The sequence below is a fragment of the Tripterygium wilfordii genome, chromosome 3 (genome assembly GCF_013401445.1).
Source record: "Tripterygium wilfordii isolate XIE 37 chromosome 3, ASM1340144v1, whole genome shotgun sequence".
Taxonomy (NCBI): domain Eukaryota; kingdom Viridiplantae; phylum Streptophyta; class Magnoliopsida; order Celastrales; family Celastraceae; genus Tripterygium; species Tripterygium wilfordii.
This window is the reverse complement of record NC_052234.1, coordinates 2,287,547-2,341,433: the sequence shown is the minus strand read 5'-3', so window position 1 is coordinate 2,341,433 and position 53,887 is coordinate 2,287,547. Positions and strand designations below refer to the sequence as shown.

The 53,887-nt window shown below is 36.0% G+C and overlaps 6 protein-coding genes and 1 pseudogene across 9 annotated transcripts; 2 read left to right on the top strand and 5 right to left on the bottom strand.

Annotated features, from left to right (window-relative positions):
- Positions 1-895: 895 nt before the first annotated feature.
- LOC119995118 (protein AAR2 homolog) lies at positions 896-11,267 on the top strand. Of its 2 annotated transcripts, XM_038841508.1 has the most exons (14): positions 896-1,234; positions 1,812-1,894; positions 2,463-2,520; positions 3,701-3,760; positions 5,614-5,743; positions 6,676-6,899; positions 6,989-7,081; positions 7,162-7,233; positions 8,095-8,127; positions 8,575-8,715; positions 8,959-9,015; positions 9,781-9,876; positions 9,960-10,066; positions 11,132-11,267. In XM_038841508.1, exons 1-13 carry the CDS (start codon positions 1,139-1,141, stop codon positions 10,017-10,019), a joined length of 1,203 nt encoding a protein of 400 aa, XP_038697436.1. In that variant the 5' UTR covers positions 896-1,138; the 3' UTR covers positions 10,020-10,066; positions 11,132-11,267. The 2 variants fall into 2 exon arrangements, with proteins under 2 accessions (XP_038697436.1, XP_038697435.1); XM_038841507.1 differs by lacking the exon at positions 11,132-11,267 and having other exon boundaries at positions 9,960-10,310.
- Positions 11,124-13,157, bottom strand: LOC119995119 (dihydroflavonol 4-reductase-like). The gene is made up of 6 exons (XM_038841509.1): positions 12,863-13,157; positions 12,604-12,773; positions 12,072-12,266; positions 11,823-11,982; positions 11,553-11,745; positions 11,124-11,459 (listed from the first exon to the last, which is right to left on the bottom strand). The coding sequence occupies exons 1-6, from the start codon at positions 12,978-12,980 to the stop codon at positions 11,261-11,263; spliced, it is 1,035 nt and encodes a 344-aa protein (XP_038697437.1). The 5' UTR covers positions 12,981-13,157; the 3' UTR covers positions 11,124-11,260.
- A 6,520-nt stretch (positions 13,158-19,677) lies between these two features.
- On the bottom strand, positions 19,678-20,562 carry LOC119995432 (heavy metal-associated isoprenylated plant protein 21). Its single transcript, XM_038841937.1, has 3 exons — positions 20,456-20,562; positions 20,238-20,313; positions 19,678-20,144 (listed from the first exon to the last, which is right to left on the bottom strand). The coding sequence occupies exons 1-3, from the start codon at positions 20,528-20,530 to the stop codon at positions 19,834-19,836; spliced, it is 462 nt and encodes a 153-aa protein (XP_038697865.1). The 5' UTR covers positions 20,531-20,562; the 3' UTR covers positions 19,678-19,833.
- Positions 20,563-21,601: 1,039 nt separating this feature from the next.
- LOC119988818 (methionyl-tRNA formyltransferase) lies at positions 21,602-27,534 on the bottom strand. 3 transcript variants are annotated; one of them, XM_038834010.1, is made up of 11 exons: positions 27,365-27,534; positions 27,212-27,274; positions 26,448-26,582; positions 25,507-25,609; positions 24,917-24,987; positions 24,726-24,830; positions 24,054-24,087; positions 23,305-23,405; positions 22,372-22,431; positions 22,108-22,311; positions 21,602-21,817 (listed from the first exon to the last, which is right to left on the bottom strand). In XM_038834010.1, exons 1-11 carry the CDS (start codon positions 27,476-27,478, stop codon positions 21,710-21,712), a joined length of 1,098 nt encoding a protein of 365 aa, XP_038689938.1. In that variant the 5' UTR covers positions 27,479-27,534; the 3' UTR covers positions 21,602-21,709. The 3 variants fall into 3 exon arrangements, with proteins under 3 accessions (XP_038689938.1, XP_038689956.1, XP_038689947.1); XM_038834019.1 differs by having other exon boundaries at positions 21,738-21,876; XM_038834028.1 differs by lacking the exon at positions 26,448-26,582.
- Positions 27,535-28,245: 711 nt separating this feature from the next.
- LOC119984269 (ATP-dependent Clp protease proteolytic subunit 3, chloroplastic) lies at positions 28,246-33,438 on the top strand. Its single transcript, XM_038828137.1, has 5 exons — positions 28,246-28,652; positions 29,586-29,700; positions 31,973-32,148; positions 32,752-32,847; positions 32,922-33,438. Exons 1-5 carry the CDS (start codon positions 28,374-28,376, stop codon positions 33,213-33,215), a joined length of 960 nt encoding a protein of 319 aa, XP_038684065.1. The 5' UTR covers positions 28,246-28,373; the 3' UTR covers positions 33,216-33,438.
- Positions 33,439-43,434: 9,996 nt separating this feature from the next.
- LOC119993280 lies at positions 43,435-44,299 on the bottom strand (annotated as a pseudogene).
- A 4,430-nt stretch (positions 44,300-48,729) lies between these two features.
- LOC119985379 lies at positions 48,730-49,426 on the bottom strand. Its single transcript, XM_038829668.1, has one exon. The coding sequence runs from the start codon at positions 49,168-49,170 to the stop codon at positions 48,730-48,732; it is 441 nt and encodes a 146-aa protein (XP_038685596.1). The 5' UTR covers positions 49,171-49,426.
- Positions 49,427-53,887: the final 4,461 nt, after the last annotated feature.

Here is a 53,887-nt window from a genome sequence, read left to right as displayed (position 1 = left end):
TCATGAGATAAATATTCTGTGCCATTATCAGATTGAAGAATTTTAATGCGGGTTGAAAATTGAGTGGTAACCAATATATGAAAATCTTTGAAATAGGCAAATACTTCTCTTTTTGATTTCAATAAATATACCTAAGTAACCCTAGAGAAGTCATCAATAAAGGTTACAAAATACTTAAAACCATCAAGAGAAGTGGAAAAAGGGCCCCAAACATCTGAACGTATAAGCTCAAATGCTTGTGTAGTTCGAGACAATGATGAACTAAAAGGAAGCCTAGAAGACTTAGAAAAATGACAAATCTCACAATCAAGAGTTCCTCTAGGTAGAACTAGATTTATTTTGCTAAAAACAGACTCTGAAGGATGTGCTAAACGGCGGTGCCATAAAAGATGCTCATTGATGGGAGTGGAAACAGCTTGAAATCCCTTGGAAACCCGAGAGCCAGGCGAGAAGTAGTAGAGGCCATGCAAATGACATCCTTCACCAATCGTCTCCTTGGTGACAAGGTCCTGAAAGGTAACTTTGTAAGGGGTAAATATAGCTTCACAATTAAGGGAGGATGTCAATTTACGAACAGAAAGAAATTGAAAAGGAAAAGAAGGAACATAGAGAACATCATACTCGATAGTATTCGAAACAAGTTTAAAAATAATAAATTCAAAACTAAAACAATGAATTCGAGATTGTGTTTTAAAAAATAACATAATTTATATTAAAACAATAAATTTTTCGATCATCAAAATGATTAGAAGATAATAAAGGTCCAAATAACTAAACGCACCGTTTCATCTCGTATGCGTATTGGACTTGAGTGTTGGGCTCAGCAAGACAAGAGACAGCCAGCCCATTGTAGAATCATCACCATCTTCAGCAGCCCTAGTAGAAGCTTCAGGAAAGGAAATGGACCAAATGGTGCGAGACACGCAGCAGAGGAGAATGGCGCGAGAGAAGGGATCATCTCTCAGGTTTATCACCTGAAAGTAACCCTTAATTAAATTTAAAATTTTTTCTTTTGTCGGTTAATAAATTTGAAGAGATTAAAGCTTTGAATAATCCCACACCCTTCTGGACTGTGCACACTGCACAGCGAGAGACGAACGAAATCGCTGCTGGTTCTTTCAACTTCTCAAAGAAATCAATGGAACCGAATCTGGCTTTAGAGCTTGCGAAGCACGGCGCCACGCTTTTCCTCCTCGACGTCCCTCAGTACACCCTTCTTGGTATCGACACTCAGGTATTCTTACTCAACTTTTACTTTGATGGAAAAATAAATTTTGATGAAGACTCTTCGGGATTTCATTTGATTTTCTAGAAAAGTGAATCGCGTAGCGTTTTTTTGATGATATTCGTGAACTGTTTGAATATGCTTGAATTGTTTGAGTAGCGTAGCGTTTTTTTTAATGAATCGCGTATGGTTTTTTTAATGACATTCTTGCATTGTTTGAATATACTGTTGTTTTCTCGTTTTGGAGAGAGAGTGTTTTTTCGTGTACATGCTTTACGAAGAGTTTTGCATGCTGTTTTGGGAACTTTTTCTTGTTTCTTCGAGTGCAATTGGATTTCGACGTTGTTTTTTGGGAATCAAATATCATCGAGCATAGTCTACTAAATGAGGTTGTAGACAGGACTCATATTGTGCCATTTTATTATGACGTATGTTGTATATTTTCGGTCATTTGCCTTTTCCTCTTCCAAATTTAGTTAGTGAGACATTTATACTTTCCCAATAACATTAGTATATTACTATTTTATGAATCTTTCATGGGTTTTATTTTCTCAAAAGCATTTCATTGTGTAATCCTTCTTTGCAGATGTTCAATGTAGGGCCTGCTTTCAAGGGAATCAAGATGATTCCTCCCGGACCTCATTTTGTTTATTACAGTTCTTCAAGCAGGTTGTATGCTTAACTTTATCTATATCCTTGCACATATGAACTTTCTCTCAATTTGAGAATGCATTTTCTTCTCTCTCTCTCTCTCTCTCTTGCTTTTGGGTGCCTTGCAATGTAGTAATTTATTTTCTTTTGAAATTATATGTTTGTAATTGGATTTACATATACAATCAATATTCAGATTATTTTATCATTGTTTAGTATTTAGCTTTCTTCTAATTGTGCATGGTTATCATATTTTGGCGTAATGGCAAGATTTTTCATTTGGAGTGTTTAATTTCTCCACATATAAATATCGTATGTTATATGTGCCGTGCTGATGCAAATCTTGTTTAAAATTTTTGAACCATTCTAACTTTGTTAGTCTGTATCACCAATGGAAAACCTTAAGTATCAGACGTGGTCTCAACATTCTTTGTCAATTCTTGTTTCATTGGCAATGTTGAGTAATTTCTTGGATTCACATGTATGATTATGAGCTGAATTCATGTTTCCTCCTTTAAGTAATCATTAATATTTATTTTGGTGTTGTCAAATGGTTTTGATTGGTAATTTCCAACTTTCTGTGCAGAGATGGCAAGGAATTTTCACCAATAATTGGCTTCTTTTTTGATGCTGGTCCTTCTGAGGTCAACATTTTATGCAGTTCTTTTCATTCTACACTTCAGTTTAAATATAGCTCCTCTGTTTTTTTCAAGCATTCACATCTAAGGCAATATGTTATTTCATTATCTTGTTCCCTATTATGAATTAAGAAATTGACCTAGGTTGTTACCTCTCACTATCTTGATTCTTCTGTATACCGCTGCCAGTTCTTTGAGGTGTAAAACCTTTCTTCATTTATCTAGTTATTGGATCTGCTGAGCTGATTCTTTTCCCTGGTGAATGCTAGAGCTTGAGACACCCGATTGTTTAGGGCATATGTGTCGTCGTTGGTTGATAGAGGATTGTATTTTGTGTAATTTCATTATTCTATTGCAGTCTTCCTGCTTTATAGCCTATAGGAGGCTTATTGCAGTCAAACCTAAGCTTTATTTGCAATAAATATTCGTTTTTTGACGACTGTTAATACTTTAAAAGTGAAAACTTCAATTGGAATGCTAGTGGAGAAATATGATAATGTGGTTTGAATTATCAATAACAAGTCATGTGCCCTTTACATAGGCACATACTGACAAACACATTTGCGTATATGTTCCTTCGTAAGTTTCGGCCTGGGATCCAACTTGAGAGTCTCTACCATCCACCACTTCACTAAGGGCAGGGGTTTACATTCTTATAAGGTTTGAATCTGAAGAAGCAGCTCTTGGCCTAGTGGTAGACACTCTTGTGGATTTCGAACAAGTTGAAGGTTCGAATCCTACCATACGCTAAAAATTAACTAATAATTAAAATTAGAAAAAAATTTGAATTTAGAAATTCCTTTTGCCAAGTGTATCAGGACAACAAAAACTTTGTTTCTTGAGCTTCATCTTGTTGATGTGTGATTGCTAGTCATGCTTTCTTGACCTCTATGTGTTTAGTATATCTTAGTTATCTTACAACGTCAAATGAGTTTCTGCCATTCATAATGATACATCCTTGCCTCTTTTACTTGTGAAACTATCAATGGATGAGATAAAGATGACCGATTTGGGCACACCACTAGCTGAAGGGGTCAAGCTCCCACAACTCTGTCTGCAACCTGGAAAAATAGCTGTTAGAAATTTCTTAAGAGCAATTGGTTGAATCTGTCAAAAGTTTTTGGATGATCTCCAAGTGTGGAAGCTGGATTGGCCCTTTTCTTAGCATCTTTTCCTGTTGCAACAGGTAATTGTTCGTAAATGGGATCAACAAGAAGAAAGACTAATCAAAGTACCTGAAGAAGAGGTTTGTGTTCATCGAAATTCTGCATATTAAGATTTTATTCTTATTTTTTAATGGCCGTTGTTGCAGCTGTTAACATTATATTTCTATGACAAGAGGGAAAGAATGTTTCCTGATGTACTTTACTTCCCATGCTTTGTAATTTGAATCCTCAAGTCCTAGACAGTATTTGTGACTTCTTCGTTTGTCTGGATCCATCTCTCTCTCTCTCTCTTTCTGTGGATGGGTGTATAGGGTGTGGAATGCGTTATCTGGTAAGGAATCTGGCCTTAACTGTGATTTTGAGGACCAAACCATATTTGCCTAAATTGGCAGCTGTTTTTGTGTGAAGAATTGAGAAAATTTGACGAGAAGATAGTTGTTGGGCCAAAATATAACAATAGCAAAAAGATAAAAGGGAGACCCACTGAGAGTAATAAGAAAGGATATAGGCTTTATAGGCAGGGGAGCATGGCTCTGGGTAGGAATGACCAGAAAACCACAGTTTGGATTCTAAATTTCTAATCAATTTCTTTTATGAATTTTTGTTGTCAACCCTAAACGATTTGGGACAAAGGATTTCCTAATGATGAGATTTAGGGTTTAAGTTTAGGAGATGTGATGCTTCGGCTGCGATTAAGCTAAAACTATATTCTGTGCCAAAGGTTGCTGCCATGATTTGACATATGGGGTTCAGATAAACTATAAACAAGGGATTTAAACTCATTTCCAAGTACTGAAATGAAAAAAGAAATAGTGAATAGTGTGTTAGAATATGTATAAATGATGTGAAATGTCCCAATTCAACAAGTTAACTTATGGGTTGAATGGCAAAGTAACTAATCTTAACATGGTATTGGAGTGAGAGTTTTTGGATTCAAACTTTAGCTTCCACAATTTAACCCTGGTTTGTTGTTGCCCCAAGTGAGAGCTTTGTGCAAGAGTCGCCTTAGTGTTAGGCCTCGTTTATTGTGCATGTGTTGGGCCGTTGGATTGTCCAACCCACACTTGAGAGAGGTGTTAGAAATTAGAATATGTATAAATGACGTGGAATGCCCTAACCCAACAAGTTAACTTATTGGGTTGGGTTGAATGGAAAAGTAACTAATATTAACACATCATATCCTTTTTTTTTTTTTGTGGTTTTCGCATATGATTGTTATAACTTTGGACATCACTAAACAAATGATTATGGTATAATATGTTGCTTGCTCTTCATCTCGAATAAGAGGAGACTTTTTTCATATGCTTGTTTATTGTTTGGATGATCTGGAGGAATAGGAATTGTAGGATTTTCAACTCTGAAGATTCTGGTTTTGATAGCTTCATAGGCAACCGGTTTAGCTGCTTTAAACTTTTGGTACCATCCTTTGGCATATGATTGCTATTGCTTTCTCTTCATCTCGAATAAAAGGAGAATTTTTCCAGACGCTTCCAATGTCTATTGTTTGGATGATCTGGAGGAAGAGGAATTGTAGGATTTTCAACTATGGAGATTCTGGTTTTGATAGCTTCATATGCAACCGTTTTATCTGCTTTAAACTTCTGGTACCTTCCTTTATAACACTGTTCTTGAGAGGCTATAAATGTAACCAATGTGTAATCTCTGGTTTGCACCTGTTTGGTGCCGCAATAAAATTTTAGTCACTGGCATAGGAAGGGAAAATCAGGGTTAGAATTGCTTTGCACTATGGAAAAGAGAAAATGTACATTTTCACTTTGGAGGAGAAAACCTGTCATGTAAACTGAACTGTCTTTTGCATTTTAACTTAATGTTGACTCACTTATTTTGTTCGTTGACTGAATTCATGCAAAGAATTGAGTCAATTGACTATATTTCTTGTTTATTTGGTTTTCTGGTCCTTTGTACACATAAGGAAGAAAGGTATTGTCATGCTGTTAGAAGCTTCGAGTTTGACAGACATCTCGGTCCTTATGGTCTAAACCAATGGGGAGAGTGGAAGCAGTTATCTAATTACCTGACTAAGAGTGTCATTGAACGAATTGGTATGTGACCCGTTATATCTGCTATCTACTTTCATGGACTCTTTCCTTAATGATGTGTAAACAATGCCTATTTTTTTCTTTCTTCTTCTAGACTTTTTCATTTTCTACTTTCTGATGCTCTCATTGACGTGTTTTGATGCCGTAATTCGTGTCATTCTGTTGTATTTTTGGTTTATTTTCTTGTTTTGAGGACTAGTTTATGTTTGAAATCTGCTGTGCACTGTCGTTTTTCTATCTTATTATTAGTTTTCAGTTGGTGGAATTGTAAGCAATTTAGCTAGATGAATGAAGACATGTCTGCTTCAATACGTGGATAGGCGCAACGCAGGAAGTCAAACGCTTACTTAGATTGAATTCAGTGTGATCATGGGCAAAATGGCTATTGTTAAGAGCATGAAGCATGTGAATTCGAAGAGCTTGCCTGATTATTTTACTAGAAAATCAAGGGGTTTTACCGTGATAAAATTCTCAATACAGCTTTACTTGGATATTAAGTTAGAATCCGAAAATGTGGAGTGAGATTGTGCTGTTTACTCATGACTATCATTCTGCCTTGTGTATGGGGACTGAATGCCGTGGTAAAGCAAGTTAGGAAGTTGGGACTGAACGCTGTTGTCATAGTTTAAAAGGAAAAACAAAAATTATGCAGGCCAAAGTTGTTATGCAATGAATACCTTCTAGTGAAATGTTTGAAAGACTGGGATTATTCTGGTGAAACATCCATAAGTCATCTGTTTGATTTTTTTTAATATATCTGTTAATGATATATTCATGAATTACATCTTTAAGGGGGCTGAGCTACTTGCATGGAACCTATCCTTCTTTCTCTCCCTTTGGCAGTTGTCACTGCATCCATTCCATGGATAACTCTCTCCCCTAAGTTTTAACTGTCATAGTCTTTTCACGTTCAAGTAGTTCATGCTGTATCACAGAGCCCATTGGAGGAGAAATTACAGTGACATTGGAATCTGACATGGTTACAAATGCCCACAAATCAACTGCGGAGAAAGCTTTGGATGAGCAGTTGGGGATTGGTAAGTTCTCCAGGTCTGACGACAAGTCTCAGAGTAGAGGATGCTACTATACTCTAATCCCTCGTGTTGTTAAACGTGGAGGGATGAATGTGGAAGAACTTACTTCTTTGAATCTTGACAAAGTGAGTGTCCTTGAACAACTGATCAACAAAAATATTTTTCTCTTTTTAATTTGTCACTAATGTGTGAAAGCAATCACCAATATGTCCAGACACAATTACTAGAAAGCATTCTGATAAAAGATTTTGGAGGTTCGGAGGACTTATTACTTGGGGAGCTGCAATTCTCGTACATTGCATTTCTGGTATGTACAAACTATTATTCTCATGTTTATTGATGTCTTTATTTCTCTAAGATATGTAATATGTTCTGAAAATTGTTCAGATGGGGCAATCGCTTGCAGCATTTCTGCAGTGGAAGTCCTTGGTTAGCCTTTTATTGAGCTGTACTGAAGCTGTAAGTGCTTGTGTTCATTGTCGAATCTCTGTGTTTGATTGACTAGTCTATTTTTAGCCTCAATTTCCTCTTTGTTCATTCCAAGATTCAGTAAAAAAATGCTAGATATTTGAACAAACCATGTGATGCCCTATTAATCTGGTGGCCTTTATGTGGCCTCTGTTATTCGGATTCTTACATTGAAGGTCTTGAAGGTCATCAATAAATGCTGCCTGTATTATGATTCTATCTTTTGTTCTGTTGTTTTTTGTTGTGTCCTCACTTTTTTTCCAGATTTTCTTCTAAAAAAATCCTTCATGTCCTTGTAATATCCAAATCTTTCTAAGGGATTCGTTGCTTACAAATTTGAATTTTTATTCCACTTTAGACAAAGACGTTTACATCTCATCTTCTTGATAAGATTCTGTGAACTGCCATATAAGTTGTGATTCTAAGTTTAAGGACAAACTAAATGCTAGTGTTGGTTTTTTTGGTTGTTTTTTTTGGTATGGGTTGATCAGACTCCATTTCATCAAGATTTTAAGTTGCAAGATAAACTAAATGGTAGTGTTGCTGATATATGGTCCTGTGTACTTTACATGTGTGCACAGGAGTTGTTTACTTAGTTCATACAAGCATTTTTAGTATGAATTTTGATCTTAAACATAATATATCCATCAGAAGTGACTTTAGTGCTCTGACTAGGGCGTGATGCTTTCCTTGTGTCAAGTTTCCTGGATGCTCTAGTTTGATATGTTTGTTTCCTGTCTACTTGCTGTTAATGTGTAGCCCTTAGATGTTGGTAATTAACATTTTATGAAGTTTAATCCTTCCTATAACACCACTTGAGAGTTATATGTGATTTCCACATTGTTTTTGCAGCCTTTCTGTACACGGACTCAGCTATTCACAAAGGTATTGAATCAAATTTTGCATGTGTTTAAATATTGTGCACTGTAATTGACAAACATACAAGTGAGAATCCCATAGCATTGTTGAAGTATGGATATTAACCTCAACAGTCCTTCACTTAGCTAACAAAACAAGGTGGAAGGTGGGGTAGGAGGTTGCTTAATGTCCTACCTCAATAGCCTTACTCCAGTCTTCGAATGCTGAGTTTTGGTCACTCATTGGGTAAAAAGTAGAGAGAAGTTTACAATGTTTCCATTGCTCAACAAATTTTTTGTTAGCAGAACTCTTTTTTTCTAATATTTTTTTTCAAAAATTATCCATCTTGTTGCTTTGCAGTTCTCTGCTTGGAGATCCACTGTGTTTCCAGTCTGTTTTGCTTTTTGGCTTTGCATAGTCATCTCATCTACTTTTTGTTGATTACAAACTTGATGACTGATGATTTTCTCCCAGTTCATTAAAGTTCTCTACTATCAACTGAAATACGGACTTCAGAAAGATGGTACGGATAATAATGGTGCAGTGTCAGGAGCATCAGCGTTGTTGGATGACTCATGGTTTTCTGCTGATAGCTTTTTGTACAGACTTTGCAAGGTAGTTTTATGCATAAACTGGGTGCAAATAGGGTTGCCAATTTCTGGTTTTTGTACTAGTGCATGTATTGCGCTGCTTTAAACTTGGCCATCTGCGTAATGAATAATTTGATCTATTGAGTCCTTTTTTGTTATCGAACATGAGTACATGACTGACTAATTTTCCGTACCGAAACATTTGTTCATCCATTTTGATTAAATGTGGTGTTTATTGAACAACTTATTAATGTTTAGGTGTTTTCAGGATTTCTTTATGTTGGTTCAAGATGCCCCAATGGTTGATGGAGATCTTTTGTCATGGGTATGTAAACCAACATTGGTTCTTCCTATGCTCTCCCTTTAGAAACAAACATTAACTACTCTATTATTTTGGTTTTTTTGTTACTTCACACCCCCAATGTTGCTAGTATGCAATGTTGTAGTAGCTCAAAAAATCGACGTAGTTGCACACTTTTACATAATTTCGATTCATTTCTGGAAAGTACTTGTGGTCATATGGCATCTAAAGCTTCTTAGAGCAGGAGCCTTTTTTTCGAATGTCTTGGGTGCAATATTATTAGTTTGTTCCACATATTTTAGGGGCATTTTCTCGGGCACATATTTAGTGTTGGGAAAAATTGATTGCTTCATAATTGACATTTGGCATGGTTCTGCATGGGGGTATTGATGATGTTAACATTGTGGTACAACCCTTGAATGGTACGATGGGGTTAGATTAAGCCGCAGGGATTTCAATTGAGTTCGGATACAATGGCATACTGGTAATGATGGTTCTAATGGCTGAGGATGAGCTTGGTGGGGGATTAACTAGTATTTGGTAGCGAGGCTCTGGGGGTTTTAGGTCATAGAAGGCACTGCCTGTAGAAAAGTTGATCAATCCAATGCATTTTTTTGGTAGTTCTCATTTCTATGGAATTATCATATTCTATCTTTCTCAACTATGTGCATTTTGATCCCTTAAAGGAATAAGAACTAGAAGCTCTCTAAAAGAGCCAGAAACTGTAAAAAGACTACACTGGGACCTGGAAACACAATCGTTTAAATAAGAAAGCTTTTTTATTTGCAGACAAGGAAGTTGAAAGAATTGCTTGAGAATCGCCTAGGATGGGAGTTTCATCATGATAGTGCAGTTGATGGATTGTATTTTGAAGAAGGCGATGAGGTCAGTTTACAGCGTAGGAACAAATATTATATTCACCTCTTTTTCTGCCAGTATGTGTGCTCACTGCTTTCTGGTATATACAGTTTGCTCCTGTCATTGAGATGCTGGATGAACCAAGTTTTAACCAAAATCAAGCAGCCTAGTGCAGGAGCTTTTCAGTTGCTTATAAACTACAGACATCAGAGGCAAGGTGCATTGTTGGCTCGGCACCTCGGGTTCTTTTTTTCCCCCGAAATATCTAGTTTAGTCTAGTCTAGTTGTAAGGGTTTTTTTTGTTAATCTTTTTTGGGGAGGCTAGCTGTAAGTCTCACATGAAAGGTTTGTATGAGGAAAAATGAAAAAAAAAGCCTCTAGCTTTGTCCTAATTACTGGGTTAATGTATGATATTTTGTTCTTTTAAATCTCGAATTCGCCATCAAAAACATTAGCATTTAGCATTCATCTCAATCCAAAAACAAATCTCCTTTCTCTGCAAAAACAAAAGTGAATTCGAGATCTAGGTTTCTCTCCCGTTCCCAGACTTTCATTTAACAAAAGCAAAATCGAGATTTGGGTTTCTCTCCCATTCCAAGACTTTCCTTTAACAAAAACAAATTTAGGTTTCTCTTGTTGAAATTAAAAAAAATGGTAATTTGAGATCTGATTTTTCTTTGTCGATATTGCTTTTGTTTTGAAGATTTTATAAGAACTTGGAGCAATCTTTCTTAGACTTTGGTTTCTTTATTTCATCATATGAGTTTCTTGGGGTGCCAATTCAAGACCCCTGCTAAGAATTTTTGCAAAAGAGTAATGTTGAAGTTCTACCTTCGAACATTAAAGCCTAGATGGATGAGTGGTAATAAATGTGGACCATTGATGAAATGAACGGTTGAGATTAAAACAATGATCATAAAATGTGGACCATTAGATGAAATAGAGAGTTGAGATAAAAAAGAAAAAATTCAGGAATGGAATTCCCCCTTATCCCGAAGGGAGATGCTAGTTTCAAAATCTATAATAGTGCAAGTTTGATAAGAGAGTTGATTGAAAAGAATTTGTATGTTGCTATCAATTAAACTGCGTACTTATGATTTATTAGTATGAGAATGTTTTTCGTCTTCATATTTGATATTTACTAGTATGAGAATGTTTATTTCTTTCTTTCTTTGTAATATGATAGTTGAAGACGGTATTGTATTCTGCTCTTTTCTCAATGATTTGGTGAGGTGATCAAGGTTTTTGAACTAAAATTTTTCATGAACAATGTCAATGTCAGGCATGTATGATCCTGGAAATGTGACTCCTGCGTTTGACACAATAGGGGAGACAGCACAATTAAGGGAGAAAGCACAAGATTAAATGAGAGGCAGAACAAACAGATTCAGCGCAGAGCAGATATTTGTTTCTAGCTGGTTCCATGGACACAATTTTTATCAGCAGCAGAATCGACGTTCGAGAGAGGTAGTAGCAATCCCTTTGCTCGGCATGCTTCAATGGCATCAGTAAACATGTCCTGTAGACTGTATTTGAACTGAAAGCCCAAGTCTCTAAGCTTCTTAGAAGAGAAAACAATATTCTTCACATTCTCATCAACATCTTTGAACCTGAAAAACAATGCCTTATTTTTCTTAGCCAGAGAACCAAATGCATGCCATGCAGGCAGCACCAATTGAGCTTCTGAAGTTTTGGAGACTTACTTGGTAGGAATATTGTATTCAGGGTACTTGTGTTTGAGCATTTTTGCAAGTTCAAGAATGGTAGCTTCATGTGAGGAGCAAATGTATCGGCCTTCGGCTTTAGGATTCTCAAACAAGAATATATGAGCATTGCAGAGATCATCCAGGTGCACAAATTGTCCTTGTTTTATGATATGATAGTGTGATTCATTTCCTGTTTTGAAACTAAACATATTAGATTTACGGACCTACACACACACACACACACACACACATGATAGATAGATATACCTGTGATTGGTGAGAGTGCAGTTATAAGGCTAGGAGGCATTGATGGCATTAGAAATGGACCAACCACTAGAGTTGGTATGATACTGATGAAATCAATGTTGTTCTCTTTGGCATACTTCCAAGCAGCTTGTTCAGCCAATGTTTTTGACACAAAATACATCTGGGTCCAGAAAAAGATTTAGAGCCTTAATCTTTCATTAATCAACAAGTGAATTGTATAATTTGGAAGGATTTAAAGCTATTACTAACCCAGCCAGTCATCTTTACAGACCGAACGAATTCCAAGTCACTCCAGCAGCTCTCATCATACTCAGACTGCTGTTGCTCTCTAACATCAACAGTTCCTGCAGATGATGTGAATACCAGTCTTCGCACAGTTTTCGCTTCAGCGCAGGCTTTCATGATGCTTATTACTCCGTTAATCGTTGGCTTTATCACCTCATTCTGCCAAATCAAGCACACTGACTCGTTAAGTATGAAAAAAATAAATGTTAAAAGTAATAACTGTCGATGCGTTTCTACATCCAAAGGTATTATCCGTTTTGGGCACCTCTACAAGCATTCCTACCCTTCTCTCACCGTCTCCTCCATTCTAACCAATAACCTCTTTAGTTTGGGAGATGGAAAGGCAGGAACGCTCGTAGATGTATCCCATAGCGGATAAAATTCGACCATTACAATCGCTAGTTCTGATCAAGCGAAAACATTATGGATACCATATATCTAAAAGTTCACCAAGAACAGAAACAAAGGGCATATATATATTAACATTTATATATACCTCAGGGTCCTTGGACTCAAAATCCATAGGTGTAGCCACATGAAACACACCAGTGCATCCTCTAATGGCTTCATCAAAACTTCCCTCTACAGCAAGATCAGCTTTCCATAGACTCAAATGTGTCTTGGCATTTGTCAATTCAAGCAAATGCTTCACTTTCTTCATGTTATCTGTCACCACCAACAACATCAAAAAATAAAAATTGACACCAACAGAGCAGAACATTTAAAATGAAGATGGTGTCGTTAAGTGATCGAACCGGGGTCTCTGACTGTGGCTCGAACCGTATAACCAGCCTCTAGCAGTCTCATGACCAGCCATGACCCAATGAACCCAGCTGCACCAGTGACACACACGGTTTCAGCTTCTCCGCCCATGACTGTGTTGTGTATGAATCTGTCAAGATCGATCACTAACTATGAAGAAGAGCAGGTAATATTTGTGAAAAATATTGTAGTGGGTATTGGAGTTATATACAAAAGCGTTCTATCTTCCCAACTAACTTTCTCAAGTAAAGTGTTTATAGGTGCACGTTTCTGGTAGCTGCAATCTGGTGAAGAAGAAGAAGAGGCTATTCTTGAGGGATTGGCTCCCAAAACACTAAACCCTAAATTAGTAATTTTTTTTCTTCAAGACCTAATTATGTGATCATCAGTGGCATACCTGAGTTCTCCTGAGCCCAAGGCAAACTTTTAAAAATGGGCATCTGAGAAAAAAAATTGAATATCGTATATTACTTAAAAATATGAATCTTGTAACATTTTAAATGCAAAATCACTAATTATGTTGGTGTAATGAACTTTTTTCGGGCAATGATTTTCAATAGACAATATAACTAACTCATTTAGCTATTTTTGTGACTACTATAGTATTGATAGTCTAGTATTGTTTTCTAACAAATGGGGCCCTGAGGTTTTGGAGCCTTGGGAGACTGCCCATCTCGCCCGCCCCAGGGATGCCCTTGGTGATCATAGTGTGGAAAATTAGGTGATGCTGGGTTTATATTGTTCCTTGTCAACTCCTGATTTTAGGCTTTAACTATTCAACATCATTATAATTGATTGATTGGTTGTATCTCTATAATTATATATATATGTAGTTTGGCTTCTTCTTGGAGTCTCTATTATACTGTTTAATACATCATGTCAATACTTTATATATTGAACAATTGAAAGGTTACTGGTTTCAGTAGGTCTTTAAGTTATTGGTATCACTATCAATCAGTTTAAATGTACCTACCTTTCAAATTTTAAAATTAGGGTTTCTTATTCTGCCCATTTGTAACTTCTGATTATTGGTTCCCTTGCCAAGAATCATATGATTTATGAATCAGGACCCCTCAATCCCAACCTTTGATCCACCCCATACAAATTATATAGCTATTTTTTTAATTTTTAATTTTTACATACGGGGTAAGGGGGATGCATGGAGAGGCTCGCACGACTCGAGATCTCTAGAAGATAGCATACGCATGAATGTCATCTGAGTTACTCATGGTGATCAGCTAGTACATCGGTTTTGAATGTTTAATGTATGAGTTTATTAAGTCATCAATTGGTTTAGAGTGTTTGGACATAGGATAGGGATTCAAACGTATTTCTTAATCATTTTATGCGATCTCTAAACATCAAATATCCAATTAGCAGTCCTGGGCCTTAACTTTCCCTTTTTGAATTATTATCAAAGAAGCCCAAGCCCAAAATTCAAAGGATGATACAGCCAAATAAATGAAAATGATAAAAAATAAAAAAATAAAAAACCATTTGTGAATTTGTGATATTGCCCAAAGAAAAATTAAACGTCAAGTTTTACAATATACATATAATTAGGGAAATGTGGGGTGGGGCCTTGTTAATGAGTGACGGTTCAATTCAATGCAAAGGAAAGAATCCTACTTTCACTATTTGAAAATGAGTAGCCTTTATGCAAATATTTGCTGAAACTGGATTTGGATTTGACCCCAACTCATTTAATTTTTTAATTGAGAATATTATTAACACAAAAAATGCAATCATGACTTCTCTTCATTAATTATAAACTATTATCAGGCCAAAATTTTTGTTCTTGGTGGGTATAAGAGAAAATACCCTATTATGTGAAAATAAGGGGGAAAAGGCTGGTTGGCCAAATTCAAACATTTGTATATTCCAAATGTTTGTTATAAATATCGAGGAACCCTGGATGTTGTTGCCGGTTGGAGTAAAGGATCGCCAACAAAGGTGTTCTAGTACGTTTGTTGTAAATATCGCTAGAAAGATATAAAGTGTATAGCTAACCAATAATGAAAGTTTTGTAAGGAGATTAGAGTAGGTTACCATGAGAAAATATGTATTCTCTCTTTTTTAATAATTATTTTTTAAGATTTTTATAAAATATATATTAAAAACATTTATCTTGTGCGTACTATAATATAGCAATTGCGTATTCCTACGGAAAAAAAAAGCCTTGATATAATATACAATTTGACTTTGAATGTAGACCAATGTTTTAAAAATTGGATTGGACCAGCCAGTTCAATAAAGCGCTAGACGGTCCAAAGCTACGATTAGACTAAAAAATCAGGCATTTGTAGGACCGGTCAATATTAGTCAAAAATCAGGTTCAACTAGCTTTGAATTGGTGTTAATCGATTTTATATGAAAATATTTTTAACTAAAATTAAAATTTTAATTTATAGATAAATAAAAAAAATTTTAACCAACACCCAAAGTCTCCAAAATAAGTATTCAAGTAGCGATGGTAACGGGACGGATCGGGGGCAAATAATGGCCGCCCCACACAGTAGGGCAACTTTTGCACCCTTCTCGGCCCCTATAAAACCCTCCCTACCCCACGGGCCCAACCAACATTAACCTGTCTTGTCCCGACCCGATCCAATCATAATTAATATCAATATTAATCTACCAAATCAACCTGTATAATCCAAAATAAGCCAACAAACATTTAAATAAAACAAGGGTGATTATTAATTTAACTTAAGGATTAGGATTTTAGCAACATAAAATCAATTATATGCTTAAATTAAGAAATATGTTTTCTGTCAACTTGACTTAGACTTAGGCTTTGTAACAACATTAAGTTAATATATGCTTTTACATACTCTAGATTATAAAAGAAATTTAAAAAACTTAGGTATATTTATATATAAATTTAAGAATATTATTGGTCGGAATTGGTTACTTGCGGGACAAGTTATGGGGCAAGGCAGAAAGTAGATTCGGCCCCGTCCCACATGCAGGTTGAGATTCTTTGCCCTGTCCCAAAGTCGGATCAATAAAAACCCGCTCGGGTAGGAGTCCTCGGGTTGGATTGGGTAAGAATTGTCTTTTCTATTTTCAAGTGGATTTTTGATAACAATTTTCACAAAAACCCAAGACTTTATTTATAAGAATCATGGTTTAATTTATTTTTTTTCAATTTTTCGATGTGAGATATTTGTTGTATGGGTTAAAAATATGTTAAAAGTTTATTAGTGAGAATTGAATTTGAGTATGAAGTAGGAAATCCTAAACCTTAACCACCAAAGCAACATTATTTTTGTTGCTCTTATCCTTTGAATTATATATATGTATGTATGTATCCTTTGAATTATATATATATATTATCTTTGAGTGTTCGGTCGGTTAGATCGGCTATACCGCATACCAATCGCTTGACTGATATGATTTCGATATCGATATTTAAACACACTGATGTACACTTTTGATCAAATATGGAATCATTAAACCTGACTTTTTTTTTACTGAATGGACATTTATTGGATTGATTTGACGTTGCTTCCCGTTTATTTGGATATGTATTAGGAATTTTTTATGCGGATTTAAAGTAACAACTTAAAATACAGAATATTTTTTGAGGGTGAGAATAAGTGAAATAACAAGTAGGCTTCATTGTTTTGGGTCTCACATGTTTTAAATCGATGATGAAAAAATATGCCCGCATTTTAAGTCCGTATTTTAACCCCACATAAGAGAATTTATAATATATATATATATATATATATATATATATATCTTTTTAGCATCCCAATACCATATCATATATGTGTTCTTTAATTGATAAGATAATGACGCACAAAAAGATTAAATATTTGAAGTTTTTTGCGAGTGGGAGTGATAAAGAGTAGTGGTGAAATAGTGTAAAAGGTAGATAAGCACCCTTTGATGTGGAACCTTCAATTCAGTCTCTTTCAAGTTTCCATAACCAAAAGAATTAATTATTGTTATTCTAAACCATAAAGGGTACTAGTGGTGATCCCATTACTCATCCCACTCTTAATCAGAAATTAATTAATTTAATCAAAGTATCATTATGATTATGATTATGATTATGATTATATTGTGATACTAGGCGGCGATATGCCGCTAAATGAAGAGACAACACAAATCAAGAGTACCTAACACAATGTTTATTAATCTTTCTATTTGATAAATATTTCTTCCTTTTGTCATTTGAATTGATCCAAAATCTATGAAAAATTGATAGATGGAAATTTGGATATGATGGATGCAATATTTAATTAAATAATTAATCACTAATGGGAGGGGAACGTCACTCCACTAAAACTATTTAAAGCCACAACTTAAGGATTTGTCGTTGAAAAATGCAAGTTTAAAATTAATATTTGAAGAAGAAATTCGTTTGAAAGTTGTTGTTTTCTTTTGTCCTTTATTTAATTAATTATAGATAAACTTATTATTTTATAGACCCCAATTTATGGGTGGATATTTGTCATGCTTGCATCAACAAATTAAATATACGCAAATTGGTTTAAATAATTAATATGTAAAATGACCTAGCGGCGAACGACAAACTTGAACTGTTGAAGATTTTCAAATTATAAGTAATTTATATGTTTTGAGAGTTCTTTTTTTTCATAAAATAAGGCGAAATTAGGAAATTCTTCAGAGGTATTTTTTTTTGAAACGGGGGATTCGAATCCTGGTCACCAAAGTAATACACACCATTTTTATCACTCCAACTAATGGTTCGGGTGTATTCTTCAAAGGTAGTTGAAGTTGAAAATAAACGATTTTTTAGATAAACACAAGTAGTGGCGGGTGATGGGTGATTCTTTTGTTTGATCAATGGTGCATAAAAATGTGAATGAAGGAAATGTCGTGATTTTGTCCTTCTTTTTGGTTGGTAACGTGAAACCCACCTAATTGCGTTCCGAAAAACTAATTGGTAAATCTCGGGTCACATGGAAGACCTCACAACCCCCAATGGACCAGTTGAGACCTAGCTGAGACCCAGTGCAGGAAGATAATGCAGGTGACATTCACACATGCTGAGCTGAGTAAGGGTCCATTTTCAAATTGTGAAAAATAGAAACATGTACGTGACTTCAACTCACGACATCCCACTTGCCCAATAGTTACCACGGTCAAGTTCACCATCTCAGCCAACGACTTGTTGAGAATGTGATTCTATACATAAAAAGTTTTATTCCCCTCCACCAACTTAGATTAGATGTGCAAACATGTTCATAAATAAGTCGTTAGAATAAAATATAACACAATGTTTGTCTACATTTTGCGCTAAGATAATCAAAGTATCAAACTATCTTTTGAAATTTGCACATTTTCAATTTAATTTTCAATAAGCGTTTATAAACGGTTGCAAACTTGCCATTGCATCTACTTATCTTATGTACAATTTTTTTTAAAAAATTATTTCCTTCTCTTTTTTTTTTCGTCTTCCCAAAAAAAATGTAGGAGTAGTACTATTCTTGAATCATGCATATTAAAGGTTTAACGGTTTGTTTGTGGTATGGTGTTTTTAGCCCACTCGGGTTTATTTCGGTGTAGTTTATAGTTTGGTGTTTGTATTTTTTTAGTGTAATCTAATGGTGTTTGGCGTTTGTAAGATTATTTTTATAACGTTAAATTTAACGATTATTATCATGAAATAAAATGTTGAAGTTTTCACCCTTTCCGAACAAAACATACATATTGAAATCCATTTAAAGGCAATGATATGACACATGCCCATTAGGGAAGTACTGTATATTGATTAAATTATTATATATTCTTTCTATTTGTGGCAAGCAGAGAGAATTTATTCTTCACTCAAATCTCCACTCTTCAAAAATCATGTGTCCCCCTTTGACCAAATTAATCAAAGAAATAAAATACCAATTAATCATTTTTCCCTTCTCATAGTTAATAAAATTAATCAAGTTTCTTTTTTAGTTACAATTAAAGCCCAAAAAAAGTTACTAATTTTCTCTTCTTGCAAGGTTTATATATGTTGCGAACGATCATCTTTTATTTATAGGGGAAATTTTGAAGTCGAGACATGCATAACAATTAGGATATGCTTAGGGGCGTTGGAGAGGCACAGTTCGAAAGCGTTTCAGTTAGGGTTGTAAAATTTTTTCGACAAAATCAAATTGTGTGGTTAACGGACCGAACGGTTGAGTTCAGTCAAATTTTTTTACATATTTCTTTAAAGGTCCGACTGGAAAAATTAAGTAAAATCGACAATAACCAACCGATCGGTCGGTGAAATTTATGTCAAAAAATCGACTGAAACCGACCGTTTTCACTCCTAGTTCAAGTAACAAGGCTATGTTTCGTAGGCACGTTAAGTAGGGAGATTTGACTCATGGATTAAAATAGTTCTATCCCACGTTCCAAACACAGCGTTAAAGTTCAATTTTTTATTTTGAACATTCTTGAACCCTACCTATACTAATGTTAACAATGTTCAACCACTTACAATAACCTAGTTGGTTATCTCCCCAAATTTAGTGTCTATGGTGCAAGAGGTCGGGAGTTCGAACCAACGAACTAGGATTTTTTTTGTGGAATCTTGGTTATGTGCGCTTGTCCCACTTCCGCATCCCGACCAACATGGGTATCGGTCCAATCTTACATGTCACCATCGATGTGCGAGCTGTTTTGGCAGTCCAAGGTTTATGCCAACTCAGTTGTCCAAAAAATATGTTGGGCTGGGTGGTTCCTCGCTTACCAAGCAAGGAATTTGCCAAATGTTCCTATCAAAGAAAGCCCTAACAAATAATAAATGAAATAAAAACTTTCCAACTTTGGTCCTCTTATACCATCGAAATCTCTTTTATATTGAAGAAATACTACTTTCATACATATCCATTGTAGTGAAGGAGGTCCTGGCAATTAAAAATCAGTACTCTCCTACATACATATATGATATATGTATGTAGTTAACTACTCAACTTTCACACATTTGAAAGACTAGTTGGTTGAATTACATGATTGAACAAGCATGGACATTGTCATCACTAAAGAGTGATACAATTCTCTCCTCCTCAGGACCAGTACTTGACGATGATGTCGCCGGAAAAGCTTGGACGACGTTCCGGACATAGCCGGAGGGTGCCCTCTTGTCATAAACACCAGCAACATAAGGATAGTAGACTAAATGTTGAGGGATGTAAGGCCAGAATTCTGCTCTCTTTCCTGTTCTACTCTTCACCCTCTTCAACACCTTGTTTGGATCCACATATCCACTCACTTTCACCCTGCTTTGTTTCCTGATCACCTCCACTGTTTTCACACCTACATACATACATACATACATACATACACATATATACATAAGAAAGAAAAGAGAGACGGAGAGAGAGAGTTTATGGTTTAGTAGAAAAGAACCTTTCATGGAGGTGACTGCATGCTTCACTCTTCTTTCGCAGCCATCACAGTCCATTTTCACTTTGATTTCTACTGTCTAATTAACAAGTGAAACACAATACAATATAGCATATATCTATGCATCTTTAGTGAAAATTGACATGATTTATATATATATATATATATATGAAGATTTTATTTATTTCAAGAAGACAATTAAGAAATTAAACAGAGTGTACCTGCATTGGTTTGCGCTTGCTTCTTCTTATGGAGGTCACAGTGCAAAAGTTGGAGAGATAATCAAGTGCTCCCATTTTGCCTTAAAAACCAAAGAAAGACACAGACAGAGAGGTATGGGAAACTACGTATGATTATATACAATGACACACCGTGCCTTTATATAGAAACTTCTTTGTTGTTTGATATGTGAACAAAAAAATATATTGTAAATAGAATTTAATGACCACACGTTCGGCTTTGACCAAACTTATTCTGTCTTCATGTGGGAAAATTTTATGCGCGTGAACTTGACAACCCAAGTTTATGCCCATATCGAATGTTCAAAAGAGAAACTTGTATAATGTTGTTCTCGCTCACCAAAAAAAATAAAGTTTAAAATATTTTATTGAAAAAATAAAAAATTGAGTCCCAAAGTGCCTTGAAATCATGAGGAAGCAGCACCTCTTTGGGTCTCTCTTTAATTGTTTATTTCATATTGATTAGTTTATCATAAGTAAAGTGCTTTTGTGTTTGTTTTCATTGTTGTTCAATAATTGTGCCACTGCTTTCCAATAATTGACTAATAAAATTCCCTCCTTGTTTGTTCTCATTGGTTGGTTCCAGACTGGTCACTTAAAGATTGACAGAAAAACCATAGATTAGAAAACATATATGCATATATGGGTTGTATAGAATATATATATATATACACACACACAGCAATTAAAATTCTAAAGGCAGACAAGAAAAATATATTTGTTATGGTATTATTGTCAAAAAGTAAAGAGTTTCCAATTTGGATGGTAATCCTTGATGTGCAAAATTCTTTCTTTTTTTGTGATCCTTTACAGTTTAGAGGCCTCACAAAGAGCCTCATTGCATTTTTTTTTAGTCATGACAAGATGTTTACTACATTTGAAACAACCGTTTTTGTTTTTTTTTTGGTAATTGAGAAATCCCAACGTAACATGCCCACCGGACAATTAGACCAGTTTTACACTTGAACCATCAACTTAGCCCACTCCATGCCGACGACAGGGAAGATTGGACAAAAGCCCGTGCAAGGAGAACGATGCCGAAACCCACAAAGGAGTCCAACAACAGGTAAATCACCAAATAATACAGTAACATCATATATTCTAATTTCTAAACAGTCTGCAGGAGCATTTGCAGAAAAAAAAAATTATGATTAGAGAAAGTATAATTAAAAAAATGTAATAAAACAACTCAATATGATGCTAGTTGTCTGGCAAAACGACATTTGATGAATTCATTCAGCAAAATGCCTCCTGTGTTAACTTCTTCAGTTGCTTTCCTCGCAGACCATTCCAGAATGCAGCTGCACTTACTACCTTCTTTCCAGGAAGCTGGACTTCCAATACCTGAGTTTGCAAAACCCTAAATCAGCGAGTCTGATCGTTCAAGTACTTGTAAATGCATTCTACAAAAGTTTATGTTAACCAAGGTCATTGCACTGAAATTATATAGTGGAATTAAAATTTAAAACTATGTCATATATCCCGACTGCTAGATACCGTAAATAGCTATGTAGCATACAACTATTTAATTGAACTCTCCCTTGCTGTCGCATAAAATGAGCATTATTCGTCTAAAAAGAAGAAGCCCAAAGCAATAGCATATGATATTTCATGACAAAAGCAAATGCACACACCTCAAGTGCTGACCATCCTCCACATGGAAATACCAAAGCACCCTTGATGAAACTGATGTTTTCGTTGTCATTTTCGTTGAGTAGGCTATTGCAGCATACTCTTGTAGTGATGATTTTAAGTTCTAGGACATTTTGATCAACATTGTTCGAGTCAACAACTGCAACTTTCGCTCGAGTTCCAGGCCACCCTGCAAATGCACGAACCTAGAGAAAATGTTCATCACGACTGCATAGCCTGACAAACATTCAAAAAAGAGGCATTACCTTGTTATGCAGGACATAAGCTTCTTCATCAAAGGAAAGCCACGCCTCCTCAGGGTTTATCTGCATATGACAGAAACAAACCGAATTTCTACAACCATTTACTTGTTAAAGAACAATGAAAATCCATTTTTGACCTTCCAATATACTGCAGCAATGTTTCAGAAACAAACTTGGAGTTGCTTTATATTGAATTAGAGGGACTAGAATAGCCAAATCGCATACACGAGAGTCATACAAAGAAACATTATATGAACATGTATGCTATGAAAATGAAAGAGTCTTCAAGAACGAGGTTAATCCAAAATTGCAGAACTTCGATTGTAATCACCTGTTCCAATTAAAAAAAAAAAAACTCTGTGAAGATGCATGGGTACACAATTGGCCATTCTGATACACATAGCCATTGCCTCTGCATTGTGTTTTTATTAATATCCACAGCCCTTCATATTTGTAGAGGTTCCTTTAGCAAATTGCTGGAGATTTTGGAAGAAATTAAATTCTAGGGCTTTTGATGGAGTTTAAAATCTAACTTGGAAATTTTCATAGATTACTGCATCAGTATTATTAGCTAGTGGATAGCATTAAAGTTCAATCTCAAAGTTTGGCATAAATCAGAAAAAGCTAAGACGCAGCTTCTACTACTTCCTGATAAACTCAAGAGGCACCCCCTTCATGCCTTCCCTGCAATAAATCCTCTCTTTGCATTAAAAATAATAATAATAAAGCCCTCCTCTTAGTGCATTGTCCAACCACCAAAATATTGAGCGTTTGCTTTTTACCTCCAGTAAGGTATGTAGGCAGCAGAAGATAGTTGGAAGTTTTAGAGTGTCCTTTGAAATATAAAGCCCTATCTGGTTAACTTTGTCACAAGCATATTTCCATTCTCAAAGGTAAAATATGTTCTTTGAACACACAACACACACACAGAGGTACCTTTGGAGCCAAGGTCGCTTTAGAATCATCCTGGGGTTGTGCTTTGATCTTTGCAGATCCATCAAATATTGAAGGAAGTTCACGAATCAGAAGTTTAGACCCTGCATAATATGCACAGGATAGCGATAATCAATCAGATAACTATCCTAAAACACAATCAACTTTACAGTAAAAGATAACACAAAATATGAAATAATTATGAAAGAAATGTTGCCAATGCCAGATAAACAAATACGGATACAGGTTAAATTTATTCATTATAATATATACAGATATATAATGGGAGATCTTTGCTTAGATGCCACAAATCAATTTTATTCTCCTATAAAAATTTTAACAACTCCCTTGCACAAGGCTCCAGCCTTCAAAGAAGGGCGATATACGCAGCCTTACCCCCAGATCATGGAGAGGCTGTTTCAAAGATTTGGATTTGTGTCACCTAGGCCGTGGCGAAGCAACTTAACACAAGGCGACAACGTCAATCTAAGTTTATTGTCCTATTTGATAACACACACACATAAACAATCCTTCAAGTATTTTCAAACCTAGTCATGGGAACAAATACATGCATTCATATAATTTTTTTCCCAATGGCTTTACCGCTTTAGAGAATATACTAACCATAAACGGCACAAAAAAGAAGAGAAATGATCAACTGAAGGTTGCTAGCAGCCTCACACTTTCTAATCACATCAAAGTATGGCATCAACACACCAAAAAAATGAGGATCATAAAGAGAGTAGACACACCTTCACAAAACAGCAATGCAAGTAAATCTGGTGCCTGCAAGCATATGCTAAAAAAACAGAGTCAGGAACACTTTAGATGAAAGTAAAGACAAAATACAAGTTAACAAACAATGAGAATGAAAAATATTTATGGTCTATATATGATTTATGAAATTGAAAAAGTAACAAGATTTCATATGGAAACATTACAGATTATCTACTGATAAATCCTTACAAGAACCAATTTTGACTGTTGAAATAAACTAAAAAAATAGAAAAATTTTACTGACTTTCCTTATAATCCTTTATTGGGATTCAGACCTGAAAAGCATGAAAAAACAACAAAATATAGACCCACTTAATGAAGTAAACACAACAGACTACAACACCATGGACAGTGCCCACAACAGTACTCTGTTACTCTGCTGTGAACAGTGCCATACAGCAGTGGCACCTACATCACAGAGCAAATTGGCTCAGTTCCCCTACAAAGCCCAATAGTCATAATTTACAGTCAACCTGCCAAATCAAAGCCCAAGGCTCACAAGTCTGCCCAATTTCGCACCATAGCCATGCTAACAGCGACCAATAAAATACCAAACTTTGACATAATTTGTTTGTCTTAGCAAGAATATGGAAACCTAGAGCTACAGGAATTATATGCTGCACATGATCAACCCACACTAAGCCTACCTTAATATCATCATCAATTGCCAGCTTCTCACAGGCTATGACAGGTCCAGAATCCAGTGGACGAACAGTGAATGCTAATGACACTCCTGTTTCCTTAGCACCATCCTAAAACAAAGACTTGAAGACACATTTTACAATTGGAAATGTATGAGCCTTCAATCTAAGGTTGACAGCATATAAAGAAAAGAAACCTGCAACGCTCTCTGAACCGGAGCAGCTCCGCGGTAAAGGGGCAGCAAACTTGGGTGTATATTGACAGTGCCTGCAGAAACAAATTGGAAATTAAGAAGTTTCCCCCAAAAGTTATCAGAGATTCCTTTTGGTTTTCACATTTTTAATTAGCATGAAACAGAGATTAGATATAATAGCAACTTTTCAGGACAGATATTTTACAAAAGCTGATCCCTAGTTATATGTCAAATTGGCTTAAAAAATACATTCAAGATTCAATCAGCTCAGTAGAAAGATCAGTCCAGGAATCGAGTGATGTAGTAGAACAATAATACATCTATATATGCTATTCATATGTTTTAAGTAAAAAGTTAATCATCTCTTCACAGAATGGAATATTGAGTTGGCAAAATGCCAAAATGGTGCACTACCCAAGTACAAGTTAAGCATGTGAAAGGATAGTTAAAAAAAAGGGGAAAAAAACAATCAGAGTGTTACAACATAATACCTATAATTTAAAGCATATTTCTTAATAATACCGACCGCTCAAAACAGTTAATAGTGAGAGAAAAATATATTAGTTTTGCAAAAAGAGGCATATTTAACTTACCCAAAGGTGGAATATTAAGAAACTTGCTAGGTAAAATATTCCCATATGCTGCCGTAACACAAAGTTCAGGCTGCAACTCTTTTAAACTGGATATGAATGTATCCTGTGCAAAAAATGGAAAAGGAGATGAGTTCTCTGCAAATAAATGGTCAATTAGTATGAGCATCATTAAAATTTTCACCAGAACTGACATAAAAAAAATACAGACAAGGTAAATACTCCTCAATCCTTCTCCTAAGATGGGGAAACACCAATGTAGAAGTTATTTAATAGTTTCCAAAAATTTTACCATAGAAGATCATTCAATTTCAAAAGACTGTGGCATAAGCAACCAAAATGTCAAATAAAAAATCCTTCCCTATATATTGTGGAAGCGAAAAATCTTGACTTTCTTTTCTTTCTAACGAAATGTAAACCAAGAAAAAGGACATTCATATTAATGGACCATTATGGCTCTATCAATGGGTACAAGGGCAGGGCACAACAAAAGAAACAAGTTGACAGAACAAAAGCTACTACTTGTTGACAGAACAAAAGCTAATACTTGAAAAGAGAAACATCAAATATATTAGTAGCAAAGAACTTCAGATCACAAAAAGCGAAAGATGAGAAACTATATACTACATAGAAGCCACAATTAAAATAGAAAAGAGCCAGATATTAGGTTTCCCCTTGGCTCTAGTTTTGTAATAAAAGCATGTATGGAGTCACCGGCAAAAAAAAACTGTTTCCAGTTAGGTGTGATGAATTTTTCAATCAAGTTACAGCATTCCCATGCAAAATTAAAGGCCAGATCCCAGATTGTATGAATTTGTGTAGAAAAAATACACATCAAAACTAATTAGCATGTCACACAATTCTGTAAAATTTTGGACAGTAAACTGACAAATGCTTTATTTATTCGAATAAAATTAAACTGCAGAGCAGAAGCTAGTGATCACCTCTCCAGCACGTTGAGGGGTGAAAATAAGATCAGAAGGGAAGCCTCTCTCGAGAGCATACTGTGCTACCAAAGAGGGCATCAGCTTTTTACCCCTCTCTCTTCTGGAAGGTGGCTGAGTAACAATTGCTGCAACCTAGATCCACCCAAATTAGTTATTCATCCCTCAACATCTCTGTTTGAACAAAAACATAACACATTGGAAACGTAAACAAAAATAGAGAGAAGCAGAAGAAGAGAAAGAAAAAATAGGGAAGAAAAAGAAGTCCCTGAGACCATTTTGGCTTGATTGAGCAATCCACCTATTGAGCACTTAAAGGAAGTCAAACTTTCACAAAAATTCAGACATACCAAAGACCGAAACTGATTGTAGAGTTGCATGAAAAATGCTCAATTAGACAAGAAATAGACAAAGGAATATTAAATGTCCCGAATTTCCAACTACACAAACTGCTCCATTTCAGTCACATCAACATGAAGAATTAAGAAATACAATGTTGGGGGAAAGAGAACAAACCCCGTTAACATCTACTGGAAGCCTAATGATAAATAAGCTCGATGTCAAAAATTGGCTAAAAGTTTGCAGCATCCAAAATAAGAGTATAATTGATAAACAGCAAAACTCTAACAATCAGGTTAAGCAAACTAATCCCCACCCGATTCAACCACATCCACCCTGAGTCTATTGAAACAAAAAGAAGTGGTAATTTGTAAAGGTGAAAAATATATACAAAATTGTCTAAAGAATTGAATGTGATTGAGCACCTCGAAAATGGAGTTGGGAGCAGCAGACTCGTTGAAAAGTGCGTCAAGAACAGTCGCTGAAACCTAAACTCAGAAGACATTGATTTAATCAGGAGGAGAAATAAACAAGTACAAAATTCACCTTACTGTCTACAAGTAGACAAACAGTCATGCCTGAGGAGAGCCCAGGAACACGAGAGGCTTCTTCTTTGAAGGAGAAGCAGATGATGCTGTCGTTGCTCCTCCGCTGAAGCAAAGATAGCGACGGAGTATCAAGGAGGAGTTCATTCTCAACGGCTATTAGGGGTTTCAATTTCCCTCGTCTTCTTCGTTTCACTATCTCTTCCTTCTATCCATCAATCTCCAGTTCTTCACACTTTCTGATTATGGGCCTTAACCGTGCAAGCAAGAAAGGCCCAACTCACTCTGATATTGGGCCTATCCCTTGCTTATAGCCCAGCCCAAGTAATTAAAATTAAAAAAAAGAATTGTTGTGATTTTTTTTAAAAAGGGTTGAAACCCTAGCAGTGCATTTTATATTTTTATCAGAGTAAACGGTAAACCTAGCAGCTAGGCTGTCCAAAAAAAATCAGGTCAAATCAAATTGATCGGTTATTATCAATATATGTTAGTGAAAATCAGGTCAAATCAAACTGATTGGTTATTATCAAATATATGTTAGTAATTACCAATCAAAAGATTGATAAAATCGTTAATAATCGATCAATTAATTGATTAAATTTATATCAAAAAATCAATCAAAACAAACCGAAAATACCCCAACCTAATACCAAAAACTAAATTATAAATATGAAACACCATACAACACCCCAAACTACACCATACTATATCAGGGAATTCATTGGACTACATCGAACTACACTAGGATATAATCGAGTAGTCTACGCAACCAAACACGGAAAAAACAAAAACAATGGTTCTTGTGGTTAATAGGCAATAATAGATATTATAGTTGTCCAAAATCCAAATATGAAAAAATAAAAACTAAATAAAAGAGAAAGGCATAAATCAATGACAAAAGCCAAACGACGTCGCCGCCCACCAATCTGCATTAGGTTCTTCTTTCTTGGGTTCAACATCGAACAGCCAAGCCAACAAAAGGCTTTCGCCATCCATCGAAGTGAGGTGTGAGGACAATCAACCACAGAGAGCAAGAGATAGAATGGCAGAGATAAGTTTATCTTCGTATTCAAGCCCTATGTACTTCTCCAATCAAGGCCGTGTACATAATCAGTTCCTGATTCCATGCAATACTAGTAGAAGAAGGACGAAACCCATCTCGATTAAGGCCTTGAAGAGCTCACCCACTTCAAGAGGACAAGTTTTGTCCAGCAATTGGGATGTTTCCGGGTATTCTCCTTCTCCATTGCTCCCTAAATTTGAGGAGCTCGACACCACCAATATGCTTCTGCGTCAGAGAATTGTTTTCTTGGGCTCTCAGGTTTTCTTTCTATCTATTAATCATAGGATTTTCTATGTGGGTTTTGGTTGAATTTTTTTTTTGTAATGATTTGTTGTGTGAAAAGAGTTATGGGGTTGCTTGAAATTAATTGTTCATTGGTACCGCAGTGAATTTCAGATACTGGTGGCGTGGTTTCTTGACATCTCTGCGTATGATGTTGTTCTGGGCTTGGTTATTGCTCTATCAAGATGGTTTTTCTTTTATTTATTGTATTGGAATTTGTTTCACTTTCTTGGAAATATGATTGTGAATTAGATTCTAAGTAGGCCTTTGTGCTGTGCTACTAGTTCTAACAGCTAAGGGAGCGTTTTAAGTTGAGAATTGCTAATTGGCATCATACCTTTGAAGGTAAAAAAGAGTAGGGAAACTAGTGGACCTGCCTTATTTGCATTATCGTCTCTCTTTTCACTTGATTGCAGTATGGTCTTCAATATGCTGGTTTTATGAGATTTTTGTATCATAAATTTTTGTGAGTGGGATTATGAGATTTGTTAAGATGCTTATGTTGAATCCATATGACTCTTCTCTTTAAGTGTTGCAGATATGTGCTGTTGCCTTTGAGCACTTAGGAAGTTGTTAATGCTGTGTGATATGACCTTAATGTGTATGTGGTGCTTAAAAATATGGAATTTTGAGGGGAGTTATCTAAAGTTTTCCTGTTTTTGCATACCATCACTCTCAAAATACTAGCCAGCATGGACATAAAGATAAAATATTTATTTAAATGTGTTCCACTTATATGGCACCATTTGTTTAGGGCTTAGTTGATATTATTGTTTAGATTATTGAACAGTAGTGTATATAAACACTTGATCTACAGAAGTTAGTGTAATCAGTTTTTCCCACATTGGATGTGACACCAACCATTAAAATGGAAAATTTGAATTGGACCTTCTCACTGATATTGTGCAGGTGGATGACATGACAGCAGATTTTATCATAAGTCAGCTCTTATTTCTTGATGCAGAAGACTCAAAAAAAGACATTAGGTTATTTATCAATTCGCCTGGTGGTTCTGTTACAGCTGGTATGGGTCTAGGATTATTTTTTCTGTGCTTCATTTCTTACTAGGATTTCTCTTTGCCCACTGAGGCATGCATAAAGTTGTCGTGTCGATCAGTTGTATAGACCTTAGTTTGGTTTAGCTGCCCTGGGTTTACTATATGCGTGCTGGGATGCAGTGGAGAACTTGAAATAGAGTCAAAACTCCTTAAGATCCAGAGGTGATAATATCCAAATATACAGCAAAGGATAATTATTCCGACAAGTAAGGCTAAGAAATCTATAGAATAAGCCTCTTAACTTCCAATCTAACCACTGCATTGGATTAACCAGTCACGGAGAGGAACGGAAGCTTGTGTTTAAAACAACTGCATAAACTTAACAAAGAACAGAAACTAGCGAATAGAAGAACGTATTTGTAACTGTAGAAAAAGAAGATTATAAAGGGCGGTAGCAGTGCCACAATGAAATTCAGCAGTGGTGAAGGTGAAAGGAATAGAAGACACGGCCAAAAGAGTGAAAGGAAGATGAAGGTGTGGGAAATAAATCCAACATCCCCCACCCCAAAAATAAAAAAGAGGGACAAATGTTTGAGGCCTCAATCTTACTGTGACTCCTCAACTCACTAAGGTGGTTATGTGACTACCATGATTCCTGACTAAATTATTAGTAAGTACATAGATATGCATAAAAAATAAAGATACAAGACTATATGTTAAAGTGTATCAGTTCCACAAATTAGGAAAACCTTGAGCCCTTTGAGAAAACCTTTGGCAATTCCTGAACCTTATATACTCTGCATCTTCTCATCTCAACCTTGTCAATCAAGAAACTCTTTATTAGTGGCTAATGTCTCTGTCTTAAAATTCTAGTTAGTATGAGTAGAAGACTGTCCCTTTTTGTTTCTAACCCCAAATTGTTGACTGCCCTGTCATAGTTCTCAAACTCCAAATTCTTTAACCCCCTCTTCCTATCTGCCACCCCCCAGGGAGTCATGATCAAATTTGTATCCTTTTCTTGTCTAATTATTTTCCTGCTTACTAGTGACTCATTCGGAAGCCTTTTTAACATTGATCTTCAAATCTTTGCTGATATTAGCCTGATTTATGTACCCTTTGGTGTCAATAGCCAAGGGGACTGGGCAGCTGTTCTCTGTACTACAAGGAACTAGGCAACAAGCATTATACTGTATTCGTGGTTATCCAAACAGGATTCCGCCATACGTAATTTCATGCATCTTCGAAAGACACTCGAATCTTGAATTGATTCTTGACCCACTTGACAGTGAGGACTGGAAGAATCCTTTGATCTGTCACGATGACCAATTGACCATCTTCGTCATTCTCTTCCCTGTTGAAGCTTCTCCACTCTGAAGTAGTTCTGTCTTCTTACCAATTTGCCTCAGTAGCTAACTTCCTCAGGTTTTTCATCTATTTAGCTGACATATTGTTTAAATGAAGATTACTTCTGAGTTCGTTATATAAAGTTTTCCAAAAATAAACTAATATATTGTGGCCATAGCTAATGTGAATCATTGGATAACCGTGGAAACGACTACCTCCCTATGGAATAAATGAACTACAATGTATCATGAATTGAACCATTGTGTAATCCTATCAACTACTACAGGACCACGTCCGATCTTCCTAGCGGTTTTGGCAAGCCTAACACAGATCCCATGCTTAACATCTTCCTAAAAGGTCCACTACATTCTAGCAGAGTGTTCCAATCTTCATTCTAAAAGTTGCTTTAATAGACTGGTAAGCTCAACACCTCTTGACAGATAAAGTAGGCCATTCAAAGTGAAAGAGAATGAGCATAATCTCTTTATGGTTAAAGCTAGCTTCTTAAAGGCATTCTTTTTCCTTATTGCTTCGCCTGCCAGTTTTTTAATTAATATTTCATGTTTTAATATTTATATTAATCAATTTGGTAATAACGTCTTCTCTCTCTCTCTCTCTCTCTCACTCTCTCACACACACGCATCCATTATTTATTTGTTAAATTTGTGGGGGATCTCTTTGAAATCATACACAACCCAACCAGTCCTTTTGCTTAAGGAGGGAGGTTTGTGTTATATGCCTTTATTGTCAAAAATATTTTTGGAATCCTTACAATAATTAGTTTATTATTTTAATTGTGCAATGCTGCAACTTCAACTTATTGCTTTGCATTTATATGGTGGAAAAAAATACTTGGCCATTTCAATTGACTGGGGCATAAGACTTCCTTACTTTAAGTATGTTGCAGAAGTTGGCCAAATTAAGATTGTTTTGTTCACATATTGCTTCATGAAGGTATGGGAATATATGATGCAATGAAGTTGTGTAAGGCTGATGTTTCTACTGTGTGCTTCGGCCTTGCTGCATCCATGGGTGCGTTTCTCCTTACTTCTGGTACCAAAGGGAAGCGATTTTGCATGCCCAATGCGAAAGTGATGATCCATCAACCTCTTGGAACTGCTGGAGGCAAAGTGAGCCCTCAATGTCTGTCTGCTTATTTTTGTTTACCATTATCTTAAAATCCAAAAACTATGAAGCTGGGTTCGCATTGTTAGCTGATTGCATTCCAGTTGAAAGTACTTTAACATTTTACTCTCAAAAATAATTTTATTTTTCTTTATGTTAATATTAAGAAAAGATCCCTTCAATGATTGTGAAATTGATGAAACAGATTGTTATTCAATATGCATGTCACCAATTTGGGTTGCTGTTGCTTCTTCCTTTGTTATAAATGCATATTTTTGGCCAATTTGAGACACATTTTTTGGCTTAAGTTAGTAAGTGGTAAATAGAAGCCATTTGAGAAGATCCTTTTGAGTGGCATTGATTTTATTGCTTAGCAGATACTTCTTTTTGATTCTCAAGTAAATGTTGCTTGTTATTTGGTTGAACTTATTTCTTATGCCATTAAATCAATACATTTGTTGCCAAAAAAAAATCAATTTATTAAGTAGGACAAGTTTGGCTTTTGTTTACGCATTTTGAAAGAACTATACCGTCTACAGGAGGATGATTCTTCTGTGGGTATTTCTCGAGAACTTTTCACTCTCTGACTGAACAGTCACGTGTAACAGGCAACAGAGATGAGTATTCGGATACGAGAGATGGTGTACCAAAAGGTAAAAATTAACAAGATTATGTCAAGAACTACTGGGAAGCCCGAACAGCAGGTTAGTCATTGAATACCTTCTTGAGTGATTTTATTGTAGAACATCGTCCCAATTTCCTTGCTCGTTGTTTGCAGATTGAAATAGACACTGACCGAGATAATTTCATGAATGCTTGGGAGGCTAAGGAATATGGGTTAATCGATGAGGTTATAGATGATGGCAAACCAGGATTGGTTGCGCCGCTTGCAGATTTTTCACCTCCACCCAAAACTCGTGTCTGGGATATGTGGAATGTTGAAGGGACCAAGAAAGCTGTGAAGAATTTGCCTTCAGAGCATAGAATCTTACAAAATGGATATCCAGATGGTAAAGGACGTGAAGATGATAGCAGTGCAGATCAGAAAGATGAAGCTTCTGCCCCTGTATGAGTTGGAGACATATCATGGACTTGTTCTTCATTCAACTTGTGCGCATAAGTAGTTGATGGTGTAAAAGATCTTAAAGTGGGTTTCAGTTGGTAAAAGAAACTGAAATGGGAAAAGAATTTTTTTACTTTTACTTTGGAAGATATTTATGTGTTCTAATTTCTTCTACCAGATAATATAATATCCCTACAATCAATCTTGAAGTTTATAAGGAGACAATTAAACTCATCCACTCCTATTAAATTCATATTATTTCTTGTTACTTCAAGTCATGTCTTTTCAGGTCTACATCGCTGTCTCCTACTCTCTCCCATAAAAATTCTCTCATTCCTCATAACTGTCGCATCGCTATCTCTACGTTAGATATATCCATATTGTCTTAACCGATTTTCTCGTAACTTATCTTCAATAGATGCTACTCTTATCTTAGATCAAATACTCTCATTTCTTATCATATCTTTCCTAGTGTGACCACACATCCAATGAAACATTCGCATTTTTGCTACGTACATGTATTTTTTGAATATGTTGTCTTTTGATAGCCTAACACTCGAAAATTAGTACTTCTAAAATGTAAGATTGTATCAAAAAATTAGTACTTCTAAAATGTAAGATTGTATCAAAGTAAAATCATCTATCAACCTTTGGAGCTCCCTCTCCATGACGATAAATTTCAGAGATTTGAGATTCATCTCTTGATAAATTTGACGAAACACATTGTCATTCTTCATACATTCCAATTTTATAAAGAAATCCACACTGTTTAAAAATAATTGGATATTATCAAAAAAATCGTTAAAGTAAAAAACTCAAATGTATATGGAAATAAAAAACATATTGTCACCCACCAATTTCTCATAAGCTAGTTTAGATCCTCTAGGATACTGTTCATGTAAAGGCCATGCCATTTGAGTCTGGCACTTCTATCCCGTGTGGGATACTGTTCATGTATCACTTCAAGAATAAAGGTTATGCCATCTGAGTCTAGCGCTTGTATACCGAGTGGCACAAAGTGATTTTTGCCCTATATCCTTCGTTATTATAATAGAATGGAATAAAGGACATGCACATTGTAAAATGATCCACATCTAAAACATAAATGTAAATTAAAATCTATTTTTTAAAAATGTGAACATTTGAATTGGGTATTTACGTGGCATTCCTCGTTTGAAAAGATGTGGTAAAGTCATTCCATAGTTTTTCATCAATGAATCCCCTCACAAAATGTATTGGGAGACTTGTTTTGTTGATGTGGCTAGGCCAACAAAATTTATTAGTACAATGGTGTAAATTTGTTAACATTATTTTTGGTGTAATAGACGGAAATTAAGCATATAATCAAATATGAATGTAATGCACTATTCTTGTCCTAGAACACATATTGGAGTCTTATGAATGTGTGGTTCAAATTTCATACCATTTGGACCTTGTTTAGGTTATGGATAATCGATCAAAGTTTTAAGTCCTAACTTAGTCCATTCATGTTTGTTTTTAAAACTGATTTTGCAACATTATATTGAACATATATATGCTTGTCAAATTCATATGGATATAGGCATAAGCCTCACTTAACATGTATGGCTCGTTTGGCAAGCATCATGGCATTTTCATATAAGTTCAGTTCTTATAAATCAAAGACTATTCAAATAGCTCACAAGGACTTTAAATATCATCAATCATGTCATAAACAAAGTTTTGATATCATCAAAATTAAACACCTAGGACCATAGGTCCAACACGTCTAACCCAATTGATTGCCAACCGAGCCACCTCTTGCAAGTCACTGAGTGGAGGTGTTGCTATTATTGTAAGTTTGACAATTAAATATTGTAAGTTAGGCAATTAAATAATAAATATTGTAAGGTAGCAATAATTTTGGCAAATAAATGTTGCATAGATTGTTGATATGTTCATAGACAATTTGCACCATGTAAGCAAAAATAATAAACGCTATTAATATTAGAAAACTAATGGGATTGAGGCTCTCCAAACGCATTCACGTGATGATTAAGGTTAATTTTCAAGCATGCAAATATCAGATCTTAAAATTATCAACTTCAAAAACATATACCCACCATTCACTTAAAATTTGTAGACGATTAAGAATAAAACCACTAAACTTATGTTTCAGAATCACCAATATCACTCTTTTTAGAATCACTAATATCACTTTTCAGAATCACCAATCTATGTGGTATTAAAATAACCGTTGATTAAAAACATACCTACAGAGCCTACTTCACATGCAACACTTCACATTTAAAAAAAACATGCATGGCTCATATGCTCGTCAGCGTCTAAGTCAATGCAATTAGTAAGATGATGGCAGATATTCCCCTTTGGCATACAAAATTTAGCTGTGACAGAGAAAAAAAAAAAAAAAACAGGTACAACAAGTGACCAGTTAGTTACACAGGCATTCCAGATGTGACTGGAGGTGAGGTTTCTGTAACATTTTCTATATGGATCTCAAAATTACAATGCGTTTTTCTTATCCAACTTATATTATATAGACCTATATACACATAATGCCAGAAACAAATACAATTGAAACTTGCACTAAAACCGGTAAAATTAAAGGTGGAAGGTCACGTGAACCAGAGCGGGGTTTGCATTACAATCCAAAGGCTACTCTCTGTGCAAAATTCGGCCGCCTTTTGCTTGGCATTCTAAGTAGCCCTGTAATCTGGAGTTCTGTTACTGCCCTGCAATTCCTTGCTCTGTTGTAAACAAGGTTACCTTATCTTCATGAAGATACATATAATAGACAGGTTGAAATGAAGAAATCTTCAGAAAAGAAAATGCAAAGGAAATACACATATTTCGAAACTCATACACACCTTTGACATGTTTAGGCCACTCACTAAAAAAAAATAAAAAAAATGAGGTTACACAATCCGATTGATAGATGTTCGGATGCTCTTCATCGGGCAGCCGCTGACAGGGTAATTCTCGCTAGCCTAATTTTATGGTTTAATTAATTAATTATACCCAATTTTAATTAATTAATGTAGTCGTTAAAAGAATACATGAGTGGATCATGGTTTGTTGTCAACTATGTTTTGGTTTTGATCATAATCCCTGGATGGTTGGTTTGTTGAAGTTGTGAAATCCCAATATATACAAACCGTAGATGTCAAATACAGATAAATACATTGTCGACAATTTTGTCCGTTTTGAGTTGTCCGGTTCAAATAAATACATTGAACTCGCATGACTTTGTTTCTTTCAATCCCAGCTACTAAGGCCCAACTCACTATGTTTGAGAAAATGTCTTGTTGCATGTTAAGGGTGAGTTTTGGCTTTATTAACCAATTGGTTGGGGCATGCCCAACTGATGTGGGACTAGCTCATAACAGGATCGAGTGGTTGATGATTCATAGCAAAGAAAACATGGACAGCTCGTAAAAGATGTTTAGAAGAATGATGAAGAACTCCAGGCGTCACCGTCTCTATCTACGAGATGAAAAGGATCCAACAATGGATCAATGGCTGAGATGGTGAACTTGACCGCGCTAACTCTTAGCACAAACGGAAGGTCATGAATTCAAGTCTTATGACTGTTTCAATTATCACTATATATGGGGTTCAAACAAGTTTTTCTACTTTGTTTCGGACGAAACAAGCCCCTCTTGTTTGAATGTTGGGTTCTGTTTAAAGAGGATACTACAAGGCCCAGTCAAACGAAGCCCACAATCAATATCAAACACTAGGCCCATCAGTTGATCTGCAAATGTTTAAAATAGTTCCGTTACTCTCAACGGACATATTTTACTTTCTCTGTTTTTACAATCTGCTATCTTGTGCTATGTACTGACATGTTCAGATCATAGTCTATATATTGTATTACTTGTTGCCTTGGTGAATACATAAAATATAGTTTCCCAAAACTCTTTATGGTATCGGAGCTTGAAGACTCCACCGAGTTATCCTTGTCTCCATCTCCCTTCATGGCTTCTCACACTTCCTCCACTCATCTTGTAACTATACCTGTTTCTGGTTCTTCATCTACCATCACTGTCCATGCCATTTCTCCTATTGCCCTTAAGCTTACAGCTAAGAACTTCACGTCCTGGCGACTTCATATGCTCTCTCTTCTACGGGCTTATGGCCTAGTTGGGTATGTTGATGGCAGTAAACCTTGCCCTGCAAAACCAACTACCTCAACCTCAGATGACACTGGTGCCCAGCTCTTTCAGACATGGGTCAGCCAAGATCAATTTATCTATCATGCGATTGTAGCTTCAATCGATGGCACTGTTTTACCACTTATTGGTGATGTCTCCACTAGTGCTGCTGTCTGGGAGAAGACTCACAAGCTATATGCAAATACTTCCAGATCTCGTGTCCTGCAACTCAAGTCTCAACTCTCAAGATGTCAAAAAGATCTCAAAACTATGGCTGAATTTATGGACGACGTCAAATGTCTGGCTGATGAGTTGGCTCTCATCGATCATCCTATACCACATGATGACTTGACCTTATATATCCTTGATGGTCTTGGTGAAGAGTATACTGGAATCGTTGGGTCCATTAGAACCCGTGAAACTCCCTTCAGTTTTGAGGAACTCAAAGACATTCTGGTGGCTCAAGAAGGTTTTATTTCCAGATTTGCTACACCTCAACCTCAATCCTTTACCACTGCAAACTATCATCACAAGCAACCTAGTGATGCTTCCCAACCTCATGGTCGAGAAAATGGTTCCTCAAGGTCTAACTGGCAGTCTCAAAAATCACACAATAACTGGAATGGGAACCGACCACCAGCCTACTCTGGAGGTCGTGGTCGTGGTAACTTCAAAGTGTTCTGTCAACTGTGTGAAAAACCTGGTCACACTGCCAACAAATGCAGCAAGTTCAAGGTGTTTCAAACTACCCCGCCCCCTCTGTTAATTATGCAGCCTCTACTGCAGCCTCACCCTCGGTGCCCTCACATACTCAATCATGGCTTCTTGACTCTGGGGCTAGCAATAACATGACCCACGATCTCTCCAATTTATATATCCACTCGGAATATGATGGAACGGAGGAAGTCCGCATTGGGGATGGCTCAGGTTTGCCTATCACACACATTGGTACCACTACACTAAACACACGCACACGACCACTCTCAGTTAATAACACTCTTTGTGTTCCTTTCATTGATAAAAATCTCTTATCTGTTCATGCCATTACTAAACATAATAACGTATATATTGAGTTTTTTCCATTCCACTGTGTTATCAAGGATCAGGGCACGGGTCGCATCTTAGCAATGGGCCGCTGCGTTGATGGTTTATATCACTTGGACCAACCGACCATGTCTTGCCTCACTGCCTCAACTCATCTTCCTAGAAGTCCTACTACTGTCAATGGGTGGCATTACCGGCTTGGTCACCCCTCCTCCAAACTCCTCACTACTATTTTGCATTCTCTTAAGCTACCCTGTACTCGAGGCTCTGACTCTTCTCCACTATGTATTTCATGTCAACTTAATAAAAGCCACAAGCAACATTTTAATCATTCTTCTATTACCAGCTCTTGTCCTCTACATGTTATATACAGTGATGTGTGGGGTCCCGCTCCCACATCCTCCATTGATGGGTACAAATACTATGTCATTTTTGTGGACCATTATACCCGATACACGTGGTTGTTTCCCCTATATCAAAAGTCTGATGTACACTCTGTCTTTATTCAGCTTCAAAAACTAGTCGAAAAACAATTTCAAACATCTATTCGTAGCTTCTACTCTGACAATGGAGGGGAGTTTGTCAAACTCAAACCTTACTTTGCTCAACAAGGCATTAGCTGGTTTCCATCCCCTCCCCACACCCCCCAACATGTTGCCTTGGCTGAACGCAAACACCGACATCTCACCGAGACTGCTCGCACCTTACTCCATTTTGCTCATCTACCCTTCACCTTCTGGTCATTTGCATTTCAAGCTGCTACATACCTTATCAACAGAATGCCTATCTCCCCTACTTCCGCTGTTACTCCTTTTCAAATGTTGTTTCAAAAGTTACCTAACTATCACAAACTTCGGATTTTTGGATGCCGCTGCTATCCTTGGCTGAGACCCTACACAAGCAATAAACTTGAGCCCCGTTCTAAACCATGTCTTTTCCTTGGCTATTCTAACTCCCAGAGTTCTAATAAGTGCTATGACCCTCAAACCCAGCGTCTGTACTTGTCCCGTCATGTTACTTTTGATGAAAATCTTTTTCCAGGCTTTCCTGACCCACCGCAACCTACTACAACTCCTACCCCACGTGCTAACCTTTTAATCCCCCCTATTGCTCCTCTTGTTCACCTACCCGTCACACTTCCTACCCCTACCCCACCACCTATAGAGCTCCCTACAATGCCCAGTTCTCCAACATCACCATCATCTCCAAGGCCCACCTCTCCCACATCACCATCATCTCCCTATTTTCCTGACTCGTCTGTAGTACCTACACCTATTGATGCACCACCAACTGAACCTCCTGCTCCTCCTCGATCCCACAAAATGACAACACGATCCATGAATAATATTTTTAAGCCAAAATCCTTGCATCTTACTACTTTACACTCTCTTCCACCATCGCTTGAACCTACTTCTGTTGCTCAAGCTCTTCAACTTCCCCACTGGAAAGCTGCCATGCAGTGTGAATATGATGCTCTTATGAAACACAAAACCTGGACCTTAGTTCCCCTGCCCCTCATATCCACCCCATTGGATCCAAGTGGATTTTTCGGGTTAAACATCATCCTGATGGTACTGTTGCACGTTACAAAGCCCGACTCGTTGCTCAAGGCTATGCACAACGCCCTGGTATTGATTACACGAACACCTTCAGCCCGGTTATTAAACCTGCCACCATTCGAACTGTTCTTTCTATTGCTGTGGCTCACCGTTGGTCCATTAAACATTTGGACATTAATAACGCATTTTTGCATGGTAACTTGACAGAGACAGTCTTCATGCGCCAACCAAAAGGGTTTCAAGACTCCCAACATCCCAAGTTCATCTGCAAGTTGCAAAAATCCCTTTACGGCCTCAAACAGGCTCCACGCGCTTGGTACACCGCCCTCCGCAACAGTCTCTTGACCATGGGTTTTGAAAACTCCCTTGCGGACACTTCTCTTTTTACTCTTAAGGATAATACTCATTTAATGTATGTCCTCGTCTATGTCGATGATTTAATTCTCACTAGCTCTAACAATGCTTTACTTAACAGGGTCACCACTACTCTCGCTTCACAGTTTTCACTCAAAGAGCTTGGCGACCTATCGTACTTCCTTGGTGTAGAAGTAACTCACACCAAAGCTGGCCTTTTCCTCTCTCAACAAAAGTATGTCCGGGATCTCTTGGAACGTACAGATATGGATGGTGCTAAGATCGTCAATACTCAGCTGCCTGCTCATTTCACCACTTCTAAATCTGATGGTGAACCCCTGGCTGATCCTACACCATACCGCAAAATTGTTGGTAGTCTCCAGTATCTGAGTTTAACACGACCTGACGTTTGTTTTGCTGTGAATCGCCTAGCTCAATTCATGAATAAGCCTACTGATATCCATTTTTCTCTACTCAAGCGGGTTCTTCGTTACCTTAAGGGTACCTACACCAATGGCATCTTCATCGCTCAAACATCTAATCTTCGCCTTCATGCTTACACTGACTCTGATTGGGCCGGCCATCCTGACGATCGCTCCTCAAATTCAGCCTATGTTGTCTTCCTTGGTCCCAACGCCATCTCTTGGCGATCTCAGAAACAACGTGCGGTGGCCCGGTCTTCTACTGAAACTGAATACCGGGCCCTAGCCTCTACCGCCTCTGAAGTTGTCTGGATCAAACACCTTTTGCATGATCTGCACTGGCATGTCACTCATTCCCCCATCATATATTGCGACAACCAAGGGGCCACTCATCTCAGTCTCAATCCTATCTTACATTCCCGAATGAAACATATTGCTGTGGATCTCCATTTTGTTCGCTATCTCGTCAACACCGGCATCGTTCAAGTTCACCAAATTCATACCTCTAATCAGTTGGCCGATTTGCTCACCAAGTCTCTTCTCAAAATTCCGTTTCACCGTCTGTGCTCCAAGCTTGGTATCCTTGCTAGGCCACCAACCTTGCGGGAGAGTAAAGAGGATACTACAAGGCCCAGTCAAACGAAGCCCACAATCAATATCAAACACTAGGCCCATCAGTTGATCTGCAAATGTTTAAAATAGTTCCGTTACTCTCAACGGACATATTTTACTTTCTCTGTTTTTACAGTCTGCTATCTTGTGCTATGTACTGACATGTTCAGATCATAGTCTATATATTGTATTACTTGTTGCCTTCGTGAATACATAAAATATAGTTTCCCAAAACTCTTTACTGTTAGCCTTCTAGTAAACTGACGTTAAAAAAAGCTAATGTGTCATGACTTTGATTTGAAGAAATATGCAAATGAGGTATAAAGCTCTCCCCCTACACCTCTGTTTGCAACCCCCCTCACCGAATCTTGTTTTCCTCCTCCCATAGGTCTACGCTTGCGAATTCAAGGTATTTTGGAGGTTGTACCTGGGAATATTCGCAAAGATGAGCTTTCCGTGAAGTGTTCATGGAACTAAGATGCTTGGAAGAGATCACTTTAATTGTTTTTTTAGAACAATTTCATATGTTAACTTGATTGCAGCCATGCAAGTGACCTTGGAATAAAAGACCTTTGATCACGCCAGCCATCATTAATTATCAAGGGTCAGCAATGGAAATACTGCACAGAATGCTCTAAAAATATTTTCAAGACAACGAAGGCATATCAGAAAATACACTGTAGAAAGTTTTAGCAGAAAAAAAAATGATGGGTGTAATAACATACCAAACAGCCCTATCGATGGATTCCCTACCAGAGGAAAACCAGCAGCGCACTCATGTATTTGCTTTGTCAAGTTCGAAATAATACGTTCCATGCACGTCCTCCAGAGTCGAGATGCTCTTTTAGCCGTTAAACACATTGACGTAACACACCAACATCACAAACACAATTCCAATGTGTAAACTTTTGAGTCTCGATTTAACATCTAAAATGTTCGAATTTCTAAATATATATTATACAAAATTCTATGGGTATTAGAGTATTCTTTCATACTCCATAAAAACTGTCTTAATCAAAGCTCAAACGAATGTGTTGTAGCTATTTGAACACATTGACGTTAGAAACATAACTCCGATGCACAAAGTTTAAGTCTCGATTTAACCTCTAAAATGTTTGAATCTCAAAATATATATTAGACAGAATTTTGATGGGTATTAGAGTCTTCATTAAAACTCCATAAAAATCATCTAATCGAAGCTCAAATAAGTGAATTATGACTGTTTGAATATACTGATGTTAAAAACACAACTCCGACACGCAAACTTTGATTCTCGATTCGACTTTTAAAATGTTTGAATCTCAAAAAATGTATCATACACAATTATTATATAAATAGATTTTATGGAATAAATGTTTGATTTTATTCACCAATCGCTAATAAACCCCTTTTTCTTTATGAATCAATTATCTACACCCTTTTTACCGAAAAAAGAGAAAGTATTATCTACAGGACCAACCGACAATTACACATGGACAATTCCACCGATTGAATATTGACAATTTAATGCTTGAATTTTTTATTTTTTTTTACGTTGACAAATGGTACTTGTTGCTTCTGACGCGGAAAGTCATAAACCGAGAAGCACAGTGCCCACAATATATAAACAAATAATTTATCATCTCCGTCGTAGGATTGCATGCATTGGTAACATATTAAATTTATCATCTCAATATTATCGTGAGGAAATACTACATTTACGCCAACAAGTGTGATCAATAGAAAAGCAATATTACTCTAGACTTTAGGATATTATAAGACAAATCACATACTAATATCAGAGCGATTCAACAAATAAATAGATTGCATAGGCAATACAAACTTTTATTTCAGATATAAAGAAACAACAATATCCAACTTTTATTACATGATAGAAATATAAAACACAAAGACAGTACAGACTTTTATTCCAAACTGTAAGATATTCCAAACTGTAAGAAAAGGCGACATCATCTTGAAGTGACAGCCATATCAAGACTTTTATTACATATATGATAGAAACGGAAAACACACAAAGAGAGAGTGACATCCATCCTTGGAAAGCCATGCGTTACCAAGCACAAATACATGACACCTCTAGAGAAGGCAGCACCATCATAGGTATTCAACCTGCATTTATGATTGGGGAGGAAAAGATGAGAAAAATTACATCGCAATAAAAAGAGTAAAAAGGAGACTAAACTAATTTCTTTATATATTTCTTACTGTGGGGCTCAATTTTCCATTGCTGATTATTTCCATTAATCCATATCCCGCCCATAATGATAGCACCATGATAGGAACAATCGTTCAAAGCAACAGCTTCCAAATGTCATGCACACTTAAGACTCCTTATAGCCCTGTAACCTTCACCGCGATCATCTGCTAGTGCCCAAAGGACAGACTCGTCAAGAACATCCGGATTGTAAGTAACCAGTTTCACCTACAGTTATAAGAATATTTCACATTAAATGGTTACAAGGAATGGAATATCCTATCAATAATTGTAAAATCATAAACGACAAATTAAGAAAGCCTTCAATTTTAAGGTTAGAGAATTCTTACAGGAACAGGGTGATCGAAGGAATGTTTTAGGGTCTGACCGGTTGCCTTATTAACCAAAGAAAAGGCAGGAAAGCCCCATACATCCTTCTCGTAACTATACTTGTCATCTTTGTACCAATGCTGCAACAACGAAGGAATTAGTGTTATGTACATATATATACCAGAATCTGCTCATTGTAAATTATATGTTGCAATTCTTTAAAAAAGAATGAAGATCATGAAAAAATACATTTTAACAAAAGAATAAAAAATATCAAACAAAAAGAAAGAAGAAGAAAAGTTCACAAATAAACCTGGCTGTCATCCTTTTCATCAACAGGGACAAGAATGGCCATGCCTTCACCAGCGGCCAAATTGTATCCGAGGGAAGCCCTACAGTACACCCTATAAGAAGGCTTGTTTGTCTCAGCCATTGCTGCTGCCATTGTGAACTGGATAAGCTGGGAATGAGATAAGTTTGGAATGGGATAAGCTTGGGATGAGCTTCTAGGTAGGCAGACATGCCTTCTTATATAGGATAAACGAAACACCAAATACTAATTAATTTAGTAGCTAGAGACTTATGAATTTAAGTTAATTAATGACTCTACGTACTGTAAGTCTTATATTATGCAATTTTGAAGTTTCGTTGCCTAATTTTGTATTGTATACTGAACTTCAATCTAGTTAAGACAAAAGTAATTAATGCAATAATTAGTATATTTACATGGGCATCTCCCCATATGTTTATTATCTCTAACAGAAATGATAGGGATCCCAATAAAAAGTATTACAGTCATCCCAATAATGGATGTGTCACTTTCTGGTTCAATCATCAGGTTTTGTAAACCCATACACTTACATCAATCAAAGGACAAAATCGATTATTAGGATGACTGAGATGCATTTTACATGGATCTATAACATTTTTGTATCTCTAATGAAATCAACAACTTAATACTAAAAAAATAAATAAATAAACTATAAAAATATATATATAATTTTTCTATTCCCATATGAAGTCATACAACAATACTAAAAAAAGACCAGATGCATCCAATTAATATTCTAAGTCATCAAGTTCCCGTTGCTTACCTATCAATTTTTTTAAAAAAAATAAATTATTGACCATAAATAAACAAAAATAATCAATAAGTCTTTTACATAATTAGCATTACCATGTGCATATATCCCAATTCAACCATCATGGCGGGTTTTTTTTAGTACAACCACCGTATAGGTTGATGTAGGGATAGATATATGCTTATCAAAATTAATTTATTATAATTATCCTCTTTGAAAGTCATTCAACAACTGTAGAGGGTTTAGGTATAAGTGTGTCAAGATTCGATTCTAACGAATAGTATTCAACGGTATCGTTTTTTAAAAGAAAAAAACAACTCTAGAGGGTTATGATGGTGCGTTTATTAGAATGTGTTGATTACAATATCCCATCTTTTGGATTTAGATACAAAAAGTAAAATCTGTGGAAAAAAAGTTGTATTATTCCATTTACATGAACAACTTGCATACATTGGCAAAAAAAAAGAAAAAGAAAACTCCTTTAGATAGATTTTTGCAGTTTCACAATGATGTGCCAAATATATACATACATTTACACATCCTTTACACATAAGTTCATCCCATTTTGAGTTGATTAAGAGTTGATATTGCCTAAGAAAACTATATTTGCATATTGTAGGTGTCAAGGCAAAAAAGGGAGGAAAAGAGTGCAAAATAAAGATTTGGACTCCAGAACTGATTTCCGATCGATCGGAGCCATTCCCGATCGATCGGACCTGCCAAAACACTAAAAAACTCGTGGAGGCAGATTGTATTTCCGATCAATCGGAACAGTGTCCGATCGAGGAGGTACTATTCACAGCATGCGCAGTTTCGCAAAAAAGTTCCGAATTCACTTGTTTTTAAGCCAAAACGACCCCAACTTGTTTTGAAAACGACATAAGAGTTTGGGGAAGTATAAAAGGGCATAAATAGGGTTTTGGGGGAGTTCTTGGAGGGTTTTTCATTCTACCACCATTGGAGAGCTCGGAGCCACCATTGAAGCTTGGAGAAGAAGAGAGTCTACAAGGGGGTTTTCTCTCTCCTTTTCTATCCTAGTTTCTATGGTTGATTTCCTTTGTTTAATGATGTATTTTGCTTCCATGAGTGGCTAGATTTCTTGCTAGGGTCTTAATGTAACCAAACCTTGAAGATTCAATAAACTTGGTTTCCTTATTTCTTGATTTCTCTCACTCTATTTATTGTCTATGAGTGTGATTAATGCTTTTGAATGTTTGGCCATCATTCAATTGATTTGCTGCCTAGATTGAGACCGGAAGGAGATATCTAGGGTTTGCCTCAAGCCATAGATGACATAGGGTGCATGAACCATAGGAATATAGGTTTGTGGCTTATGCAATCGCTAAATGATTTCCATAGTTCTTAATGAGTTTTTGATATATTAATCCGATTGTTAGGAATAACATGGATTTATGTTGAAAATACGTTTGATGTATCTAGGAATAGAACATTGAATAGGTTGGGAAATCGATTGTCATTATAGAGAGAGGAATTAGGGATTAAGGGACCAAGGGAATTGAATTGGATAGGTGAGGTGACGTTAAGTACCCTAGTGCTTTCCATCCTTGATTTCATACTTTTGTTTGATTTGTCTTTGTTCTTTTTAATTAGTTTAGTTAAAAAATCAAAACAAACCACAAAACCTTTCCCCAATTTGCATAGTTGTTACTAGTTTGACATTGATTTCTATTGTCAACACATCCCTAGTGGAAACGATAATTTACTCACCTCTTTATTACTTGTGCGATTTGTGCGCTTGCAATTAAATCCATATCACACAACAAACTCAAAAAGACTGTAGTACATTACATACAATTACACAGAACTCCACAACACAGGAAAATATGTTGATACTCTCAGAATGTGATGCAGGGTAATGGAATCGACTAAACAAGCGGGCACGGACAAGTTCTATTTGGATTGGGATCGACAAAGGTCTTTGACCCATTTGCGCTAAAAAAATGTCATAAATGATATCAATCAGATCTTCAATTTATCTTTATTATACAAAAATCAATTGATCTTCAAAGGATTTTTATTTATTGATATTACACTAATATTGACAGATGCAGCGGTTTCCATATAATATTCGCCAAAGGTATGAAGTTAATTATGATTGACTGATTTAAATCTCATTTGTTTTTCCTTCAGCTACAGCTTAGTAATTCAAAAGGTTCGGACAGCAATATTTGGTTGCAAGTTATAGAAACAAACAGCATTGTGGCTGCTCTTTTTCAGTTCAGGACTGTGGCGTAACCAAGGCTTCTTCATCAAAGCATCTCACTGCTCACTCAAAATATGTTTTCACTCAACAAAAAATCATTGGTTCAGATGATTAAGTTATTAGTTTGAACATCTTAGCACATGTGCATGGGAGGTCGCACGTTTAGACGTTCACTCTGGTGTGATTTTACGGATATTGCATGTGACTCATGGGTTTACCATTGAAGTGGAGTCCGGTGGGCTGTGCTTTACGGTGGGTTTCCTCGTCACCAAAAAAAGAAGACGACAATGAACTCATATCTTGAACAACAAAAGCTACAACTAGGTCAATTCTTCTATGTCGATATTGTTGAAGCTAGAACTCCAGTTCCTCTCCTAGTGGGTGTTAGACCTGTCTCCGTACGAATTTGTAGCCCAACATTTCCACTAGACAGTTAGGCAACATCATGGATTCTTTGCCTTTTTTTTTGGTAATCGCGAAAGTCCTAGCCCAATATTTCCATCGGACAGTTAGGCTAACTCTAAACTCGGGTTGTTAATCAAATATGCTCCATGCTGGTGACATGTAAGATCGAGCAGAAACTCATGCGGGGAAGCAGAGACGTCCTTGAGGTTGGGCGACATGGGAAGTCACCCATGCCACATATTTTTGGTTCTAAGTCCTTTTCTTTTGCCTCTTGTTCTATTAATAAACCTTCCCTGATTTATCAAATACAAAATTATAGCAGCTCCAAACACATTTAAGCCTATTAATTAGTGATTTTGCATCTCAAAATGGGAGAAGAGTGATATTTAAGTAATGTACGACATTTAATTTTTTAAATAGGACCCCCTTTTTTAGAGTTCGTGTAGGGCCTCCCAAAGATTCAGGTACGCTACTGCGGGGAGGACAAGGCCGAAGCCCACAAATGAGTAATGAGAGTTTACTCCACAAAACCTCCCATGAGCATTTGGTACATATAAAGAAAATAAAGCCAAAATTAATAAAGCCGAAATTACTGGCACGTGGGAGTTGAACCTCCCGCAACTTGTTTGTTGAAAGCTGGAAAGGTATACTTCTTGGTTTCCCGCAACTTCTTTGTTGGGGTTTTTGTTTTGTGGATTTAGAGATGCTTTTTTAGCCTTCAAATCTCCATAATTCTTTAGTGAGACCATATGCATTTTTTTTGCCCCTTGAAAAAGTAATGGCACCATCTACTCTGAGGCTCACATCTTGAATTTTTATTTTTTTTTTCTTTGTGGGTTTTGGGTTGACATTTTTCACGGCATTTAGGCGATTCAATATGCATAGAGCATCTAATATATGCTTAATATGGACCAATATAGCATATCATGTGCTTTTAAGCAGTGCTCCATCATTGAGAAATTCATTGCATAGCTAGATGCAACACCCTAAGATCTTTAATTTTTCTTGGATTTACATCAGGGTTTTAAAGTGCCAAGAAACAAGAATAATAATAACTCAATCCAATATTTTGAAACCAAAGGTAATCCTGTCATGTTTGTTAAAATAATGACAAGAATTAATTACATATATATACAGATCAATGAATTTCAATGTACTGTCATGTCAACCAATGTGATGTATTGCAGACAAAGCTCCATTTGCAACATCCAGGAATCGTAGCACGATCATGGCGGTGGACGCAGGAACACTGAGTGAGATAACTGCTAGCATCCCGATAGCCAAGCAAGGTCTGGTATTCATCAATTGTGACTGCAATAATCCAACTGCATTGCATATAATCTCGTCGTAATGTGCATAATATTGCTTCTCCCACTCCATCCAATGTGCAGGAGGCTCATAGTTTCGCTCTATGATCTTCATTTCATGTATGCGTTTTCTCAGCACGATCATGCTCTCGTCGACAGATTGTGACCCGTAGTTCTGATCGGAGGAGCCTCTTCTAGCTGCAGCGACGACGACTCTGCCACTTGACCTTTTAGTGCAATTCAACTTGGGAGATAAAGAAGGAAGTAGTGTAGAAGAACAAAGAGGGGATGCTTCCATTGTTGAATTTGAGAATTCTGTTCAATATTGTTTGACTGTTTGCTGATGAAGAAATGAACTTTATGGGGGTTTTATATTTATAGACCTCAAGACCAAGATCTAAGGCAAGGCAATAGGGTGTTATGGGTGATTGACACGTGGATTTTCTCTGGTTTTTTTAAAAAAATTACAAGTGTTGATACTTGATTGGTGGTCTCTGCCTTGGGAATCATAGAGACGGTTAGGGTCGGTGATTGATTGGTTGTTTAATATTAGATTTGGCAATATATATATAGTTTGTTTTTGTGTTTTGTTTACATATTGTGTGGCGTATTAGGTGGAGATTCACATGTACATGTAATTTGAAAACACCGACCGAAGAAAAACATATTACTTATTAAGGCGTTGAAATTTCCAACGCCAATAACTCCTCCAATCTCGTGTAGCTCACATGATACTTATGTGTGTGATATCTCATAAAAATCTTGCGTTTGAGTCTTTTGAGTCTCCCTTATCCCATTTCCCTATAATGAAAAAAAAAGGGAAAAAAAAAACTTCTTCCATCAAAGTTGGCATGTTCCTCGCTATTTCTCACGTAATCAAATTCTCAACTTCGATTTGGGTTGGACAAAATTGTATTCCATTATAATGTTTGCACACACAAATTCAATCCAACACCAATTTAAATCAGTATGTGTTACCCGTACACGGGATAAATTGATTGTTTTCATACCCAAACTACGGAGAGAGTAAATTATATGTTGGTCTAAGAGCATGTCCAACTGATGCATCGAAAGAGTACCCTAACTAGTACCTCAAGATAGGTGGAGGTCTTCTGCGTACCCAAATCTGGGGTATAGAACCATCCCCGAAACTACAAAAATTACTATTTTAATGAAACCTCTTTCCTACTTCTCTCCACCTCACGCCATTTTGAAAGTGAAGACCAGTGGTGGGGATGATTCGGGGTCGTCCAAGCCAAAGGGGAAGGGGCAATCTCGTCATTAACAATCAGACTCTGAGGACAAGCCATCGATGTTGATGGCAAGCGTAGTAGAAGAAGAATTTACTATGGACGATTGGATTGAAATCGAAAGAGAAACAAATGCTTTCTGTTCTGATTATGATTTCTAATTTCTTTCGATTTTTAGTTTCTTGTTTGCAATTTTGGGGATTTCGATTTTTTATTTTTATGGGAAGTAGCTCCGTGTAGGGTTTATGGTTTTTATGCCAAAATAATTTTGTATTTCAATATTAGGAATTAATATCCCAGCCACCGAGTGAAAACTCCAACAGTTCATTCAATGATAATAATCGTTAAACCTAATGTCACAAGTATCACGTGGAACATACCTGTTTGCAACCAAGTTAGTTATACACGTGTAAGTTATTAAAATGTTATTAGTAACGGGAAATTATTGTTAGCCTATAATACGATAAGCATAAATTAACTAGCATAGGAATATTAACATTATAATAACTACTATTATTTGATAAATTACCGCAATGAAAGATCCATATTTTTGTCATATTAGTGGTGACAATAAAAATGTGATGAGAATAAAAGTAGTCATTGCAGTAATATGTGAGAATAAAAATGTGATGAGAATAAAAGTAGTCATTGTAGTAATATGTGAGACAAATAGAAGGATTAGTGGTAAAGATAAGTGACAAATAGTTAAGTAATTTTGACATGCAAAAATATTAGGGATCCTAATTAAAAACATCTCAGTTATCCTAGTAGTGAATCTTGTCCCTTGATTGATGTAAATGTAGGAGCCCACAAAACCTTATGATTGAACAAGAGAGTGACACATCCACTACTGGGATAACTGAAATGTTTTTTTATTGAGATCCCTATCACTTCTGTTTTGACATGTGATTGAATAGAGTTTAAACGTGTAAGTCTACGGAAGTTGAAGGGGGGATGTGGCCATAAAAAAAACATAGATATATCACACACACATATTTATGGATAAGAAGTTGCCATATATACCCATAAAAGGACATAGAGCTAATCATGAGTACTTAATTACCACTTGTCAACCAAGGGAGGTCTAATAGGTGATGAGAAAAAGCCATAACTGTCTCATTCACGCTTAAATTATTACTCTTACCCACAATCTATCCACAACCGACACTATGATTTCGAAATATCGCTCCAATAATAACAAATGTAACACCCCAATTTCTTAACCAAGAATAATTACACAGCACGGTAACTAATCACACATTTTCAACTACCTAGGTCCGCGTAAACAGTTTACCGTAAACCTTCTTAGCGGAATATATCTAACTCCTTAAATTAATACAACAATATGACCTTAATATTCTTACATAATTCACACATAAGGAATTTCCTAATACTCATAAAATCATTCTTATACAATCATCCTTACAATTTTTTTTAAAAAAATTTAAAATGGTTCTAAAGCTAGTAGGTAATCTTTGAAACTTGTTCGAGCCGGATGTTTCCTTCTCAACAAAAATACCTATTTATGTTTATTTTAATTAGTAATGCCCAGGAACTCCAATGTTAGGGATGACAATGGGTCGGATACCCTTCCAATTAGGAAATACCAAAACCGTTTCCATTTAATATACTCTATACCAAAACCGTTCCAAAACCATTTAAAAAATCATTTAAATTTCCAAACCCGGAACCGTTCCATAACCGTTTACCATTTACCATTTAACTTTTAATATTTTTATTTTTTTCTTTGATGATTATATTAATATAAATTAATATTGAGTATGATTTATATTAATTATGATTTTATAATTCATATTAGTCTAATTTATAGTTTTATTAATATGCTTCTGTAAGTATATACGTTTTAATATGTTTTATCATGTTATAATTTAATATTCTAGTAATATACATTTATAGATGATTTATAATATTATTACTATAATTGATTTTTTTTTATTAAACGGTTCGGGTATTCTAAACCCGCATCAAAAACCAAACCCAACTCTAAACCATGACGGGTTTGAAAACCAAAAACAAAACCAAAACCTATAGAATCGGTTTTCAGGTTTTAAACAGATCGAGTATCCTACGGATAGTGCTCGAATCGATTTTTTTTTTCCATCCCTATCCAATGCAATCTTGCAAACTTGTCTTCCCATGCACCATTAATTATACGTTGGCTCCACATGCATTAATTAAGTCCACCATGCATTTATGGTATATGCAACCATTTGCCATGCGTGACCTTCATTGTGAGCCAATATTCAACAGGGGATGACACTATCATCTTCTCTTCTCCATTGTGTCCCTCAACCGTTTGTCAGTTGTCATTGAAGACAATTGAAGTCTGGGATCAATTATTGACACAGTTGTTAGAATTTGACTCCACTTTAATATTGTTTAAACTCTTGATGATTCATGAAAACTTGGATGCCAATTGTAAATATGGACAATAGTTTCTGTTTAATAAGTGTCACCATAAATATAATAAATTTAGATTTATAAAAAAAGAAGAAGAAGCAAGTGTTAGATCAATGGGTATGAGTTTGTGTGTAAAGATAACATCTTTTTATATTGAAAACTTAAATCGAGGGTATTTTAGGGTTACTAATAATAATTTAGTGCAAGCTTAGATAATAATGGTGTAAATTTATGTGGAGAAAATTATCGATGTAAAGATAACAAATCTTGGTGTGCAAAAAATATTTTGATGGGTTTATAAATCTAATAAATCTTATTCTTTGATGGGTTGATTATAGATAATTAGTAAAAGAAAAATATTTTTGGTCAAGTATGGCATGCAAAAGACCATGAACTAGGAGTCACCCTCACTCTTCGAATGAGAAAAATGCGGGAGATACTCACAATCAACCTGGACCGACATAGGAAAAACAAGGGATCCATGTGAATACTTGGATATATGAGACACCATGTTTTTAACCAAAAAAAGTTGACTCATTCCCCTTCAAATCGCACAAAAAATCATCATCTCAATTTTTTTTTTCTTTTTTAGTCTGCAACAGCTGCAATAGATTAGTAACACAACCATAAATTCCACCGTTTTTAAAAATAGTAATGTTTTTCTGTCATTATAAATTTTTTATATTTTGAAAAAGACATAAATTTCACTATTTTAAGAATAGTGAAATCTCACTGTTGTTTTTCTGTATTTTTTTTTTCAAGATTTCCGATTTTATCCATAATATATCGATTTTAAAGGATTTTCGATTCTTTACCAAATTCTCACCTTTTTGTAAGGTGGTTATTGTTTTTAACTCAAAAGATGACTCTTTCCCTTCAAATTGCACTAAAACCGTGATTTCAATTTTTTCTAACACAACCAAACCTTCTGAAATATATTCAAAAGTGCATATCTGAAAAAAAAAAAACCCAAAAATTCAAAAAAAAAAAAAAGATAGAAGGAAGAGGGAGAGAAACATGATTCGAACTAAGAATGTGCTTGGATTAAGGGATTTGGGAGGAAGGGACGAGAAGGGAGGGGAGGGGGAAAAAAGGAAATATTTTTCTCTCTACCATGTTTGGATAGATAAAAAAAGGTAGGAAAGAAAATTTGTTTAATTTACTAATTTATCCTTATTTTTATGCTAAAATATTATGTACAAACGAGATAATTGAAAGGAATCTCTTCTCTTCTCTAGCTTCCCTCCAAATCTCAATCCAAACACATTTTTAAAGAGATATTGAAGAGAGAGGCAGACATCAAACAGGAAGTGACAGAAGTAGATCTTAAAGAGAGAGGAGGCA

Coding starts and splice junctions, on each gene's coding strand:
- LOC119995118 (XM_038841508.1), top strand. CDS start 1,139: ATGGAACCGAATCTGGCTTTAGAGCTTGCGAAGCACGGCGCCACGCTT. Junction 2,521..3,700: donor TTGATGCTGGTCCTTCTGAG/GTCAACATTTTA, acceptor CTGTTGCAACAG/GTAATTGTTCGTAAATGGGA. Junction 6,900..6,988: donor CTTCTTTGAATCTTGACAAA/GTGAGTGTCCTT, acceptor CAATATGTCCAG/ACACAATTACTAGAAAGCAT.
- LOC119995119 (XM_038841509.1), bottom strand. CDS start 12,980: ATGGGCGGAGAAGCTGAAACCGTGTGTGTCACTGGTGCAGCTGGGTTC. Junction 12,774..12,862: donor AGCCACAGTCAGAGACCCCG/GTTCGATCACTT, acceptor TGGTGGTGACAG/ATAACATGAAGAAAGTGAAG. Junction 12,267..12,603: donor TTGAGTCCAAGGACCCTGAG/GTATATATAAAT, acceptor TTGATTTGGCAG/AATGAGGTGATAAAGCCAAC.
- LOC119995432 (XM_038841937.1), bottom strand. CDS start 20,530: ATGGGAGCACTTGATTATCTCTCCAACTTTTGCACTGTGACCTCCATA. Junction 20,314..20,455: donor GCAAGCGCAAACCAATGCAG/GTACACTCTGTT, acceptor CTTGTTAATTAG/ACAGTAGAAATCAAAGTGAA. Junction 20,145..20,237: donor TGCAGTCACCTCCATGAAAG/GTTCTTTTCTAC, acceptor GTATGTATGTAG/GTGTGAAAACAGTGGAGGTG.
- LOC119988818 (XM_038834010.1), bottom strand. CDS start 27,478: ATGAACTCCTCCTTGATACTCCGTCGCTATCTTTGCTTCAGCGGAGGA. Junction 25,610..26,447: donor CCCCTCAACGTGCTGGAGAG/GTGATCACTAGC, acceptor TTTTTTGCACAG/GATACATTCATATCCAGTTT. Junction 24,088..24,725: donor CAATTGATGATGATATTAAG/GTAGGCTTAGTG, acceptor ATATGCTTGCAG/GCACCAGATTTACTTGCATT.
- LOC119984269 (XM_038828137.1), top strand. CDS start 28,374: ATGGCAGAGATAAGTTTATCTTCGTATTCAAGCCCTATGTACTTCTCC. Junction 29,701..31,972: donor TGGTGGTTCTGTTACAGCTG/GTATGGGTCTAG, acceptor TGCTTCATGAAG/GTATGGGAATATATGATGCA. Junction 32,149..32,751: donor TTGGAACTGCTGGAGGCAAA/GTGAGCCCTCAA, acceptor CACGTGTAACAG/GCAACAGAGATGAGTATTCG.
- LOC119985379 (XM_038829668.1), bottom strand. CDS start 49,170: ATGGAAGCATCCCCTCTTTGTTCTTCTACACTACTTCCTTCTTTATCT.